The sequence below is a fragment of the Salvia hispanica genome, chromosome 2 (genome assembly GCF_029641045.1).
Source record: "Salvia hispanica isolate PSC_SH4W2 chromosome 2, Shi_PSC_v1, whole genome shotgun sequence".
NCBI classification, from domain to species: Eukaryota; Viridiplantae; Streptophyta; class Magnoliopsida; order Lamiales; family Lamiaceae; genus Salvia; species Salvia hispanica.
The window spans coordinates 37,831,245-37,903,333 of record NC_142693.1 but is presented as its reverse complement, the minus strand read 5'-3'; the positions used below and the strand labels follow the sequence as shown (position 1 = coordinate 37,903,333).

Here is a 72,089-nt window from a genome sequence, read left to right as displayed (position 1 = left end):
TAAGGGTGGAGATTTGGTCTTGATTTTGGATTAGGGTGCTATAAGTATTAGAATATGACACTATATATATATAGGGGCATGTTAGGGTGCCACCACCCCTTAAAATAACACCATACCACCATTCCTAGCCAATCATTTGTACACGTGGACGAATAATAAGCTGCCACGTGGCAAAAAAAAATCTGAAAAAGACGGCCAGCAATTTGTTGGTCTTTATACAACAATTTTTCTTGTCCAGCAATATCCGACACACTATACAACAATATATAAATTGATGTGTAGTGTTTGTAATATTGTTGTGTAGCGTTTATAATATTGCTGTATAAGTGGTGTCACGGTGTCACTTTAATAGAGGTTGTCATTTTAACACAAACCTATATATATATATATATATATATAGGGTGCCACCATCCCTTAAAATAACACCATACCACCATTTCTAGCCAATCATTTGTACACGTGGACGAATAATAAGCTGCCACGTGGCAAAAAAAAAAAAAAAAAAACCAAAAAAGACGGGCAGCAATTTTGTAGCCTTTAAACAGCAATTTTTCTTGAACAGCAATATCCAACACGTTAGACAGCAATCTATAGATTGCTGTCTAACGTGTTGGATATTGCTGTGTAGCGTTTATAATATTGCTGTATAAGCGTTGTCACGTTGTCATTTTAAGAGGGGTTGTCATTTTAACACAAAAATCAAAGCAAATCTCAGCCATTGGATCCTGTGATGTAACCGTTAGATTAATGCCACGTGTCATCTAATAATGTAGATTGTGTAGTCTAATAATGTAGCTCGACGAATAATGTAACGCGCTTTAGTCTAATAATGTAGATTGTGTAGTCTAATAATGTAGTTCAGCTAATAATGTAACGCTTATACTGTAATAATGTAGCTCAGATATTATGATCACAACCATCCAATCTAAGGATCCAAGGGCGGAGATTCACTTTGATATTTGACAGGATTTCACTTATGGACCATAGCGCACCCCTATATATATATATATATATATATATATATATAGGGGTGCACTAGGGTGCCACCATAGATAGGATTAAGTTTCGTGAAAAAACACGGGTTTATGGACGCTTAGGATTAAGTTTATGGATCTCGTTAGATCTCGTTTATGGACGCTTAGGATTAAGTTTCGTGAAAAAACACGGGTTTGCAGTCTACTGTATTAGATATTGCAGTCTACTATATTAGATATTGCAGTCGTGGTAAACTGCAATATTGTTGTGGTAAGACTGCAATATTCAATGAACAACACTGCAATCTGGTAACGTAAAATTAGAAATTTCCTATTTTACCCCTCCGTATTTTTACACGTGGCAGCATGACAAGCACACGATTTTCAGATCCAATGGCATAAAATGGTGGTATGGTGAGGGGTAAAATAGGAAATTTCTAATTTTACGTTACCAGATTGCAGTGTTGTTCATTAAATATTGCAGTCTTACCACAACAATATTGCAGTTTACCGCGACTGCAATATCTAATACAGTAGACTGCAATATCTAATACAATAGACTGCAAACCCGTGTTTCTTCACGAAACTTAATCCTAGGCATCCATAAATGAGATCTAACGGACTATATTGGTGGTATGGTGTTATCCTATCTATGGTGGCACCATAGTGCACCCCTATATATATATATATATAGGGGTGCGTTAAAATGACAACACTCTTAAAATGACACTGTGACACCACGCTAGACTGCAATATTATATATGCTAGACTGCAATAGTGTAAACGCTAGACTGCAATATACATCAATCTACAACAATCTATAGATTGCAGTCTAGCGTATTGGATATTGCAGGCCGCGTCACCTTGCAGTCTAGAGTATTCGATATTGCAGTTTAGAGTATTGGATGTTGCAGTCTGCGTAAATTATCCCTTGCGAATTTTTTATGATTGCCACATGGCAGCTGATTATTCGTCCACGTGTACAAATCATTGGCTATGAATGGTGGTATGTTGTTATTTTAAGAGGGGTTTTCATTTTAACACATCCATATATATATATATATATATATATAGGGATGTACTAATATGCTAACTAATTTTAAAGTGCTAACGTACATCCAATCACGTGCTGCCACGTGGCACGAAAAATGCAATATTATATATAGAAAAATGCAATATGAATTTCGACAGATTGCATTTTTGTTATATGAAGATTGCATTTTTTATTGTTGAGTTTTGCATTTTTGATATTGACTGTTTAATTTGCATTTTATATCTATACGGATTGCATTTATATATGTGAAAATGCAAAACTTAACAATAAAAAATGCAATTTATGTGAAATGCAAAACTTAACAATAAAAAATGCAATTTTCCTATAACTAAAATGCAATCTGCGAAAATGCATGAACAACTTAACAAATGTGTATTGCATTTTTATATATACAATATTGCATTTTTTGTGCCACATGGCAGCACGTGGTTGGATGTACGTTAGCACTCTAATTAAGGATGTGCCCTAGTGCTCCCTAGGGATGTACTAATATGCTAACTAATTTTAAAGTGCTAACGTACATCCAATCACGTGCTGCCACGTGGCACGAAAAATGCAATATTATATACAGAAAAATGCAATATGAATTTCGACAGATTGCATTTTTGTTATATGAAGATTGCATTTTTTATTGTTGAGTTTTGCATTTTCGATATTGACTGTTTAATTTGCATTTTATATCTATACGGATTGCATTCATATATGTGAAAATGCAAAACTTAACAATATAAAATGCAATTTTGTGAAAATGCAAAACTTAACAATTAAAAATGCAATTTTCCTATAACTAAAATGCAATCTGCAGAAATGCATGAACAACTTCACAAATGTGTATTGCATTTTTATATATACAATATTGCATTTTTCGTGCCACATGGCAGCACGTGGTTGGATGTATGTTAGCACTCTAATTAAGGATGCGCCCTAGTGCTCCCCTATATATATATATATATATATAGGGAAGTGATCAATTGCTGACTCATTATTTAATTGCTAACTACAACTAATTTAAGGCCACATGATTTTAAAAAATGTGTGGTCTACAATTTGCCACGTGTAATTTTCGTTTTTATTAATTAAATCGAAAAAAATTTAAAAAAACGCCAAATTAGGGTTTTGGATGAAAATGTCAATATAGTGTTTTGAAAATATCAACACAATGCTTTGAGAATGTCAACACTAATTTAGGATTGACATTGTATATGCTTTATATTGACATATTATCTTTGTTGTATTGACATTAGCCTGTGTACGAAAAATACGAAAATTCTAGATTTTGTTTTTCAAATTTTGACGTCGGAACATATGCATGTAGTATATCGTTGGAATCCTTATAAAATTATCTTTAATTTGATATATGTTATATGAATTTACAGTTTTGGGATTTCTTTTAAAAGTTAGTTATAACTAACTTGACATTAATACCCCTGATTTTTATTGGAATTAATCCTATAGCCTTATTGACGTTTTTTGTTGATCGTATTGACATTTTGTGGTTAATGATCTAGACCTTTAAAATGACATCTGGCAGTTTAGATTTATTATTAAAATGAATAAAAATATTGTTAAAGGCTATTTCTAGAATTCACAATTGCAGCGGTTTCTTCTGAAATGCAATTCACGGTATTTCTTCCTTCTCTCTTTCTTCTATTTTCGGCATTTATCTCAGAAATCTGTAGAAAAAACGCCATAGCTATATTCAGTGTGTGCGATTGTTTTAATCTTAAGCGCTATTTTCATTCTCTTCTCTGAAATTTTTCCTTCAATATTAAGTCAATCTATAGAGAATGATGTTCCCGCTGATATCCATTTCACTGATTTTGAAGACGGTAAGAGGCACTTTCCTTATTTTTCTTCAATTTAGGAGGATACTGAATTTTTGTGTTACTTCTGTCTATCTTCAGTCGTTAGTCAATCCATGGAGAATGATGTTCCCGTTGACACGAATATGACCTATTTTGCAGGCGGTAAGAATAATTTCTAATCGTGTAATTCTGTTTTTAGATTTTGTTGGTTATCTATGTGATTCAACTTTACGTAATTGTGGAGTGTATTTTTTTATACGTGAACTCAAATTCTGACAGATCGTGTAGGATGTCGCAAAGCAGATTGCACTGTTATTAATTTGTTGTGTTGCTTTCTGATGGTGATCCATTTGCATTGCTTAGTTGATAAAATATATTTGCTTTGTTAAATATGTTTTGTTGCTAAATTAGTTGGCTCCATTTGCTTTTGCTATTGTTACAATATCTCATATTGCTTGCTTAAAATTATTAATTGACAAACAATTGCAGAGACAAATATAATGTATTGCTTCTTTGTTTGAATGACAATGCTTGTTGTGCTTTAATTCAACTATGAGTTTGTCTCTCCAGTTTGCTTGATGCAATACCATTTGTTGCTTGGTTCTTTTGATAGTATTGCTTTTTTTATATCCTACGCAACTGCTTGTGTCCCCGAGTGCCCTGACAAACTAAAACCATTCGTCGGCAACACTTTGGACGCTGAAATTGCTTTCTACGATGCTTATGCTCGTGAAGCTGGCTTCGACACCCGGAAACGTGGAATCAAATCTTCACGTGAGTGTGTTACTTGGCAATATATTGTGTGCAACAGACAAGGGTTGAAGAATGAGATTGAAATGGATCATATTCATGCTCGTGAAGGATTTATTAACAAGCGCAGAAGAACCTCTAAAAGATGTGACTGTAAGGCTAGAATCTCATTGAGGCTAGAAGGATTTTAATTACTATCCACTGTATCTCAGTTGTAGAACTTATTACCAACTGATGGGATATATTCATTTTACTGTTTGATTAAGTTTATGGATTTGCTTAGATTGCTTGGACACATTCAATTTATTGCTTGTTAATGTTTATGGTTTTGCTTGGATTTAATATAAGCAACTGCTTGCATATATAGGATTGCGTGTTAATATTGCTTTAGTTGCCAGTAGATCCAAATGAATACTTTTGTTAGTAGAATGTTGTAGACAGTACTTATAACCAAATGCTTGGTTACATTAAATTTAATGCTTGATTATGTTTATGGATTTGCTTGGTTGATATTGAATTACTTTATTTTGGTTTCCTAATTAGTGTTCAAACATATTTCACTTTATTGTTTGTTAATGTTTATGGTTTTGCTTGGATTTACTATAAGCATCTGCTTGCATATACAGGCTTGCATGTTAATATCGATTTAGTTGCTGATAGATGCGAATGAATACTTTTGTTAGTAGAATGTTGTAGACTGTACTTATAACCAAATGCTTGGTTACATTAAATTTAATGCTTGATTATGTTTATGGATTTGCTTGGTTGGTATTGCATTAATTTATTTTGATTTCCTAATTTCAACTATTCGAATATATTTCGCCATAAAGAAAAGAATAATAAAACGAATAACAAAATTTTAAAACAAAAAAACCCTTAAACCAAAACTGACCAATATTCAAAACAAATTCTAATCAGAACAAAGTAATTGTCACTTTTCAAAATCAATGTAATTCATCATTCAAGGTTTTGGAAAATTTGCCACCATCTTTTCAACATCAACGGTTCCTTTACTTTGTGCCTCTTTCACGTGGCTTGTTGTTGTTCTCATCATGTAATCAATGACCTTGTTTTCGTTACTATAAACCATAGTTGTAACGAAATTCGCACAGAGCAATTGGAATGCCTTCGATGGCTTGTTGGTAAGGTCGCACTTCCAATCTTTAACCTTTAAAGCAAGCAAATATGCAACCATAAATAAGCAAAAATGTAAAATGAACTTACACCCAAGCAAACAATAACAAAGAACCAAGCAACAAACCAAATAAGAACAAGCAATTCTTAATGCCCACAAAAACGTAATCAAAATGTATGAAAGAGGGTCTACCATCATACCAAGCATTTTTTAACTCTAGAAAAAACAAAGAATCAATCTTCAATAAGCAACCAAATACATTTTTAAAAGCACCAACATTTTCCTAACTCTACAATAAGCAAAAAATCAATATTCAATAAGAGGATACATACATTTTAATAACACCCAAGCAAACAACATCAAAGAATAAAGCAACAAAAACACTTAAAACAACCTATTGTAAATGACCAAAAAAACATAACAAAAACATTTGAAACAGGGTCGATCATGAGACCAAGCATTTTCTAACCTTAGAATAAGCAAAGAATGAATATTCAATAAGCAAACAAATACTTTTAAATGAGACCCAGCACTTCCTAACATTAGAATAAGCAGACAAATTGATTTTAATGAGACCCAAGCAAACTACAACATAGTACAAAACAACAACAACACTTAAAACAAGCAATTCTAAATGTGTATTTAAATCAAACGTGTACTTTTCTATCATCATACCAAGCATTTTTTAACTGTAGAAAAAGCAAAGAACCAATTTTCAATAAGCAACCAAATACATTTTTAAAAGCACCCAGCATTTTCCTAACTCTACAATAAGCAAAAAATCAATATTCAATAAGAGGATACACACATTTTAATGACACCCAAGCAAACAACATCAAAGAATAAAGCAACAAAAACACTTAAAACAAGCTATTCTAAATGACCAAAAAAACTTGACAAAAACATTTGAAACAGGGTCGGTGATGAGACCAAGCATTTTCTAACCTTAGAATAAGCAAATAATGAATATTATTTAAGCAAACAATTACTACCTCTGTCCCTAAAAAATTGATACATATTACCATTTCGGTCCGTCCCTGAAAATTTGATACACTTCACTTTTACCATTTTTGGTAGTGGACCTCATATTCCACTAACTTATTCTTACTCACATTTTATTATAAAACTAATATTTTAAAAGTAGGACCCACATCCCACCAACTTTTTCAACTCACTTTCCATTACATTTCTTAAAACCCGTGCCGGGTCAAAGTGTAGCAAATTTTGGGGGACGGAGGTAGTACTTTTTAATGACACCCAGCACATCCTAACATTAGAATAAACAAAATATCAATCTTCAGTAAGCAAACAAATTGATTTTAATGACACCTAAGCAAACTACAACATAGTACAAAGCAACAACAACACTTCAAACAAGCAATTCTAAATGTGTATTTAAATCAAATGTGTTTTTAATTTTTTGCAACAAAACAACCAACAAAATTAGATTATCATGCTCCAGATTAAGAAAAAAATCCATCTTTCGATTTTTTGTTTTGTTCAATTTAACGCAACCGATTAAGCAAAAAATCCATCTTTGGATTTTTTGTTTTGTTCAATCTAACTCCAGAATAAGCAAAAAAATCCTACTCTATGCTACAGCATCAACCAAGAATATAGAAAAAAATCAAACAAGATCATAGAACAAAGCATCAAACAAGCCCTAGGAATCAAGGTTTACGCATGCAATCCAAAAACTAAGTGAAAACAGGTACGACAACTTACCGATAATGACCCAGAAATCCCTGGAGAGCGCCGATTTCAAGCTTCAATCGCCAATTTAAAACTTCAATGGTCGTTTACGGGAGAACCACAAACCGCTGGGGGGAGGATTTCAAACTCCAACCGCCGATTTTCAAGCTTCTGATTGGGCAATTGCACAAGGAAAAGAAGAGAACCACAAATCGCTGGGGGAGGATTTCGGTGAGAGTAAGCAGTCTAGGGTTTGCTTAAATAGATGAAGAAACACGGTGGATGATCGGATTTGCATAAATCGGTAGATTATCAGATTGGGAGATTGGGAGATTGGGAGATTTGGAGAGAGAAATGATTCAGTTTCTCACCTAGTGGGCATACGTTATAACTTGGTGGTAGAGAGAGGATGAATCAGCGCCCAAAAATACCGCGATTTACCATTCCCTATTCGAATTTAATTGCAAGCAGAAAGACAAAATTACCCTGCAAAGCGATCCATTATTCACGACCAAGCAATCCGTGCTCTATTTCTAAAATCCAATCTAAGCCATCTATATAGGAGATCTGACGGTTAATAACGGTGTTACATTGTCACTTTAATATAGGTGGCACCCTAGTGTGCCCCTTATATATATATATAGTTGATGATAGTTGGATAATTGATGTGTATGCAATTTTATGAATCGTTATTTCCTTCTAATCGTTAGTAATTGATGAGTATGCATTTTTTTCAATTTGCTATTTCTCTGTATATGCAATTATTTGATCTATGTATGCAATTTTCTTATTCAGCTTATGCGTTAATTGCTTGACGAGAGTGTAGTGAATTGCTTGATTAAACATTATGGGTTGCTTTATCTATACTCAGATAAAAAAAGTAGTAGTGAATTGCTTAACTGTGATTGATTAAGCTTATGCGGTGGTGAATTGCTCAATTAAACATTATGGATTTCTTTAAATAGTAGTGAATTACTTCACTGTGTTTGATTAATTGTTTGTCTACATAATACAAATTGCTTGCCCAGAATCTAATTCTAAAAACTAAACTGAATTGCTTGAGTAGTGAGTGATAATTGCTTATATTATCCAATTGCATGCTTGCTTGCAGATGTCAATATTTCTTTTTCATTTGAAAGTGCTTCCTATGTAGCCGCGAAGATACTGTTTGTTTTGCTATTGGCTTTGCATTTGCTCATGTTTCGTTTTAGCAATAGTTGTTAAGCTATGATATGTTGGTTGATGCACTATTATCCTCAGAGGTTTGGAAAATTGAAAATTGAGTATAGATCTATTTGGTACGATTTGTTTTTTTATTGTTCCACAATGCGTATTTGACTGCTTAATAAATGGAAAAATGATTGATGGGTTGTGGTGAATCGCTTGATTAAACATTATGGATTCTTTTAACTACACTTAAGCAAAAAATAGTAGCGAATTGCTTCAGTGCTTTTGATTAATTGCTTGTCTACATAATATATATTGCTTGCCTTGAATTTAATTTCAAAAACTAAAATGAATTGCTTGACTAGTGAGTGATAATTGCTTATGTTTTCCAATTTGTGTGCTTGCTCGCATATGTCAATCCTTCTTATTAGACTCTAAAATTCTGTTTGCTTATTGATTACGTTGATTGCTTCTTGTTTCTATTGCCCCCTTAATGACTAAGTACCATAACCGACTGTTGTTGCTTTGCATGTAACGCATTCTAAATTCCATGCTTGCTCCTTTTGGGTTCTTTTATTGATTGATTATTAATCACTTTCAAGATTGCATTTGTATGAATCGGTGTTTGCTTGTAACGCTTTGAAAAGCATTAAGAATTGCTTGTTTTTATTGCTTTGTTGCTTGGTTGGTAATAGATGGAGTGCACTTTTGAATTACGGGATGCCGTTGGTGTGGTTCCTGCGCACTAATGACACTTGATTGAGCCTTGGTAATTGCTTTGTTTTGTTTTATTGTTTGCTTGGTGTGCAACAGATACAGTACAAATGTGTAATTCTAGTGAGGTGTGCTTGGTTCACTTATATTCTTTTCTTGGTTGCCAACTGATTTTTTGTTTACTTATTAAGAACTGAGTATTTGCTTGTTCTAAAGTTATTATATGCTTTAGATTATTTGTTTTGTTTTATTTGTATTTATTTTGGTAATGCAACGCAGGACTCAATTATATAATGGTGAGAAAGATGAAGGCAGCCGAAGAGGAATGAGAAAGACAATCTGTCGAAGCTCGCAGTCAGACAGAAATCTGACTTTATTTTGTTTTGAATTCCAATGATGTTTTTTGACAATGACCATAACTTTATTTTGTTTTGAATTTGTTGGACGAAATCTAGGTACTCAATGAGTTTTGGTATGTTTTACTGTAGACATTACTGGTTTTTGAAGTCAAAGTTACTTTTGTCTTTATCATATTGAGATTAAGAACTTTAATGAAACATAATATGATCAATTATTATTATAAGCAAATGGTGCCGAACAGACAAGCAAATCATCAAACCTAACCAAACGAAATTGTAGTTTCAAAAATCAATTGCGAATATTATTCAAAATCAATCACAAATCGATTTGCAATATTGTAAAAGAATATATAACCGACTCTGTTGCAACCAAGTATAAATTTCCATGAAAATGTGATACATTAGTATTTTAAGAGCACTACTATTGCATAAGGAAACAATGAATATAAAAGCAGTAAAAACAATGTAATCAAGCAATCTGGCATCAAAAACTTTGATATGCAATTTCTGAATCAAAGGCAAGCAATAAAACAATTGTAAACAAGCAATTTGATTATTCTTTTTCATCCACCCTCTTGCAATTCCTAGAGTCGTGGGGGCCTTATTCCCCACAGTTCCTACACCTACGCAGTGGTTTGTCATTAAACTTAATAGCCTTATATTTTGGCGATACCAAACGGCTGACAATTCTGTGTGCCAAAACCAGATGCCCGAGCATAAGCGTTGTAGAAAGCAATTCTTTTGTCTACGGTTTTGAATTTCTGACCAACGAATGGTTTGAGGTTGTCGGGGCAATTAAGCTCACATGCAACTATATAGCATAAGAAATAAATAGCAAATGCTTAATTATGAAAAGAAAAGGGCATCGTGACTGAAAACACAAATACGGAATGACTGTTACAATAAGCAAAATATAGTACACACACAAGCAACTAGGCAAATATTACTAAGCAATCAACAATACGAAGTAATGGTTGACTATTACATCAAGCAGTCATGCAATCTATTATCTACTCCTATTTGTAAAATCGAAAAGGAGTATACATGAAGGAAAAACAGTGCTAAGCAATTTCAGAATTACAAAAAAGCATTATAACAAATGGTTGCAAGCAATTTGAGATAATCACGGACCAAACGACATGTATTATTGTGGTAATATGGTAGGGACATGAAATTCCAGACGCAAAAGCAAGCAATATAGCAAATGTATACCAACATGAAATATGCAGTCATTGGATATGAATTTCAACTCCATGAGTTTCAATTGCACATTAATTTCAATTGCAAATTCATAAAATTAAAGTGGGGAACTAAAACAATTGTCGATCAAATTGAATCAGGGGAACATACACAGCCAAATTCTCGAAATCAGGGAGATGAATTGCATATTGAATCGATTAAGTTGAATTGCAAAACATATTCACAAAACTCTAGTTCAAATTCCTGATTAAAGATGAACATAATGAAGTTGAAGAATTTATTACATTCTGGAAAATCAACGATTCCGTCTATATCAGAACGCTCATTCTACATTGATTGAATGAATTGAAGATTTAATTAACAATTGGAGAGTTTGAGCGTCAACAATTAAAATTAGCTCAGCCAAAATCTGCTTCAAATTATCGTGAATATGTTCCAAAGTTGAAGAAAGAGAGAAAAGGAAAATCACGTGAATTATGCTGGGAGAGAAACAGATGGAATTGTGTTTCCATCTCCACCCTCCACCGTTATTTTCTGATTTTTTTTATATTTTTTTTATAAATGAAAATCTGCCATATGTCAATCTAAGAATGCATCTGCTCTTATATCTAACGGTACACATTGGTGGTACAGTGTCACTCAAAATAGCATTGTCATTTTAGCATTCCTCTCTCTCTCTATATATATATTGAGTTCCTATTCTTTGCTTGAAATTTTGGAGATTGTGTGGAGAGTTATTCGAGTACTGATACATGCATCCGAGGTTCGTCGATCTAAGCAGTTGAGTTTCAATATATTTGTAATGAGCTTTTTAAATGTTATAAAGTCTTGAGGATATTAATTGAGTAGCTTACATGTTTATGCCTACCTTGTTTATATGGTACATATACTCTTAACTCTTCAAGGCAAGCGGATACCACGAGTTTCGATTTACTATTGGTAAAGTGTGAGAAAAATAAAAAGAAAAATTAGTTGTAATATTCCATTGTTCCACGATAGTAGAGTCATTTCATTCATGCACTCATTTTGGAAAATAATTAAAAATAATTAAAGTAAAGAAAAAGTAAAATAAGAGAGAGAATACTGTAGATAAGACTCTTCTCTACATTATTCTCTCTTACTCTACTCTCTCTTCACTTTAACTATTTATTAGTACTCCCTCTGTCCCAAGATATTAGACCCATATACCATTTTGGGGTGTCCCAACATACTTGAGTCATTTCTATTTATGGTAAAAATTTACTTTATTACCAACTCCATTTACATCACTAAACAACATCTCCTAAATTCATGTGCCCAAAAGAAATGGGTCTAATATCTTGGGATGGAGAGAGTACCATTTTTTGAAAATGAATACAGAAAAAGAAATGATTCTACTACTATGGAACGCATGATAATATTATAAATGGGAAATAGAACTCACCATCATATTAGATACTCTCCCATTCTCTCAATAGTTATCACTGTTTGACTTTGCACAAGTTTTAATAAATGTAGTGAAAAGTGGGTGGAAAAAATTAATGAAATATGAGTTCTATTTTTATATTAATTTTATAATAAAATGTGAGGAGATTGAATTAGTGGAATTTGTGGTCCATTAAAAAATAATAAAAAAATAGGATGCCAGTTAAAATTTTCCACAAATAATCTAAAACTTCATAAGTTATTGATGACTATATCACAAATAAATAACAAGAACTAGCTATGCTGGGGAAATTCAATTCGAGCGATATTATGAAGCAAGAATGAAAATTCAGATAGTTAGCATTGTTGGATAGGCATATATCCCATACTTTTGAAATATATTAGGTTAATATTTATTTTTTTTCTTCATAAAATATTAAACTTCCTCCGTTTTTTAAAAATAGAAACTTTTGAAACAACACGGTTTTAATGCAAAATTGGTAACGTAAAAGTGAGATATAAAGAAAAATGCATTGGTGGAAAATAAGTTAGAGAGAAAGAAGTTTCCCTAAAATGGAAAGTTTCTATTTTTTAGAAACGAATCAAAACGGAAAGAGTTTTTATTTTTAGGAAACGGGTGGAGTAGTTCTTAGCTCAATTCACTATGTTTACGAATTTAACAATTTCATAATTTCGATTTTAATTCTTTGCATTCAACGGTCTTAATTTCCTTAAATTCTTAATTTTGGGAACATTATATCGAACTTTGATAAAAAAAAGTCCCTTGTTCTTAACTGGTTTATTCAATATTTTAAGCTATATAGTTAATATTTTCTCTTTTTCTTTATAAAGTATTAGAATTTTTAGCTCAAATCTATACAATATATAAAAGGGGAGTTTTTAAGAAATTAACAAAATTATCATTTAATTATATTAAATAATTATAGTATTAAATAAAAAATGTATAAACGTTTTGATTAAAAACTAAAAACATGTGAACTATGAGTGGGAGGTTATATGAATTCCACAAATATAGGGAGTGGTTATTATAAATTATATTTAAAATCTATTTAATTCAGAATTTTATACGCTGATTATATCTATTCTAAGTATTAAGGGACATTTATATGTATAAATTATACACGATCATTTTTGTGACTCCACACCTACAAATAACTGCCCCACTAATTTAGTAGTAAAACAATGTCCTTTTGAAAATTGTTAATTAGTAATATGAAATGACAGTTACTTAGTGATTAAAGAAAAAACTTCAAATCCATGATAAAAAAAAATTATTATAAATTCAGAATTAATGGATACAAATAAAATCTATAGCTATAAATATATGACGTTTGCTTAGGTTTTACTCATTTATCTCATATTGCATTATAGAATTCTCCTTCCTCAATGTTCTACAATCAAACATCGTCATCAAGTTGGAATGTGTTTTCAATGATTTTAGAATATGTGTTTTGCCACCTCTTATCTTATAAGCTTTTTTAGTTATCTCTTATCTTATAAGCTTTTTTAGTTATCTCTTATCTTATAAGCTTTTTTAGTTATTTATCCAAAATATTTAATTATCAAAGATTCAAACAACATATTCTCAACCTTTGATAATCAATCATTCATTTTAAGTGCGTGTTCCGATCTTATCAAATTTAGTTCCAAATGTAGGGTTCATGCATGTTAATTTTAGGAACTGGTGTTTAAGTTGTTTAATTTGATTAAATTTGTAGTATTTTATTAATTGTCATTTACGTATCTAAAATATTTAATTGTCATTTTTTTTTTCTGCAGGACCTTAAGATTCAAAGAGCATATTCTCAACCTTCGATAATCTAATGATTCAAAGAGCATTTCTCAACCTTTGATAATCAATAATTCATTTTGAGTGTGAGTGATCCAAGTTTATCAAATTTATTTCGTTCATGCATGTTAATTGTAGTTATTGGTGTTTATACATCAATTAAATTTGTAGTATTTTAATAATTTTTTGTTCTCTTTACGTATTGATTTTTAATTTTTTTTTTCATTTTTTTGGATTGAAACATATATAAATAATGAAATGTTAGTATTTAGCATGGAATTTAATTCAATTCAAATATTTTTCTAGACTTTTTTCTACTATATTATCACCTTTATTTCTTTCACATTTTAATAATCATAATTATAATTTATTCTATTAATGATTATTAATTTTATTCAATTTTAAAGTTAAGGTAAAATATAGAATTTTATTAGCATTTAGTTTTTAAATATATGTGTATTCTATTACAGTTATAAGTGGGCAACAAATAGCTCCAAGCAAGGCAATCGAGTTATTTTATCTTCGAGTTTTGTTGGAACAAAATGAGTAGTGAAAATTTGAAGAGTTTAGTTTGTCATGACGAGATTAAATTCTAAAGTTAATATATATAAAGAAATTTTTAAAAAATTATGAGTAATTACCCATTTGCATTATCCATTATAGTGATAGGTTTTTTTCTTTTACGATTTAACGCTTGAATATCGTATTCTGATTAATCGTTTTAAGTTTATTATGGTATTGATTTGTGTATATTTTTAATCCTCATTTAACTAAAATATTGTTACTCATTTTGTTTATAACTTTCATATAATAATATTAGTTCTAATTTTATTTAATTAATTTATTATTTATAAATAATATTTTGAATACATATTCGTCCGTGCATAGCACGGTTGTAATACTAGTCACTATAATATGCAACAAATTAAAATTTTAATATATTATATATTAATACAAATTGAGTTTATCGTTTTGAATTTAAGAATTTCATAATTTTAATTAATTCATTACTTTACAAAATATAAATTTCTTTAAATTCATATTTTTAGAACGATACAGTCAATCTCGAAAAAAAAAAACAAATCACATGTACTTAACTCATTTGCTTAGTATTTAAAGATACTCTCTCTGTTACATTCAAGATGTCCACAATTCAATTTTAGTTTGTCTTACTCAAGATATCCACACTTTAGTATTTGGAAACAAATTCATCTCTCCTCTCTATTCATTAAAATATTCAATCACATTTATCTCTTTACTTTATCATACTAAAAAATGCGGACATCTTGAATGGAACGGATAGAGTATATATTTAATATTATCTTTGTGTCTATTATTTTTCTTAGCTTTAACTCACAATAATATTCGACAAATTAAAATTTGATATATGACATACTAATACTAATTGTATTTACTATTTACACTTTTTATTTTAAAATTTGAATAATTTAATTTCAATTCTTTACTTTCCAGAATACTAGTAATTCTTAATTTTTGTAATGTAAAATATGACATCTCCTTTGTAGAGTTGGAAATGATTCAAGGTTGGGCAAGGTGGTGAGTCTCAATCGCTTTGATAATATGTGAATATATTATCTAGATATAATTGCAAGTGAAGAGAAGGCTACACATATATTCTTTGCAATCTTTCCTTTATATAGGCGAGGCTCATGTGATTATCCCAATTGTAATATTTTAGTCTAAGTTTATTTTGATTATTTTCTAGTTATTCATCATTGCGTCCTTTTTTAACAGGAGTAATTATTAATCATTTTGCATGGCACAGATTCGAATATGCTGTCATTTTCTATAAATATTTTCATCTCATCTCGCCCCTATCCTCCAAAAATAATTAGATATCATGCGAAATTGATAAAAAGAGAAAAAAATTAAATGAGGAGAAAAAGATTGAAAGTAAGTATTCATTTTTAGTATCGGACTTACTTTGGTAAACAATATAAATAGAAAATAAGACTATTTTTTAGTGGACAGTGGAGCATATGGCCCATCTCATTTTAGAGAAAAAAATTATTTTCTCCATCCCATAATAGATGACACACTTGGTGATTGTCACGAGATTTTAGGGATATTGTTTTGTGTGTTAGGTGGAGAGAGAAAATAATATATTTATATTAATGTGAGAGGGAGTTTTTTCCAAAAAAAAAATGTGACATCTTTTGTGGGACAAACTAAAAAGGAAAGTCTGACATGACAAAGGAAATATTGTAAATTGAAGTGTCTATTTTTATTATGACGGACCAACATAGCAAAAATAGTCTATTTTTAACGGACCAGGGAGTATAATTTTCAAAAACTAATTAATCACAAGTTAAACAATTTATTCTATGTATAGCAAAGTGAGAGTCGAATTAAGTCACAGCTTCATAGACTTTATCATCGAAAATTTGATGAGAAAAAGTCTTTTTCGTCATTCTGATGCGTAATCACTAGCATTTCGAACTAATTCCATCAGGGGCGGAGCAAGGATTATAAATGAAAGGGGGCAAAATTATATGTGAGGAAATTTTGAGCATTTGAGAAGGGGCAAATACAAGGAAATTCAAATATTTTTACAAAATTGCACAATGAATTAGTACATGCAAACATATTTGAGGAGGGGCATTTGCCCCACCTTCTTATAAGGTGGCTCCGCCCCTGAATTCCATCAATATCAAATTATATGTCGATATATTAGAGAGTGCATTTTAATTAAAGAATAAAGAGTAACAATTTTTTGGATAATACCAAAAATAAGTTTATATATTATTATTAAAATAAAATACGTCGTTTTGAACATTATTAAAAGATTATAAAAGATGACATATTGTGCATGGATGAGATAATTGAAAAAAAATTAAACTTTGTGATTTAATATTTCAATTTTAAAGGTCATGGAACGAATCAGAATTTGACCAAACTTTATAATTTAAATGATTATTATCTTTTTTTTTTATTGCACCGTAAACTACATAAGTGGTATCTCGACAATTGCATTTGCACTTTCACGGTAAGTGGTAAATTTTATTAGCACCATTAGTACTTGGATAATAGGGGTAATCATGTTTTTGGTCTTTTTGCTCATTTTTAGGACATTTCCACCTTTTCCAACTTTTTTTTTTGTATTTAAGGCCATATATGTCCATTGCTTTTCTCTTATTCTTTTATTCTCTTTCTCTTATTTCTATAAATATATTTAATTTTTATTATTTCTACAAATTATTTATTTATTGACCATTTATATTTTTTTGTCTTATAAACATATTTAACATGAATAGTATACTCTAGATCTATTCAAGATAAATTTGACAAAAAAATATTTTATATCTGTCTAAAAAGTTTGATACCATCATTTATAATAAGCTGTCTTAAATTAGCTTATACAAGAATATTAATATGTCTTTCCATAGAATTCAATAAATGTTATTAAGGATTAAAAAATAATAAAAATTCAAAATGATTGGTAAGAGTAAGAGAATGAGAATAAAGAAGTAAAAATAAAATAATGGATGTATATGCCTTTAAAGATTAAAAAAAAAAAAACTGAAAAATGGTAGTCCTAGAAATATGCAAAAGGACAAAAAAACGTGATTACCCTTACTGTCCAAGTACTATTGGTGCTAATAAAATTTATCAGATACCACGGAAATGCAAATGTGATTGTCCAAGGACCATCATTCATGTATAGTTCACTCTTTATTATGATGATTTTATATATCCCCTTTCGGAAAATAGACAATATTTACTATTTTGGGTCTTTCATCAAATTTAGACTAATTCTAAAATTGGAAAGTTTTAAATCAATACTAACCATACATTATTGGTTTTGCAGCAGAAATGTATTTAGTTTGATTGAAAGATTTACATCTAAACATGCTTTTATCTAATTATAAACTAGAAATATGTGCTTAAGCATATAATCACAGATCAAATTAAATATATGCAATTAATAAAAACATACCGTAAGAATTGAAGAGTTGAATTCTATCACCTTCTTCAATTGATCTCAACCACGAATCTTCTTATCTGTTTCCTTTAACTCGGTTTTGACCTTTGTATGGGCAAAGCTCGATAAATTCTCAAAAGTTGGAGAAGAATTGAAGACATAAATCTCTAGGGAGATGAACCCTAATTCACGTTTTTTTTCTACTCTCTCAAATGCAGAGATCGAAATTTTTATCGGTAGAATAATAATCTGTCTTCTCTTCCACTCCCATTTATATTAAGTTAATTATTTTGGGCTAGACCAGGGATCTGTGGATGATTGGATTGGGCTACGGTTCAGGCTTTCACTAATTAAATTAAAAGCAATTTAATCCAATCCCAAACTTAGATATTATTATCATCCACTATAGATATTATTGACTGCTCGTTCAAACCGAAATTACGAGTATTCTGGGACTTCTGCTTTAATTAAATCATTTCCTGTGTTTAAGATCTAAATATCCATTTATTAATATCAAGTTTGCTATATGACTTTAATTAAATAATTTCTTTTTCCAAGAGTGGTCTAGTTTAGAAACATTATTTATTATTCATGAAATAAATTCCAACTGGCCAGTTTTCTGAATAATAAAACTTTTTTCTAAACACCTCTTAAGGATATTAGCAGACTGGCCTCTCCCAGCATATGATATTAGCACCACTTAGACATTAATGATCACTACCCAATCTATCAGGATTATTGGGCAACTAAATATGCTCACCATTTGATAAATCAAAGTAGTTTTCAATTAATATCTGAAGAGTGGTTTAGAAGCTAATAATGGTTAGCGAAAGAGTGTTCTAAAATTAATGAAGAAAACCCTCGGTCCAGGAAATCCGCTAGACACTGGGTCTAGGAACTCAGAGAACCTTGAGCTACCTGTCGTTGGGCACACAATCACTACCTTAACTCCCCCTTCAAAACCCTCAACTCGCTTTAGCTAAGAAAACTAGTACATGGAAGTAGGGATCGAATCCACAGAGATGAATGCGCAAGTAAACATGTTCAAAGACTCGGAAACTCTTTTTTTTTTGGCTGCTGCCACGCAATTTTTTGGGGTTGAGCTTTAATTCCTAGACTTGGTAATTGAAATATTCTACTCTAACAGCTAGATCTAGGCAGAGACATAAAAGCATGCATATTAACCGAAATAGAGCGAGACAATTGCTATATCGAACGAACAGTTTCATAAATTAACCTAGACTTGGGAAAGAAACTAGACGTGGGGACCATTTTCTGAAAAGGTAGAGTACGATTGGAAAGCTGCAAAATAACTAACTAAAGGACCAACTAACAGCGACATCATCTACTCCAATATTTATCACGAAACAACCAGTTAAAACAGAGCAAGAACGAAGATCGAAGCAAAGTAAACGAAATTAAACCGATAGAAATTAAGAGCAGTTAAAAATAAAGCAGATCCACACTACTAGACGAGGCAAAACGAGAATGCAGAACTTAAACAACTAAATGAAACGAGAACAAGCAGATCCAACCACGGGACGCTTAATCCACTCCAGATCCAAGCCATCCATAACAACCAAACATCATTTCCACCTCCGATCCTCACAAGTCTACGTAGATTAAACCGATCAACAACAGATTTCTTACAAAACAACTCCAAACTCAGATCAACCAACAATAATCAGCAAATCAAACCCAAACAACACGATAGGATAAACGAAGCAAAAACAGTGATATCCATGCAAAATACGAAGTATCTAACGATAGTAACAACACAAGGCCGAGCCTCGAACAGCGAGGACTCGGCGAGTACCAAAAGTAGACAGAAAAATAAAAGACAATTGTTTCTTCGCCTCCTTAGAGACGGCGTTGCACCACAAACTTCCGATGAAATGAGAACCCCCCTAAGATTTTCCCCAAGTGTGTGAGTGTGTAGAGAAAAATTGCAAAACTAAGCTAGGAGCTGAAAGTATGATGATCCTTCATGTTGATTGCGTGCTCCTTTTGTTAATGGATAGAGCTTCTAGACTGTTCTTGTAATGCCCATTTTGCCCTTCGATTCGATGCTCTTTTGTCTAGCGCTCTTCCTTGTTCAGCTTATTTTTCCTGCCGGCTTCCTCCACCAGGCGATCTCTGTCTTCTTCCTGGGGTTGGCGATTTTCTCTACACACCTGGCTCAAAAAGGTTTGTTAGACTCAGGAAATCACAGAATTTATCCCTATAACCAATGCATGAAATTAGCCTTATTAACATCGTATGCTCAATGTTATGTCAACAATGATTAAGAAATGACAATCAGCGAGACCTCATCTTTCAGTAAATAGCCAAGAAAGACTTATCTCACTGTTTGATCCTTTCAGTGCTATACCACACCGACGTCGTTCATTTCCTTAGGTAAGGAAACTTTCGGACTAGCGTCGCAACCTTTCACGATAGGTAGTCAAAGATGGAAAGAAGAGTTATTATATATACAAGCATTCGAAAGATGTTTTCAGAATACTGAACTCTAACATACACATTTTCCCTCTCCGCCTCTCTCTCTCTTATTTTATCAATTACTACGTATAAAAACTCATGTCATTAACAACTTTGTCTATTTTTTATGGAAGGATGGAGTATATTTATAAAATTTAAATCTAGATTATTTTGTATGTAATTCGTCCTTATGTAGCTGGATCGTATTCTTTTTTTGGATTCATGGACTGTCCAAGTGTAGCTAAGTCATTTCCTTTTTTGATAATTTTTTTTTTCTCTTACTCTATTCTCATGTCATTTCTCCACCTTTTTTCTTTTTACTTCATTTGCTTTACTTAACTCAACAAAAACAAATTTTATTTTAAATCTCACGTTGAAAAGTAACACCACTATTAAGGGTGGGAGGGAATACTAGAATTTATTACCGTATAAGTAAAATGCATATACTAGTAATTGGTTATTAATGGGACTGAGTTCAAAAAGCTAGCGATTAAACTTTGGAAAGACGAAATGACTTTTTCTTGTCGATTTTTTGATGTTTAACTTTATAAAGCCGTGACTTAATTCATTACTGATTTTGTTATACATAACATTAATTGTTTAAGCTTGCAATTTTCTATAAAAATAGACTACTTTTGATATTTTGGCCCATCTCAAAATAAAGGAGACACTTCAATTTTTGATAACTTTTTCTTCTAAAATGGGAACACATGCTCTATTAGCAATATTTCAATCACTTTTCTTTTATCACGGTCCTGTTTTATTAATTTTGTAATAAGACGTTGTGTCACTCAATGTGCTCTTTTTTTGGAATGAGGTAATTTGTATTTAACACATTGTAATATAGTTACATATAGTATGAGTGGTGATTAACAAATTTGAACACGAAAAGATCTCAGCCATAATTTTCGTTCTTTTCTGCTAGTAATGGTGTCATGTTTTTAGATCATTGAGGACACATTCATGACCTTAGCATCACCTCAATGACTTAGAGCACCATTAGTCATCCCCAAAGACCCCACCAAAAAAAATTCGATCAAGGATGAAGAAGAAATAGGATACAATTTTAGCGTTCTTTAATCTCCAAATTCTTCCAAATTTTAATTTTATGAGGAAACCTTTAACTCTTACTCATCTAACCTTGTTTGAGATTCCATATATTTTAATGGTAATCGTACGAGGGGATATAGGTTTTAGTATAAAGTTAAAGAGCAGGAGCATCAAAATTTTTAATATATTGGTCGATTTCAGCTGATGACGAAAAATGTAAAAAACATTGTCGAAATGACTTGAAATTCTCATAATACTTACGAAGCAAAACTAATTTCCTAGTTTGTGAAAATAATTGTTTAACTATTTTTCTTGAATTTAATTATAATTTTTTAATTTTCTATTTTATTTCATATTAAGTTCCTAAGATTTTCTAACCATAGAAAACAATAGGCTTTTCAGTTTCTAGGATTTCCTAACCAGAATTTTATTTTATTTCAAGACAGTGTTTGATCTTTTTAATACACTCTATATAATTAGCTTTCCATACTAATATACTTCGTTTATAAAAAGTTAAGGTTTATTTTATAGGTTTGTGTTAAAATGACAACATCTATTAAAGCAACATTATACCACTATTTCTAGCCAGTCATCATAAGCTGCCATGTGGCAATCATAAAAAATGCTCAAGGGTAAATTTTCAAGGACTGCAATATCCAATATGCTAGACTGCAATTTTTCCCGTTTGCAATATCCAATACGCTAGACTGCAATCTATTGCAGTCTAGTGTTTATACTATTGCCGTCTAGCGTTTATAATATTGCAGTCTAGCGTGGTGTCACAGTGTCACTTTAAGAGGTGTTGTCATTTTAACGTACTCCTTGTTTTATATATATAATAGCTTTTCATATTCTATACATTGCATCTAATCTATTCTTAAAATCTGAAAGTGATAAACCATATATATTCTTAAAGATAGAAGTGATTAACCTAATATAGGGATGTATTAAAATGTCAACACTCTTTATTATGAAACCATACCATCATTTTAGGCTACTGGATCTGAAAATCGTGTGCTTGTCAAGCTGCCCTGTGGCAGCATTATGCTGAATCAATTAAAAACGTGCCGGGTAAAATAGGAATTCTTTAATTTTTATATTACCAGATTGCAGTGTTATTCATTGAATGTTGCAGTCTTACCACAACAATATTGCAGTTTACCATGACTGCAATATCACAGTAGACTACAATCCGTGTTTGTTCACAAAATTTAATCCTAGGCGTCCATAAATAAGATCTAACGGACTATATTGGTGGTAGTGTTACCCTATCTATCGAAAAAATATTCTTAAAAATAAATGTGATAGACAGGTAAGGATCGGAAGTCTGGTTTTCAACATCTAGTACATATGTGTTCATCTAGAAAAAATAATACCCCCGCCGTCCTACTCAAAATATATATATATTTTTTTAATGTCCATTTTTTATATTTAGAAATAAATCTATCTCTCTCATTAAAATATTCAAACTATATTTTTGTCTCTGCTTCTACCTAACAATTCTTCTAAAAATTTCGTATCACTAAGAATGTGGATATCTTAAATAAGATGAATGGGTATAAAAGGAAAAAAATAATAAAAATAGTAGTACTCCCAATTAAGCTTGGCATGAGCTACTGTGTAGGCTGTGTCACGTAAAACATGAGGACATTTCTAAGTCAAAAAAGTGTGGTGATAATTTGATACAATCAACCACAAAATATTCGTCGTTTTATACTTTATAGAGTTGGCAAAATCGTTAATGACGAAAATGGCCTACTAATTAGCATGGCCCATCTGAAACGTTATCTTGTCTCCAGGTGCAGACCTAGTATATCACAACGAGGCTAAATCTACTCAAATTTCCTTAGGCTCCCGTTTGTCACACGGAATAAGAATTGGAATGATATTTAATTCAATTCAATTCAATTCTATTCTAAATCCTATGTTTAGTATATCAACACACTATACATAAATACACACTCACACACACTTTACATAAAATACAAATACTATACACATACTGCACACTCTACACACGATATACACAAAATACGCACACTACACATGACATACACACTAGACAAAAAATATACACAGTGCACACATACTATACACAAACTACACACTACACAAAATACACACGCTACACACATTTTACAAAAAATACACACTACACACATTATACTTCATCCGTTCCAAGGAAGATGACCCCTTCCATGGGCAGGACGAGATTTTATTTATCTTTATTTTGTGTGTAAAGTGGAGAGAGGAAAGTAGGAGAGAGGGAATAAAGTAGAGATAAAGGTGTTTCTAATTTTATCTTGGTTGAGACAGACCAAAAAGGAAAGTGGGTCATCTTTAGTGGGACGGAGGGAATACAAAATATACACTGCACACAATACACCACACTTTACACACTATACACAAAATAAATACACAACACACAATACACACAATATACACAAAAACGCACACTCCACACATTGCACACTCTCACACACGCTATACACAAAATAAACACACTACATATACTATACACAAAATACACACACTGCACTAATTTACACAAAATACAAACACTACACATAAAAAAGAATACACATGCTACATACACTATTCACAAACTGAAATTTTAAATTTGATTACGTTTTTCAGTTTTTCAATTTGATTCAGTTTAAACTTGATGTTAGGTAAACTTGGGGTGGAGCTTTGCCGTCTCCACCGACTTGTGTTGAGAAGAAGTGACAAAATATAAAACTCATTTTGTGTTTGCTTATGTTGATGTAAACCTGCTCAATTTGGAATTACAATAATGAGTGAAAATTGTGCATGGATGTATAGACGTTTTCTTTCCAATGGTACTTTCAATCTAGAATTTATAGAAGAACTTACAGTTTTATCAAGTTTTCAAGTAGTATACCAGCATATATGGACATAGACAAAATTAGGTGTCCATGTAAAAAATGTAATAACAATTGTTACCGAGATACAGATGAAGTTCATTATCACATTTCTAGGTTTGGTTTCATAAAAAATTATCACATATGGAGGTTTCAAGGTGAAAGATCAGTGGAATCATCTAGCAACACAAATATGGATTTTGAAGAGCCACCTAACCCTAATTTAACGAGGACACAGAAGAGCCACCTAATCCTAATGCCCAAAACCTTTAGGATATGTTTGAATGCTGTTAATAACGAGTTGTGGCCTGGTTGTAAAAGTCATTCACAATTGTCATTTGTGATTCGGCTATTGAGTATCATTGGCCAGAGGGATGCTATAACCGACTAACTGAATTGATGAAAGAGGGGTTACCTGATGGGGATTCATTACCAAATAATTACTATAGCACCAAAAAATTGTTGCGTGGAATGGCTTTACGAGAAGTTTGATTGCTGCCCAAATAATTGTACTCCCTCCGTCCCTCTGTAGCTGAGTCGTATTTCTTTTTTGGTTATCCCACTATAGCTGAGTCATTTCCTATTTTGGTAAAAAGCACCCAACTTTTCTTCTCTTTTACTTTACTCTCTCTTACTTTATTATCTCTTCATCTCTCTACATTTTTCCTTTACTACTTTATTCTTCCTTCACTTAACTCACTTTTAACACAATTTCTTAAATTCTGTGCCGAAAAGAAATGCCTCTACTACAGAGGGACGGAGGGAGTATGCTTTTTTGGCGAGCTGATAGTGAATTACAGAATTGTAGATATTGTGGAAGTTCACGATTTAAAGAACATGTACAATTCAAAACCCAGAAGAACAAGCAAGTGTCAAAGGCAAAGATGAACTCCTTCCATTCCATAGTAATGGAGGCAAAATTTTTCGACATAGAGATTAAGAAAAATTGTGTTAGGTGAGTTAAGCAAAAAAGAATAAAGTGGAAAATGAAAAAGGTAGAGAGATGAAGAGAGAAAAAAGTAAGAGAGATTAAAGTAGGTGTGGAAAAATGTGTTGACTTTTACTAAAAAGGAATATGACTCTATTACTATGGAACGTACCAAAATGACAAAATGACTCTATTACTATGGAATGAGGGGAGTATTACTTTCCTTTGAACTCTCGATTGCAGAGATTATATGCATCAAAAACTACAACAGCTGAAATGCGTTGGCATGCGTCATCAACAGATTATGGAGTGATGCAACATCCTGCAAACTCTCCAACGTGAAAGCCGTGAACAATCTTATTCTTGGTTTTTCATCAGTGTCGTAATGTGCGGCTCGGTCTTTCAACTGATGGTTTTAAGGCTTTTGGCCAAGCAGGACAACAGTATTCCTCGTGGCGGGTGATTTTGACACCCTACAATCTTCCCCCATGGTTGTGTATGAAGGAACAATTCATGTTCCTCACCGTGTTAGTTCCTGGTTCACGTAATCCTAAAGACAAATGGGTGTGTCTCTACCTATGACATTTCATTGAAGCAAAATTTCCAGATTCGTGCAATATTAATGTGGACCATATGTGATTTTCCAGCATATTCTATGCTATCTGGTTGGAGTACGGCTGGAAGATTGGCTTGCCCTCACTGCATGGAAAAAACTGATGCATTTACATTGGAGAAGAATGGCAAGCCATCATGGTTTGACAACCATCAAAATTTTTTACCAGTGAATCATCCGTATAGAAAGAACAAAAGGGCGTTTCGAAAAAATGTGATGATTTTAGTTGGACCGCTAGAATCAAAGTCTGGAGAAGAAATCTTAAATGAGATAGAAATCTTGGGTTTTTTTAGAGTGATGGAGGACTACAATGGCATGAATAGAATTTTGTGCAATCGTGCCGGTTCTGGTTGGAAGAAAAGAAACATATTTTGGGATCTTCCCTTCTGGAAAGACTTGTTGATTCGACATAATGTGGATGTTATGCATGTTGAAAAGAATGTGTTTGATAATATAGTCAATACGGTGCTTAATGTTCAAGGAAGGACTAAAGATACAAATAAGTCCAAAGAAGAATTGTATCAATATTGTCCAAAAGCTTCTTACACACTCGACAGTCGTGAGAATAAAGTCTTATGTGAATAGGTGAAAAGTCTTAAGTTTCCAGATGGTTACGTGTCTAATTTGGGTAGGTGTGTAGACTCGAGTAAACTCAAGGTGTTTGGAATGAAAAATCATGATTGTCATATTTTCATGCAACGCATACTACCTGTTGCATTCGCGAGCTTCTTCCACAAAAGGTTTGGAAGGCGATTACAAATTTATGTATGTTTTTTCAAGAACTTGACATCTTGCGAAGTTAGCATAGATGAGATGTGCAAACTCAGGGATAATATTTCGATTGTCATATGCAATCTTGAACATATCTTTCCACTTAGTTTCTTTGACTCAATGGAGCATTTACCCATTCATTTGGCGGTTGAAGCTCAACTTGCTGGTCTTGTTCAATTTCGATGGATGTATCCATTCGAAAGATATCTTAGGAGGTTGAAAAACAATGTCAAAAATAAAGCTCGAGTTGAAGGAACTATAAGCATTGCTTATTTACTTGAAGAAGTCTCTACTTTTGGTTCGAGTTAAACTCTGCTATAAGTCTCATGGAGTTTGAATGCATGGATGAAAATTCGGTTTCCAAAACAGGCTTCTTAATTTTAAATTCTCGTTATAAGCTAATATTTCTCGTGCATCTGCTCTAGTAAGCCACGCTTTGATAGATTTTCTTGTATCTGAATCACCTTGTCTAGCATCCTCTGTTTTGGGTTGCTTAGAGGCAATATGTGTGCGTCTCCATACCTATTCCTTCTATAATGTGTATGCTTCTATATTTTGATACTTCTATGATGATATATGGGACTACGTGATAAAATATGGAATTAATATATGTGATATAAAATCATATAGAGTTAATTGGTACTTTGAAATTATACTCCCTCCGTCCACAAACAATAGACCACTTTTGCCATTTTGGGACGTCCACAAAAAATATATCACTTTCTTAAATTAGAAAGTTTATCTCTCATACTTTTCCCACTTTTTCTTCCCTTCCTCCTACTTTACTCACTTTTTCTCCTTATCTCTCTTACTTTACCTACTTTTTCTCCTTCTCTCTCTTACTTTACCAATTCTACATTAAAACCCGTGACATACACAAAGTGATCTATTTTTTGTGGACGGAGGGAGTAGAAAGCTACTATGTAGTATGACACTATGTGAGAGGATTGCAGAAGTATCATATGATAAATAATATCGGATTATACATGTTGGTATGTGATTCTTAAGGCTGGGTGTTTGATATTAAGATGTCATTAAGTTATATGGGAAATATGTTTGTCTTACGGGAAATTTAGAGGATTTAATGTAAGATGTCATTAAGTTATATGGGAAATATGTTTGTCTTACGGGAAATTTAGAGGATTTGATGTGATTAAATGTTGATAGTTCTTTAAATTAAGTCAAATTTCGAGGACAGTTTTTTTTTGGAGGTTAGAATTGCAACGCCCCAAAAATGGTTCTAGAAGAAATTTGTTATTCTAATTAAGTGATTGAAGAATCCTGGCTTGCGGGGAATGATACAATATCAAAAATAGTGATAATTAATAAATATGAATGATAATTTTCATGTCTGTTATATGGGGAGCAGCTTGAATTAAAGTGTATATATGACTTAGAATGAATAAAAAATTATTGTTTGAATTGTAAGTAATCGAGATGACATTGTGGCAAGTTATTTCAAAGTTGTAAAGAAATTATGTCCTATAAATGAAAGGAACAATTTTTTTTAATCTATTTTAGGAGATAAATTAGCGCTAAATGTTTACTTAGTACTCCCTTTGTCCCAAGATAAGTGACCTACTTCTTTTGGGCACAGGATTTAAGGAATAGTATTTTAATAAGTAAAGTGTGAGAGAGAAAAAAGTAGAGGAGAGAAGAGAGAATAAAGTAGGTGGAGAATAAAGTAAGAGAGATGACTTTTTGCTAAAAATGGAAATAGGTCACTTATAGTGGGATACCCCAAAAAGGAATACAAGTCACTTATCTTGGGACGGAGGGAGTATGTAGAAGGTTCTAAAAGGCTATGTTTGGTTGTCAATAAAGTAAAAGAAAGTTGGTAGGGAAAATGATTCCAAAAAAAATGATTCCTAGTAATATGATTTCTGATAACTTTATTTTCCTGTGTTTGAAAAATGTCTAAGATTTTGAATTCTATATTAATTTTAAATACTAACCTAAAAAATACAACAATTAATCAAAAAATATATATTTTCTTTATAATATTAATAATGCTAATAAATAATTACTTAAATATATTTTATAAATATAAAACTATAATTCTCATTATATGCATCTAACAAATTTTGAGAATATAGAAAATACAATACAAAAAATTATTTAAAAAACTACTAATTGAATTTAATTAGAAAACAAATTACTTTCCCTCCTAGAATCCTTCCTAGAATCCTGCGACCAAACATGGCCCAATGAAATCAAGACAAATCTATTATACATGGTGTCACTTGGCAATTGAACGTACCACATAATAATATAATAGTTGGAGGACACATTTAAATACACTTAAAAAACACAATTCTTCCTCAATCTTCATCCTCTAAGATCGGCACTTTTTCTCTCCCAACTCCAGGTTCTATTATTTGATTCTAAATTTCCAATAAATGATGATATGATGATACGTACAACGTGTATATAAGGCATTATTGAGGAAAGAATTATGTATGGGGAGTGGGATTGAGGGGAAGCAGGAACGGCAATCCCCTCCTTCATTACAACATGACATTTTTCTTCTTCAATTTAGTGTGCTCATTGGTAAATCGAGCATGTAATTGGCGGAATATAGCTAAATCAAGGTAGCTAATCTCTTCATTCACATTTTAATAGATCATAAATTCATAAATTCATAAGTTTATGAACCCTAAGGTTTTGCCTTTCATCGTTTGAGATTTAAGGATGACTTATTTCTAATGTTGTTAGTGAAGATGTGACTATACGATAGTATGGAGCATGTTTTGATCATTAATTTGAATGCTTAAACTCTACTAAGTTATGGTAAGAGGAACGAAAAGTATAGCTTGGGTTCTTAGAATTCTTTTCATATAAAATGAGTTTAGATATATGATTTATATGATTAAACATGAGCTGAAATAGATCAGAATTTAAATGATTGGAAAATGATTATTTCACCTGTTTTTCAGCCACTTGATTCAAATTTTATAGCATCTTCAGAAGAGTCTAAAGTTTGATTTAATAATTTTCCAAATAACTTTGATAAGTCTTGATGGTCCCTGAATTATGTGGAGAATTTTGGAGTTCATTTACTCTTTGTATAAAATGTAACTCATTAAAAGAAAAAGGATAGCTTTTGTTTAAGTGTTACTGATATCGAATGGTGACACTATTTATTCGTTGGACTTACAAAACGAGTTAGGGGTGTTACAGTGACGATACCGTTCTGATGAAAATATAATAATTTCCGATGAGGAAAATATTGATAATGATGATTATGATGATGATAGATGATAAGGTTGACCTTTTTGTAAGTTCATTAATTTGTCTAAATAATGCACATATTGAAAATGATTTACATAATATACACTAACTTTTCATTACTTTTCTTAGACATGAATCATCGTGTGCGTCATGCAATCAATATCAGTAGCAGACCGACTACCAACTTATCTTGCACAGGATCACTCACATATTACACATCTTCTGTTGATAGAGGAGAGGGTGTCGAGGAAGGACCTCATGTTCTCTTTGATGTTCAGACGCCACTCAAGATGAATCCATACACAAGGTTTGTTCAGACGCCACTTGAGTACTAATTATTGATTTAACATTATTTATCAATTAATTACTAATATTTTGATATTATAGAAAAATATGTGCGCATCATAGGATTGCAAGGGTGATCACTTCTTCTTTCCACCTGCTTCCAAATGTCACAGGTTTTACTTGGAAATTGACATCCCAACAACAAAAAGATAAGTATTATCAAGAATTTGGAGTAAGATCAATGTTCCTCTCACTTTTCCTCTTAACATAGAACTTTATAACTGTTGATTTGATCTTTCATTTATGTTGAACTTGGATTTCTTTGTACTATCATATCTTATTCTGACTTGAGTTCTACTAATTTGTCTACTTTATTATTTTGTATTGTTCATACTACTGCTAATCCATGCATATTCTCAATTTGTGATGTACTTCACTTGTCGACTAACTTGTTCATTGTTAGGTTGCATGATATTGATATACTGACGTACTACTATTTTCATGAGTATTGATGTAGTACTTCACTTGTCAGATTCATGTGATGTTAAGTAGCATTTATGTGTACACTAACTTGTCCATTGTTTCTAAATTTTGAATAAAATGCTTTTAAATCTTGTCCACATTACTTCATATACACTAACCATCAAATTTTTTTTCAGTAATATCCAAATATTTCTTTTTTTTTACAGAAGGGATTTTCATAGACGGATGATTGGAAGTATGAGGTGAAGAATATGTGGACTGAAAAAGCTGCAAAAAAAATACTCAAGTTTTATTAGTACTTTAAAGAAGGTGTACATTGTACACAGATGGTAAATCTCGACCCATTTACGTACCTCAGGAGATGTGGACTGGATCGATTGACCACTAGAAAGATGAAAATGTTATCAAGAAATCTGAAGCAGCAAAGAAGGCAAGAATGTCTGAACCAGATGGACCTGACACTGGAATAAGCAAGCAACGAGGGGGGTCGTTGTCTGTTGAGGAGAGATCTATGTGAAAGGTTAGTGTTATACATTTATATGATCGAGAAATGGAATAGTTCAATTTTTCCCTTTAAATGGTAGTAGTAGTTAAGTTCAAATAAAATAGTAATTATCTGCTAATAAGGGATAGAATGCTAATTTTACCTAATGTTGTAGTACTTTGTGTATAAAGATGATAGATAGCAAATGTTTCGATCCTAAAAACAAATGCTGATTTCGTTCAAGTTGCAAACTGAACCAAGAGTTTTTTTTCTCTTTCTGATTATGTTTCAAATTCTTAGATTATGTTGTACAGAACAGATACTACATCCCAATGGTATGAGCTGTAATATGTGTGTACTGGTTGTTATATAAAATTTTTGAGATTTGCTGAATTTGGGAATGATTAATTGTTTCATGACATGCTGTTGTTTAGGTTTTTGTGGATTTTTTGTGAAGAGAACACTGGCTTAAAATTATCTCTAATGATGATAAATAGGCTACCGAGAAGGGAGTCTCGGTGATGGATTGAGTGTATGACTCGTTTCAAGAGATACACACGTTCAGGGACGGGCGTTATACGTACAAGAAAGCTACAGATGTTGATGTAAGCAAGTTCAACTTAAATAATATGTATTTGTAGGCAATTTAAATTAACATAGATAAATATGTATTTGTTTGTTAATATAATTTCATTCATATTAACTAGGCAAGAGTGCAAGAGATTGCTGCAACACGGGGCGAGAATGCAAATTTGAGCCAAATCTTTATCAATGATATTTTTGGAGGCAAGCTCGACAAAAAGAGGAGGATGTTTGGGACTGGGAATCTGGCAAAAAGCCTCGTGCGTGGCAGCTCAGCAGGAACTCAAGGAATTAATTAATGCTCCTGCCTCGGCCGGCTTAGATCCTTCTGTGCGAGCTGAAATAAGAGAGGAATTGCGCCAAGAATTGCGACAAGAGATAGTGAAGGAGATCATGATGACATCGTACAAGTCAAGCCACATTTCTAATTCAGCAAGTATATGATTTACACTCGTATCACAAACTTGATATGATGTAGGATTTCTTTTGAACATCATACTTCTGTTGACTTAACTACTTTGATCCCTAATCATCACAATTTTTTGGATTTAATGTTTATATAATAGATTTAATGTTTATCTAGTAGATTTTATATTATCTAGTTATTGATTTTATGTTTATTTGAATATGCGGGTAAAATAATGATTAAAATAGATGAATAAATTGATCCACCAGATTAGTGACGAAATACGGCGTCACTAATTTTCGAATGGAACACCAGATTTAGTGACGGATATACAGGCAGTAGTCCGTCTCTAACGCGGACTCCCAAACACAGGCCCCAATAAGTTTTGTGACAGCCTATTCTGTCAGCGAAGTTTTCGGTAAATTTAGGGACAGTCAAATCCGTCTCTAAAAGTTTTTAGTGACAAGTTTTTTAATTACAGTTTCTATCCTACCGTAATCCGTCACTAACACTGTTTAGTGAATTCTGATTAGGGACGGTATAATCCGTCACTAAATGGCGAGTTTTTTGTAGTGTCATTAGTTTAACAATCCTACAAATGCGTAACCTAATAGCTAAATACAACATTAGTCACCATTCACAATTCCTGTAGTTGAAATAAGCAAGAATTCTAAATTTGTCGTCTGAAGTTTTCATAATTAGAGTAGTGATATAGGGTAAGTGCCCATTAAGTACATAACTAGAGAACAAATCACAGCCACAAGATCAAGAAAATCAAGGGCTAGTATCAACACATGTGATTTTCGAATTTGAAGGAGAAATCAGTTCACTCTATCACAAATTTACTTCAGTATAACAAGGCGGGGGTATAATGGACATTTTACAAATAAGATTAGGGTTATCATTTGAATTAATTTCTCATTTACAGAATTCATCTCTTCGACATCACTCCTCTTCCCGTCTTCTCCTCTTATTCTTGAAATTTCACCGTTGTAATCGTTGTCGTCTTCCCGTCGATGCAATCGCTCCCGTCTTTCCATTGTTGGAATCGCCATCGCCTCATTTCGTCGTTCTCAACATTCCGTCGCCTTCATCCGTCGTCGAACAATGGATTCAAATCAGAAAGATTTTTCAAAATGTAAGTTGTTCTATTGGTTTCTTCAACTGATTTAGATTTCTCATTCCGATTTCTCTCATTCTGTCGTCAAACTCATTTTTTATTAACATTTCTTCAAACGATTTCGATTTGGACATTTAATTAGTTTTAGAATAAACAGTTAATTAGTTTTTTAAATTCGGCAAATTCAAACATCAACACTTTTTAATAAGTGAGATCTGCAATAGTTTATTATGCAATCCAAATTGAACATAAGAACGTTTGCTTATAATTAACTACTTCTCTTTTTTTATTTAGGTTTTGATCGACGAAAAAAAAATTGCAACCAAAGACTCCAATCACGAGTAATTCCTACCTACTTGCTCTTTTTTTCATTTTAGTGAAATATTCCATGATTAGAGTGAAGTGTTTGTGATCTATGCTTATTGTGCTCTGTTTTTTCAATGGAGTGAAGTAAAACATTTTTAAAGTGAAGTATTCTAGTGTTAGAGTGAAAGGATTTAGGATATGCATGGTAGGATATTCTAGTGAGCATTGTAGGATAGGCATATATAAGCCATACTTTTGAAATATATTCGGTTAATATTTATTCTTTTTCTTTATAAAATATTATACTTCCTCCATTTTCTAAAAGTAGAAAATTTTAAAATAACACGAGTTTTAATGCAAAATTGGTAACGTAAAAGAGAGATATAAAGAAAAATATTTTGGTGAAAAATAAGTCTCGCTTCATTAGAGAGAGTTTCTTAAAATGATAAGTTTTTATTTTTAGAAATTGGCAAAAAAAGAAAGAGTTTTTATTATTAGGAACAGGTAGAGTAGTTGTTAACTCAATTCACTATAAATGCAACAAATTAAAATGTCAAACATGATGTATTAATATTAATTGTGTTTTCGATTTTGTATTTAACAATTTCATAATTTCAATTTTAATTCTTTGCATTCAACAGTTTTAATTTCCTTAAATTCTTAATTTTGGGAACATTATGTCGAACTTCGATAGAAAAAAATAATCATTAATCTTTTCTCTTTTTCTATATTTAATGTTAGAATTTTTAGCTCAAATTACTATAATATAAAAAAAATTAATATGTTATATATTACTCCCTCCGTTCCATAGTGGAAGTCACTTGGCAGATGGCACGAGATTTTAGGAGATGTTATTTTGTACTCCCTCCGTCTCACAAAAGATGTCACACTTTCCTTTTTAGTTTGTCCCACAAAAGATGTCACATTTTCATTTTTGGAAAAAGTTCTCTCTCATATGAATATAAAAATTACATTTTCTCTCTCCATTTAACATACAAAATAAAACCTCCTAAAATCTCGTGCCGTCCCACAAGTGTGACATCTTTTGTGGGACGGAGGGAGTATGTTAAGTGGTGAGAGAAAATATAATTTTATAATTGATGTGAGAAGGAGCTTTTTCCAAAAGAGAAAATGTGACATCTTTTATACGACAAACTAAAAAGGAAGGTGTGACATCTACTATAAGACAGATGGAGTAATACAAATTGAGTTTACCGTTTTGAATTTAAGAATTTCATAATTTTAATTAATTCTTTATGTTACAAAATATTAATTTCTTTAAATTCATATTGTTAGAACATTAAAGTCTAATCCGGACAAAAAAACAAATCACATGAACTTAACTCATTTGTTTAATATTTAAAGATACTCCCTCTATTACACTGAAGATGTACACCATTCAATTTTAGTTTCTCACTCAAGATGCTCACTTTTCATGTTTGGAAACAAATTCCTCTCTCCCCTCCCTTCATTAAATATTCAATCACATTTACCACTCTACTTTATCAAGCTCAACCACTCCACTTAAAATCATGTGTCATTCAAGAATGCGAACATCTTGAATGGAACGAAATGAGAATATTTTTAATATTCTCTTTGTGCCTATTATTTTTCTTGGCTTAACTCACAATAATATTTGACAAATTAAAATTTGATATATGATATACTTATACTACTTGTATTTACTATTTACACTTTTTTATTTTAACTTTAAATAATTTAATTTAAATTCTTTACTTTTCAGGATACTAGTAATTCTTAAATTTTGTAACGTTACGTTCGATAAAAAAATTCTCACATGCTTTTACGAATCTATTTAATACTTTTAAAGCTATACAGTTAAAAATTGTACCGTGCAACTCCCTACTCATATACTATAGTCTCGTAGAATAGCAATAGTATCAATGAAACACAAGTAAACTCCACTCAAATTGTATCAGAAAAACAAGTGCCACACATACAATAGCTTGAAAATATCTTGAAATTTTAAACATACATAATAAAGTGGGTTTCTCACACACAATCAGGCACACTGGGTGAAAACACTCTTATTGAGTTCAATGATGCACAAGCAAACCATCATAATTTAGAACATGGCATCTCCTTTGTAGAGATGGAAATGATTCAAGGTTGAGCAAGGTGGTGAGTCTCAATAGCTTTGACGAGGTCAATGAGCAATGAGAGAGTTGAAATGGGATGCTCCACATCCTCATTAAGCATCTCGTATTCGAGGGTGCTTGTCACCAAATCAATGCCATCCTTTGTCTCAACGTGACTTGTAAAAACAAAATCTTTGTAAAGTTCCAACAAGTCTCCTTCAATCACCTTAAATTGGATTAATTTTTTCTCTTCATCAATTAATTGGATCAGGTCTTTTGCTTTCTTCACCTTTCCATCTGCATATTGCACACAACGTTTTTATTTTTATCAATATTAGGATTCATTAGGGTCAAATAATTGTATCTTTTTATAGGTGTAAAATAGTGCATAATTATTTACTTATAAGTTGACATGGGACTAAAAATACTAACAAAATTAGGTCAATTTATCTGAAATTTAGTACGCACTTTATAATCAAATCAAATATGTACTACATGAATTGTATATCAAATTATAATGATAATGTGGAAGAGATACATGAATACGTACCAATTATATAATCCCAGCAAATGATAGAACCAACATGACCAAATTCACCCTCATGAAGATCACATCCTTTTATTAATTCAGGGGTAATTGTGGAAATCTGATGTGGTTTGTGCCTTAAAAGTTCGTGGAATACATCTCCACCACCGGCTTTGAATTCTATTGCTGCAACCAATTTCCCATGTAATCCCATCTCAAGCTAAATATATATATTGCAGGTGAAGAGAAGGGTACAGATATTCTTTGCAATCTTCCCTTTATATAGGCTACGCTCACGTGATTTTCCCAATTGTAATATTTTAGTCTAAGTTTCTAATTTTTTTCCTTTTTTTATTTGTATGAAAATATCGGACTCTGTATAAAGCTTATGGGGTCCCTTGTAAAGTCTATTTTAATTATTTTCTAGTTAATCATTGCGTCCTTTTTAATAGGAGTAGTTATTAATCATTTTGCTCCTGCTTAGAGCTACAGATAATATTCTGTCATTTTCTCTAAATATTTTAATCTCATCTCTCCTCTATTCTCCTAGTACAATTAAATGTTGTTCACTTTTTATTCTGATGATAGTATATATTCTCTTCGAAAAATAGATAAATTAAAAGATTTTAATCTCATCTCTCCTCTTATGTTGTTCACTTTTTTTTCTGATGATGGTATATATTCTCTTCGAAAAATAGATAAGTTTTATCATTTTAGATCGTTCACCAAAAATAGACTAATTCTAAAAATAAAAAATTTTAAATCAATATTAACCATGAACATTATTATTATTTATTATCATGGACCCCATAATTCTCCCCCTCTCCCTCTCCCTCTCTCTCTCTCTCCACTGTCCTATTTTATTAATTGTATATTAAGACTTGAGTCACTCAGTGTGCTCTTTTTTTGGAATGGGGTAGTTTTATTTAACACATTGTAATAATCTTACATATAGTATTAATAATAATTAACAAATTTTGAACACGGAAAGATCCCAGCCATAATTTTCGTTCTTCAGCTAGTAGTGGTCTCATGTTTTTAGATCATTGAGGACACATTCATGACCTTTAGCATCACCCCAATGACTTAGAGCATGCCATTAGTCATCCCCAAAGACCCCACCAAAAAAAATTCGATCAAGGGTGAAGAAGAAATAGGATAAAATTTTAGAATTTTAAAATCTCCAACTTCATCCAAATTTTAATTTTACGAGGAAACCTTCAACTCTTACTTATCTAATGGAATAATCGTACGAGGGGATGTAGGTTTTAGTATAAAGTTAAAGAGTAGGAGCATTAAAATTTTAAATATATTGTGCGATTTCAGCCGAATCGGCTACGAATGTCGAAATAACTTGAAATTCTCACAATACTTACGAAGCAAAACTAATTTCCTAGTTTGTGAAACTAATCGTTTTACTATTTTTCTTGGATTTAATTATAATTTCCTAATTTTCTATTTTATTTTATAGTGAGTCCCTAAGATTTTCTAACTATAGAAAACAGTAGGCTTTTCAGTTTCTAGGATTTCTTAACCAGAATTGTATTTTGTTTCAAGACAGTTTTTGATCTTTTTAATACACTCTATATAATTAGCTTTCCATATTAATATACTTAGTTTAAAAAAAGTTAAAGTTTATTTTATATATATAATAGCTTTCCATATTCTATACATAGCATTTAATATATTCTTAAAATCTGTAAGTGATAAACCAAATATATTCTTAAGATAAATGTGATTGACAGGTAATGATCGAAAGTATGGTTTTGAACATCTAGTACATATGTGTTCATCTAAAAAAAAATAATACCCCTATCTCCTATTCAAAATATCTATTTTTTTTTTAATATGTCCCACTTAAGATATTAACTTTCTATATTTAGAAATAAATCTATCTCTCTTATTAAAATATTCAAACTATATTTTTCTCTCTACTTCCACCTAACAATTCTTCCAAAAATTTCGTGTCATTAAGAATGTGGACATCTTGAATAAGACGAAGGGTATAAAAGGCAAAGATTAATAAAATAGTACTTCCTCCGTCCCATAATAAATGTCACACTTTTCTTTGTAATTTGTCCTACAAAAGATGCCATATTTCCATTTTTGGAAAAATTTCTTTGTCACATAAATATAAAATTTATATTTTCTCTCTTCATTTAACACATAAAACAAAACCTCCTAAAATTTCATGCCGTCCCACAAATGTGTCATTTTTGTGGGAAGGAGCAACGGAGGGAGTAGTACTCTCAATTAATCTGTGCATGAGCTACTGTGTAGGCTGTCACGTAAAACATGTGGAAATTTCTAAGTCAAAAAAGTGTGGGAATAATTTGATACAATCAACATATACTTTTACTTTTTGGAAATCGTCATTTATACTTTATAGAGTTAATACTCCTTCCGTTCCATAATAGATGTCACACTTTCTTTTTTAGTTTGTCCTATAAAAGATGTCATATTTTCATTTTTGAAAAAAATTCTCTCACACATAAATATAAAATTTATATTTTCTCTCTCCATTTAACACATAAAACAAAACCTCCTAAAATCTCATACCGTGCTATAAGTGTGACATCTTTTGTGGGAAGGAACGACAGAGGGAGTAGAATTCTCAATTAAGCTGGGCATGAGCTATTGTGTAGGCTTTGTCACGTAAAACATGTGGAAATTTCTATGTCAAAAAAGTGTGGGGATAATTTGATTCAATCAACCTATACTTTTACTTTCTGGAAATCGTCGTTTTATACTTTATAGAGTTGGCAAAATCGTTAGTGGCAAAAATGGCCTACTAATTAGCATGGCCCCATCCGAAACATTATTTTGTCTCCAAGTACGGACCTAGCATATCACTACGAGGCTAAATCTACTCAAATTTCCTTAGGCTCCCGTTCGTTATACGGAATTAAAATTGGAATTCTATGGAATTCAATTCTAAATCCTATGTTTAATAAAATGAAATAATTAAAATGAAATTGAATTCGAAAAATTTGTGCATACACATTGTACACAAATACACCCTGACCCACACTTTACATAAATTACAAATACTATACACACACTTCACACACTGCACCTTATACACAAAATACGCAAGCTACAAACAATACATACACACTATACAAGAAATATACCACTGCAGAGACACTATACACAAACTACACACACTACACAAGATACACACATTTTACAACAAAAATACACTACACACAATAAACCACATTGTACACACTATACACAAAATACACAAAATGCGCATACTATACAAAAAACATACACCACACATTGCACACTCTCACACACGTTATACACAAAATAAACACACTACATATACTATACACAATATACACACACTGTACTAATTTATACAAATACACACTGCACACAAAAGAATACGCATACTACACACATTATTCACAAATTGAAATTTTAAATTTGATTATGTTTTTTAGTTTTTCAATTTGATTCAGTTTAAACTTGATGTTAGGTAAACTTGGGGTGGAGCTTTGCCCGCTCCACCGACTTGCTGTTGAGAAGAAGTGACAAATATAAAGTTGACTTTGTGTTGTGCTTATGTTGATGTAAACCTGCTAAATTAGAATTACAATAATGAGTGGAAATCATGCGTGGATGTATAGACGTTACCTTCCCAATGGTACTTTCAATCCAGAATTTATAGAAGGACTTGACCGTTTCATCAAGTTTGCAAGTAGTATACCAACATATATGGACATAGACAAAATTAGGTGTCCATGTAAAAAAAATGTGATAACAAGTGTTGCAGAGATACAGACGAAGTTCATTATCACATTTCTATGTTTGGTTTCATAAAAAATTACCACATATGGAGGTTTCAAGGCGAAAGATCAGTGGAATCATCTAGCAACACAAATATGGATTTTGAAGGGGGAGCAATGCCACAGAATGGTATTAGACGTTGTTGGTCCCCAATTTAACGAGGACATATAAGAGCCACCTAATCCTAATGCCCAAAACCTTTACGATATGTTGAATGTAATGAGTTGTGGCCTGGTTGTAAAAGTCATTCACAATTGTCATTTGTGATTCGGCTACTGAGTCTTAAGACAGAGTATCACTGGCCAGAGAGATGCTATAACCGACTAACTGAATTGATGAAAGAAGGGTTACCTGATGGGGATTCATTACCGAATAATTACTACAGCACCAAAATATTGTAACGTGGCATAGGTTTACTTGTTGAGAAGTTTGATTGCTGCCCAAATAATTGTATGATTTTTTGGCGAGCTGATAGTGTGATACGCTCGGATTTTGCACTGTTTTAAGGCCATTATTTGGTCTGTTTTGAATGTCAAAGTTGCATTACATGCCCATTATTTGCATATTTTATACATTTTGGTATTTTGACATGTTTTATGAGAAATGTGCATATTCGTACCTAAAAGGGGAGTCAAAACGTGAAGTAGGAAATATGGAGTTTCAGGTAGCGGCCGCTACCAGCAGCCGACACTTCTGTAGCTGTCCGTTTCAGAAAATCTGTGCATGGAATGAAGACATGCCCGACGACCGCCAGGCAAAGCGTGGCGACCGCCACCCAAGAGTCAGAAAGTCTCGGATCTTTACCTGGCGACCGCCGGCCAAGGTGCGGCGGTCCGCCACAAAAGAGCGGCGAGCAGATTTGCCCTAAATTCCTCTCCAAGATTTACCATATTTTGCAATCCTTTGCCTTATTTTGAGGAACTCGAATTCTCCCCTATAAATAGGCCCTCAAGCTTCATCAAATAATCATCTTTTTGTAACATATTTTCTAGAGATTAAAAGTTAGACCGCTTCATTGTGCAAGGAGTTGAAGAAGGATCCAAGAACATCAAAGCTACAAGGATTCTACCTTTGTGTTTTATTTGCTTTAGTTTTATATTCAAATTGTTTTCCCTTCAATCTATGCATTTAGATTATTAAATTATGTGTAACTAAATTCATAGGATTCTAGGGATGTGTTAGTAACGACATTGGTTATACAATTCCTTTGCTATTTAATAACCGTTTCGTTCTTACTTTGTTTCTTCCCTAAGTAAACAATGATGCTTCATAATTGAGTGACACAATTATGGATGATTTAATACAACTTACTACATAATCGTGAGAGGAGGTTGGCGAGTTAGATCCACTTAGTAGACACTACAGTTAGCTTCCTTTAAAACGACATTGTTAATTGAGAGTGAGGACTTTTCAAGGGTCTTAGAAGCTTTTAGGAGTTACGAATTTAGGATTGACAACCCTAATGTTAGTAATCAACGTTTGTATCGCATGAGCATAAACTAGGTGACTCGTCCTATCAAAGTAAGAGCTATGCTAGGTGATAAGGCTAATTTCATGCATCAGTTATGTGGTGAGAAAACACTTTATTTTGCTGGGTCTAACGCAGTTATTAAGCCAGGTGTGTGAAGGAGACGCTAGATCCAGGGAAAGCTGGAGACAATGGACTAGCAGAGGAAAATGAAGGAAAGTAAGCAGAACCGAAGCGAAAAGAATGGCTAGAAGAAGGAAGTCAATAGCTGAGGGCAACAAAGACTATTTATACCTCGCTGAACCCACTTCAACGCCTATAAATAAAGGAGCATGCATCACACGCAGAGAGAGGATTTTTGCTCTTAGCTCACACACTCACACACACACTTGGAAAATGGGAATTCTGGGATAGTTTAGGGTTTCTAAGGGGTTCATCTTCGGCGAAAGTCAATGTAACACCGTCCTCTCGGAGGGTGAAGAAACAATCTGCTTTTAATTCAGTTTTCACACTTTTATTTCCGTCGAACTTCATTGTTTTTGAAGTCGATTTGGTTGTTGCTACTTATCGGTCATCTAAGCATTTAGTTTTTGTCATGTTGGTGTTATCTTGTGTTGATTTATGATTCTGGGTTTTTGTTTGAAGTTTTATTTCAGCAGTTGAATGTTAATCTCTATTTTGGATAATTCTGTGCTTGATCTGGGGAAGAGGTTGTGGATCAGAATTGTTGTTGTTGATCGGTGGTTGTTTGTTGAATCTAAAGCTATGGATATACTTTTGATCGGAGTTTGTGTCGGATGCTTGGATCCGGAGTGAATTTAGCATCCGAGGTTGGATCTGAACAGGGGAATCAAGTTGTGCATTGATTTCGAATTTTTTTGCTCTCTTCTCAATTTACTCCGTCTAGTAGCCGTAGATCTGTTTAGTTTTTAATTGTTCTTCGTTAAATTGTTTTAAATCCAGTCTGCTTCGTTTCCGATTCACGTTCCATCTCCGTTTTTACTGAATTTTTATGCAAATCGATTGAAGAAGATGATGTCGCTATTAGTTAGTACTTTAGTTAGTTGTTTTCCAGCTTTTCGTCCGTACTCTACCTTTTCAGCAAATGGTCCCAGTTTATTTCCAAGGTCTAGGTAATTTAGAAATAGTTTCTTAGATCTAGTGAATGTCTCGTTTTCCAGTTTACGTGCATGATTTCTGTTCTGCCTAGATCTAGCTGTTAGCATAACAGATTTCACTCAAGTTAGTTTAATTTCCTTAATCCAAAAAAATGCGTTGCAGCAGCCAACCCAAAAATAGTTCCGAATCCTTGAGCATGCTTATTACGCATTCATCTTTGTGGGATCGATCCCTACTTCCCTGTGCTAATTTTAGTATAAGTGGTTGAGGGTTTTTGAAGCAATATTCTGTGTGTCCGACGATTGAGATCTTCCAATGATCCGTGAGTTCCTAGACCTTGTGATCTAGTGGATTCGCTGGGCCTAGGAGACTTGTTATTCCTTTCTGTGCACACAGCACTTAGCAAAAATAAAAAGCGAGCTTCGCTAGGGTATTGAAGCTGGAACTTGTATAACCATAACTGTGAACGCACATCGCCTTATCTCTATCCTTTTATCTCCGTGAATTATTTGCATCTAGTTGTTTATTACTTTTAATTGTTTTCCTTTTTCAAAAATTCCCAATTCTTTCGGTTTATCCGTATAGTAATTGAGTTTTAGTAGAGGGTAGCTAGTCTGTGATTGTTTTCCCCCGTGATCAATCTCAGGTACTGACTTTTAGCTATACTATTCCTAATCTGTATACTTGCAGATATTTATAGTGCTAATAAAAAGTGCATTGAATTACAGAATTGTAGATATTGTGAGAGTTCACGCTTTAAAGAACATGTACAATTCAAAACCCACAAGAACAAGAAAGTGTCAATGACAAAGATATATTACTTTTTTTTACCCCTCGATTGCAGAGATTGTATGTATCAAAAACTACAATAGCTGAAATGCGTTGGCATGCGTCATCACCACATCCTGTAGACTTTTCAGCGTGGAAGCACGTGAACAATGTTTTTCCTAGTTTTTCATCAGAGTGTCGTAATGTGCGGTTCGGTCTTTCAACTTATGGTTTTCAGCCTTTTGGCCAAGCAGGACAACAATATTCCTCGTGGTTGGTGATTTTGACACCCTACAATCTTCCCCCATGGTTGTGTATGAAGGAACAATTCATGTTCCTCACCGTGTTAATTCCCGGTCCACGTAATCCTAAAGACAAGTTGAGTGTTTTTCTTCAACCACTGATAGATGAATTGAATCAGTTGTAGGAAGTGGGTGTGTCTACTCATGACATTTCATTGAAGCAAAACTTTCAAATGCGTGCAATATTAATGTGTACCATGAGTGATTTTTCAGCATATTCTATGCTAGTTGGATGGAGTACCACACTGCATGGAAAAAACTGATGCATTTACATTGGAGAAGAGTGGCGGGTAATCATGGTTTGACAACCATCGGAAATTTTTAGCAGCGAATCGTCCGTATAGAAAGAACAAATGGGTGTTTTGAAAAAATGTGATGATTATAGTTGGACCGCCAGAATCAAAGTCCGGAGAAGAAATCTTAAATGAGATAGAAACATTGGGTTTAGTGAGAGTGATGGAGGACTACAATGGCATGAATAGAATTTTGTGCAATTGTGTCGGTTCTGGTTGGAAGAAAAGAAGCATATTTTGGGATCTTCCCTACTGGAAAGACTTTTTGATTCGACATAATTTGGATGTTATGCATGTCGAAAAGAATGTGCTTAATGTTCAAGGAAGGACTAAAGATACAACCAAGTCCATCGAAGAATTGAATCAATACTGTGCAAGGCCTGAATTAAAGCATAATGAAATCACATGTTACTTTCCAAAAGCTTCTTACACACTCGACAATTGTGAGAAGAAAGTGTTATGTGAATAGGTGAAAAGTCTTAAGTTTCCAGATGGTTACGTGTCTAATTTGGATAGATGACTCATGTAAACCCAAGGTGCTTGGAATGAAAAGTCATGATTGCCATATTTTCATGCAACTCATGCTACCTATTGCATTTCTTGAGCTTCTTCCACAAAATGTTTGGAAGGCGATTACAGATTTATGTATGTTTTTCAAGAACTTGACATCTCGCGAAGTTAGCATAGATAAGATGAGCAAACTCAGGGATAATATTCCGATTGTCATATGCAATCTTGAACGTATCTTTCCACCTAGTTTCTTTGACTCAATGGAGCATCTACCCATTCATTTGGCAGTTGAAGCTCAACTTGCTGGTCCTGTTCAATTTCAATGGATGTATCCATTCACAAGACATCTTAGGAGGTTGAAAAACAATGTAAAAAATAAAGCTCGAGCTGAAGGATCCACAAGAAATGCTTATTTACTTGAAGAAGTCTCTACTTTTGGTTCGTACTATTTTGAGGATCATGCGAGTACAAAGATAAGGAATGAGCCTCGTAACTATGGTGGAGAATGTAGTAGTGGCACCGTTGAGGATCCTGATGTTCTTTCTATTTTCAAAGAAACTGGGTGTCCACTTGGAAATATGTCAGTAGGGTATTTGGACAGTACTGAATACAAGGTTGCACAGACATACATTCTACTCAATTATCCGGTGTTACAAACACTTATATAAAGTAAGTCCTAAATATTTAAAATATTTGAATTTCATTACACATTTGTATGCATATATTTTATGTCTTTTATTTTCGATAGGTTGTTTGAAGATGAAATGCGATCTGCAGTTCCAAGACTATCAATTCTGATTTAGGAGATATGATTGATACACAATTTGCTGACTTGTTCAAATGTTTTGGAAGAAGCCAGGTTCTCTCTGATGTGAACAAATATATCTTTGACCAAGCAAAATGGCCTTTATTGAAGGTCAAAACATATCAAGGATATGTTTGTTAATGGATATAGGTTTCACACTACAATACGTGGGTCACATTGAGCCACGATGAGTAGTGGGATATGTATTAAAGGCGAGATATATGGCACTAATGAGATGGACTTTTATGGACGATTATTAGAGGTCTGTGTAGTAAAATATCCAGGTTTTCCAATTAAGAGTATCACATTATTTAAATGTGAATGGTTTGATCCATCATCTTCTGGGACATCAATTCATAAGGACTTTGGATTGGTTTCTGTAAACCACAGATGTAGGTTATCTAAGTTTGAACCATTTGTGTTAGCGAATCGAGCGAGTCAAGTGTATTATTGTTCGTATCCTAGCATTAATCAATCAAGGAAGGATTGGTGGGAAGTGTGTAAGGTCAAAGCAAGATCCAAGGTGGAAGTTCCGAATCCTTTGACATCTACGACAATAATAGAACAACCGCCCGTTTCAAGAGGATGAGTTTCACATGACAGTGATGGATTGTAACCCATCAATATGGGATAACATTGGAGTACTTCATCCAGATGGTGGAATGGTAGACAACGATGATGGTGACGATTACTCTTCTGATGAAAATATAATAATTTCCGAAGAGGAAAATATTGATAATGATGATGATGATGATGACAGATGATAAGGTTGACTTTTTTGTAAGTTCATTAATTTGTCTAAATAATGCACATTTTGAAAATGATTTACATAATTTGCATTAACTTTTCATTACTTTTCTTAGACATGGATCGCCGTGTGCATCGTGCAATCAGTATCAGTAGCAGACCGACTACCAACCTATCTCACACGGGATCATTCACATCGCATGGCACATTGCATGACACATCTTCTGTTAATAGAGGAGAGGGTGTCGAGGAAGGACCTCCTGTTGTCTTAGATGGTCGGATGCAGTCAAGATGAATCCATACTCAAGGTTTGTTATTAGTTACTCCTTTCGTCCCACTGAAGATGACCCACTTTCTTTTTTGGTTTGTCCCAATCAAGATGACCAATTACTAAAAATGGAAACTCCTTTATCTCTACTTTATTCTCTCTCTTACTTTACTCTCACCACTTCACACACAAAATAAAGTTGCAAAAATTCTCGTGCCGCCCAAGGAAGGAGTCCTCTTCCTTGGGACGGAGGGAGTACTAGTTATTGATTTAACATTATTTATCAATTAATTACTAATATTTTGATATTATATAAAAATATGTGCGCATCATAGGATTGCAAGGGTGATCACTTCTTCTTTCCACCTGCTTCCAAATGTCACAGGTTTTACTTGGAAATTTACATCCCAATAACAAGAAGATAAGTATTATCAAGAATTTGGAGTAAGATCAATGTTCCTCTCACTTTTCCTCTTAACATAGAACTTTATAACTGTTGATTTGATCTTTCAATAACTGCAACAGACCTAAGTAATGATTTATGTTGAACTTGGATTTCTTTGTACTATCATATCTTATTCTGATTTGAGTTCTACTAATTTGTCTACTTTATTATTTTGTATTGTTCATAGTACTGATAATCCATGCATATACTCAATTTGTGATGTACTTCACTTGTCGACTAACTTGTTCATTGTTATGTTGCATGATATTGATATACTGATGTGTTAAATGGTTCAGTCGGCATATTTGAGAGAAGAGTATTACAAAGCTTATTGATTGTATTGTATGAGATGATGAAGTGGTACCCCACACCCATGTATTTATAGGCATGTTGGGGACCCTTGAGTTACTACAATAAATGTCGTCTTGGAACAAGACTAACATGGGAACAAGGCATGATTTATTATTCTAATCTTGGGACTCATATATTCCTTATTGCTTCTCCTCTTCTCAACATGCTTTAATGCTTCTCTTCTTCTCAACACTCCCCCTCAAATTGAGTAGTGGGGTCTCCAATACTCAATTTGGAAAGTACACCTTCAAAACTTCTTGGGTCGACGGCCTTAGTCAAAATGTTGGCAAGTTGATCTTCTGAACGAACAACTGGAAGTTCAACAATACCATTTTCAATGTTTTCTTTGATGAAGTGTCTGTCCACCTCGACATGCTTAGTTCGATCATGTTGAACCGGATTTTGTGAGATACTTATAGCTGCTTTGTTATCACATTACAACTGACACTTGCTAGGTGAGAAATTGATTTCTTTCATCAACCTTCTTAGCCATAATATCTCAGTTAACCCACTCTTGATCCCACGAAATTCTGCCTCAGCACTTGAGAGAGACACCACCTTCTGTTTCTTGCTCTTCCACGTTACTAAGTTACCTCCAATGAAGGTAAGATAGCCTGTTGTGGATTTCCTATCATTAGGATTTCTTGCCCAGTCAGCATCTGTGTATCCATGAATTTCAAGATGCCCGTTTTTGGAGAACAATACTCCATGTCCCGGAGTTCCTTTCAAATACCGACAGATCCTAAGTGCTGCCTCCATATGATCCGTTTGTGACTTGTGCATGAACTGACTAACAACTCCTACTGCGTAGGCTATGTCTGGCCTAGTGTGCGATAGGTATATAAGTGTTCCGACTAGTCGCTGATATCGAATGCGATCGGTCAACTCAGCTTCTTCTTTGATTTGCAATCCATGATTGACTGCCATAGGAGTGGTTGCCGGTTTACATTCTAGTAGACCAGTTTCTACTAGAATATCCAAAATGTACTTTCTTTGTCGCAGAAAAATTCCTTTTGTTGACCTTAGTACTTCAATTCCAAGAAAATATTTGAGGTCACCCAAGTCTTTCATCTCAAATTCCTGAAATAGACTCTTTTTCAAGTTCTCAATTTCTTCTATGTCATCCCCTGTAATGATCATATCATCAACATATATGATTAGACACGTGATCTTATCACCTTTCTTCTTGAAAAATAGAGTATGGTCTGAATTACTCTGTGTATATCAATATCTAATCATTGCCCCGGCAAACTTTCCAAACCACACCCATGGGGATTGCTTTAATCCATACAAGGTTTTTCTCAATCGACACCCTTCACCTGTCTTGAAATCTGCTTTGAAACCCGGAGGTGCCTCCATATAAACTTCTTCTTCCTTTTTCAATTCACCATGGAGGAAGGCATTCGTTACATCGAACTGATGCAATGGCCAGTCCCTATTAGCAGCAATAGATAACAAAACCCGAACTGTGTCCATCTTGGCTACTGGAGAGAAGGTCTCTGAATAGTCAACTCCATATGTCTGAGTGTAGCCTTTCGCGACAAGTCGTGCCTTGTACCTTTCTATGGAGCCATCAGGTCTTCTCTTGATAGTAAAAACCCACCGACAACCTACTGGTCGTTTTCCTTGTGGCAGGGCACATTTCTCCCAAGTGTGGTTCCGGATCAGTGCATCAATCTCTTTTTTCATTGCTTCCCTCCAATTGTTGTGTTTTATAGCTTCCTCCCATGTCTGTGGTATTTCTTCTTCCTCATATAGTGCATTCTCGAAAGCCTGAGCCATTTCGGATAGATGGCCTTTTGCTAGGTTCACGATAGAGTAGCGCCTTTTCCTGTCAATCTTTTTTGGTGTGTATCTTTTGGGTGGAACTCCTCTGTTAGGACTTGGAGGAAGCATGTATCTCCCAGTGTCAGGATCAACTCCTTCGACCTCATTTTCCCCTTCTGTAGCCTCGATTGGCTTTTCGATCTCTTCTGCATTCACAGTGTTAGCCAAACAATTATCTGTATCCACAAGAGTACTTACATTGGATAACCTAAGCGGAGAAATAGTTGGGACGATGTCACGTTCTGTAATAGACTCTACCACATCAGTGACTTGCTCAGCGGAATTGCTTACTGCTTTCTCTGTTAGGTCAGCTTCAGGATTGCTTGGCGTTGGCATTGGTATTGGTATTGTCATCCAACTTAGCGGGTCAATATCATTGTTATTCCTAATAGTATTCTCCCCCTGACCGCTAAGGTGGGTGAAGAAGTACTCTGTTTCAAGAAAATTGCAGTTCATTGTAACAAACATACGGTTTGACTTTGGATCAAAACACCTATACCCCTTCTGATTTACCCCATATCCTACAAAAACGCATTAATAGCACATGGGGATAATTTAGTTCTTTCGTGTTTAGGGATATGGACGAAAACCGAGCACCCGAAGACGCGAGGTTCTAGTGTCAAGGGGGGAGGTATCTTGGTGAAGGTGGACAAGAGTTGCAGAGGGGTTTTGTGTTTGAGAATACTGGCAGCCGGTTTAAAAGGTAGGCTGAGGTGGCAATGGCTTCTGGCCAGAAATGGCTTGGGACTTGTGATTCTATGAGCATAGAACGGGTCATTTCGTGGAGAGATCGGTTTTTTCTTTTGGCTACACCGTTTTGTTCAGGAGTGTACGCACAAGTGGTTTGATATATAAGACCTTTTTCTTGGAAAAATTGCTTAATACTAGAATTAACGAATTCCCTCCCGTTATCTGACCGAAGTATCTGAATGGATTTTTGAAATTGAGTTTGGATAAGATGGTAAAAGTGAGTTAAGTGTGAGAAAACTTCAGATTTATGTTTCATAAAATATACCCAGGTCATACGAGTGCAATCATCGACAAAAACTAAATAATATCGAAGACCTTGCCCCCCAATAACTGGTGCGGGACCCCACACATCAGAATGTACCAAGGAAAATAAGGTTTCAACACGAGTACTATTTAAAGGATAAGAGTTTCGGTGACTTTTGGATAAAAAACAAGTTTCACAGTACATGTCATGCTTAGGAATAATACTAGGAAATAACAATTTTAAGTAACCGATAGAGGGATGACCCAAGCGCCGATGCCAAAGCCAAGCATTCCGATCTGTCGACCCGTGAGTTAGCATGACAGTTTCTTTTGAGCTATCTCATCCACATAATAAAGTCCATCACGTTTAGTGTCACGCCCAATTATCTCCCCGGTTCGGATATCCTGCAACAAACAAAATTGTGGTTGCATTAGTAACGTACAATTCAACTCCTTTGTGACATGACTAATGGACAATAACTTGTGAGACATTGAAGGAATATAGAGACAATTTGAGAATTGCAGTGTTGGTGATATATTAACAGTCCCGGCCCCCTCAACAACTGTAAAATCCCCATTGGCAGTCTGGATGTGTGATTTGTGAGGTTTATGGAGTTCAGTGAGATCGGTGGCATCATATGTTATTGTATCGGTTGCCCTGTTGGGGTTTGTATACTAAAAGATGCTTCGAGCGTACATGCCTTTGTACAGTCAGCTTGTGCATGTATACGAGAAACGCCACATCCACTTGTTTACCTATTTATGAGAATAAATAATATAATATAAATGGTTTATTATTGAAATATGATAAACAAGTCTAAGGCTTTTTACTAAGAAGGTCAAGTAGGGAAATTCGATGAATCTCCTCATGAATTTTCCAGTAGGGGACTTGGCCAGATCTAGTAAGAAGAAAAACGTATTCACAACCTAGATAGGCTTTGGCTACCTATTGGAACGGTTGCGGTGTTTGTGATAATTCTCTCTTACCTAAGATGAGATTAGTAACACCGGTGTGGTAAAGCACTGAAAGGATCTAATCCGAAATGTATTCTTTATTGCTATCTACTGAAAGAATATATTTCAAGAAAGTTTAGTATTTTCTAGTCTATGATATTAATATCAATATTGTTTATTCAATCAAACGCCACTTTGACTTATCAATATGTGAGAGTTTGTACGTAACTCAAGTTCATGATATCTTGGGTGGTAGTAATTGAATAACATGAAGGTATTGGAATATTACTTCATAGAATTCGCGTGCCCAGTGTGGTATGATTAAATCCCTAAGGGGTGATCCCCAAGAGGTGTTTGAAAAAGGAATTTATTATTCAGAAAACTGCGCAGTTGGAATTTATTCCACGAATAATAAATAAAGTTTCAAACTAGAAAAACTCTTTGGAGAATTAATTTAATTCTAGTCACATAACAGACAAAAGAATTAAATTGATGGATCAAGATAATCTTAAACGCAGGAAATATTATAAAATAAAATGGACCCAAGTTATTTGTAATTTGGTGATTTAAGTGGGAGTGCAATATTATTCTTTAGTGGAATAAAATAATATTCCATTGATAATATATTAAATCATGGGTCATTTGATTTAATTAGTAATTTATCTAATGGGTGAGCCCAACACTTAAGTCATTCCATGGATCCCCAACCTAGCCCAACAAGTCCATTATAAATAGTGATGAGATGTGGAAACCCTAGCACACCATTCATTCACAACACTCCTCCCTAAACCCTAGAAGCCGTCGCCGGCTCTCTCTCTCTCTCCTTGCCTCGGTTTTCGTGCCTTGGCACGTGGGAGAATTAGGGTTTTGCTTTGTTCTTGTTCTATCCTAATTCATAGGATTAGATCAAGACAATATCGAGTTTGTGATTGGGTTTTCCTAGATATCTTCAAGACTATCATTGATTATCTAAGATCCGCCCACACGGATGGAGAATCAAGGACTAGGGAATAGGTTGGAAGATTCACGGTCGATAAACCAAGGATCTCCGGGTGGTGCAGCTAGCAACTTCGATCCTATGATGGATCAAAATGAGGTAACAATCGAATCTACATCAAATTGCATGATTATGTGTTTATTTGATGTCATATCTATAGATCTATGAATATTGCATGAAATTGGAGTCGAATGCATAATCAACTAAATAGATCCGTTCTAGGACCTGTTTGGTTTCCGTGTCTTCCGCTGCGGTAGTCCCAACATGCCCCACAGTCAAATATCCATCTGTCATTTTTTTCTTGATCACTGGACACTATACACGCAATTACATGTTTTTCGAGAGGCTGAAATTGATTTTGGCACAAAATTGGGGTATTTATGTGTTTTCCGGAAGTTTTGGGGTAAAAGTGAGGCTGGTGATTTTGGTAGAGGGGTTTTTGAAAAATTGGAGATGGGTGGGGTATATTTTCTGATTTTTGAAAAGTTTGGGGGTCTCTAATAAAAGATCCCCCAAACCCTAATGTACCTGAACCCAAATTGGGCGCCGCTTCTCCTCCATTCTCTAATTCTGCACTCCAATCACCGATGACGCTCCCACTTCCTCCGGCGACAAAATTCGCCGCCCCGGTCTTGTTCGCCGATTGGATGGTGGTGTCGCCGGTTCTATTTGTCGGTTGGGCAGTCGCGCTCGCCGGTTGGGCAGTCGCGCTCCAGCTGCTAGAGACGGCGCCGATTCCGCTTCCTCCGACAACTGCGGCGGCGTGACCCCAGGGTGCCCACGGTGGCTGCGGCTTGCCGTGCTTTTCCTCCCACCAATCTGGATAACCGACGAGTTCAAAGCACGACTCTTTTGTGTGTCTCTTTCGTTTGCAGTAAGAACACACCAATTTCGACTTGTCCTCTTCTTCACTGCGTCGGTTTCTGCCGGTGCCGCTGCGACCGCCACCCCGAGAACCGCTGGCCTGGTTCTGCCACCCTCGGACGGCGAGACCTGTGCCGATTCCGTCAGCTGCAACTCCTCCGTTGTTGTTTCCCGTTTGTAAAATTTGGAGTCGCGTCTCCTCTTGCTGGACCAAATTGTACGCATAATCAACTGAGGGAAGTGGATCCATTTTCAGTATCTCTCTCTTGGTAGTTTCGTATTTGCTATCAATTGCATACACAAATTGGCATATTCTCTGATCTTGTATGAACTTGTCGTGAATCTTTATATCTTCTGGGTATATCATTGGGTTCCTCTGCTTCTGATCGATTTCAATCCATAGCTCAGTTAGCATGCCCCATATTTCATCTAATGATTTGCTTCCCTGTCGCAGCGTGGTCGCCTTATATTGGAGGTCGTACACCTGAATTTTATCTCCTCCGCTCCCATAAGTGACGGCCAAAGCATCCCAGATATGCTTCGCCGTCGGATGTTGTGAAACTCGACTAACCAGTCGGGGTTCGATGTTTTGTAACAACCAAGTGACCACACAGTGATCGGCTTGTTGCCACTGTATGAAAGCTGGATCAGTTGGCGGAGGGGGAGAAGGCACTCCGGTGACGTGAGAGACCATTCCCCGACCGCTTATCGCCGTCTTCACAACCACGGACCAAAGGGTGTAATTTTCTCCATTAAGCTTGTTTCCACCGATGTGGAGGGGCTGTGTGTCTATTCTGTATGACACAACAGTGGTTTCTGGTGGATTTGGTTGGCTCGTCGCAAAACTATTGTGCATAAAATTGGCAAATTGCCGGGCAAATTCATCTGCCATAGATGAATCTGAGGTTTCGGTTATTATTTTATTGTCATCTGACATTTTGGCTTATGGTTACAGGTACAACGGGAAAAGAAAAAAAGGAAAAAATTGGAAAGGGCCGAGAAAGGTATCAAGGACGATGATGATACCTTATCTGAGTCCAAACCCGCTCTGATACCATGTTAAATGGTTCAGTCGGCATATTTGAGAGAAGAGTATTACAAAGCTTATTGATTGTATTGTATGAAATGATGAAGTGGTACCCAACACCCATGTATTTATAGGCATGTTGGGGACCCTTGAGTTACTACAATAAATGTCGTCTTGGAACAAGACTAACATGGGAACAAGGCATGATTTATTATTCTAATCTTGGGACTCATATATTCCTTAATGCTTCTCCTCTTCTCAACATGCTTTAATGCTTCTCTTCTTCTCAACATGATGTACTACTATTATCATGAGTATTGATGTAGTACGTCACTTGTCAGATTCATATGATGTTAAGTAGCATTTATGTGTACACTAACTTGTCCATTGTTTCTAAATTTTGAATAAAATGCTTTTAAATCTTGTCCACATTACTTCATATACACTAACCATCAAAATTGTTTTCAGTAGTATCCAAATATTTCATTTTTTTTTACAGAAGGGATTTTCATAGACGGATGATTGGGAGTATGAGGTGAAGAAAATGTGGACTGAAAAAGCTGCAAAAAAAATACTCAAGTTTTATTAGTACTTTGAAGAAGGTGTACATTGTACACAGATGGTAAATCTCGACCCATTTACGTACCTCAGGAGATGTGGACTGGATCGATTGACCACTGGAAAGATGAAAATGATATCAAGAAATCTGAAGCAGCAAAGAAGGCAAGAATGTCTGAACCAGATGGACCTGACACTGGAATAAGCAAGCAACGAGGGGGGTCGTTGTCTGTTGAGGAGAGATCTATGTGAAAGGTTAGTGTTATACATTTATATGATCGAGAAATGGAATAGTTCAATTTTTCCCTTTAAATGGTAGTAGTAGTTAAGTTCAAATAAAATAGTAATTATTGCTAATAAGGGATAGAATGCTAATTTTACCTAATGTTGTAGTACTTTGTGTATAAAGATGATAGATAGCAAATGTTTCGATCCTAGAAACAAATGTTGATTTTGTGTAAGTTGCAAACTAAACCAAGAGTTTTTGTTTTCCTTCTGATTATGTTTCAAATTCTTAGATGATGTTGTACAGAACAAATACTTCATCCCAATGGTATGAGCTGTAATATGTGTGTGCTGGGTGTAATATTAAAAATTTTGAGATTTGCTGCATTTGGGAATGATTAATTGTTTCGTGACATGCTGTTGATTAGGTTTTTGTGGATTTTTTGTGAAGAGATAGAGTCTTAAGTTAGCAATGGCTTAAAATTATCTCTAATGATGATAAATAGGCTACCGAGAAGGGAGTCTCGGTGATGGATTGTGAGTATGACTCGTTTCAAGAGATACACACGTTCAAGGACGGGCTGTATACCGTATACATACAAGAAAGCTGCAGATGTTGATGTAAGCAAGTTCAACTTAAATAATGTGTATTTGTAGGCAACTTAAATTAACTTAGATAAATATGTAATTTGTTTGAATATAATTTCATTTATATTAACTAGGCAAGAGTGCAAGAGATTGCTGCAACACGGGGCGAGAATGCAAATTTGAGCCAAATCTTTATCAATGACACATTTGGAGGTAAGCTCAACAAAAAGAGGAGGATGTTTGGGACTGGGAATCTGGCAAAAAGCCTCGTGCGTGGCAGCTCAGCAGGAACTCAAGGAATTAATGTTCCTGCCTCGGTCGGCTTAGATCCTTCTGTTCGAGCCGAAATAAGAGATGAATTGCGCCAAGAATTGCCACAAGAGGTGCAAGAGATAGTGAAGGAGATCATGATGACGTCGCACAAGTCCAGCCACAATTCTGATCCAGCAAGTATATGATGTTAATGGAGCAGTCCTGAAGTTGAGTGAAAATGCGATGAAGAAAGAACTTGATGCATCTGATCAAGTCTGCAGAGGTAGCAAGGATTCCATAAAGAATGTGCCATGTAGAACAACGAGCTCTCATTTAATACATCCGACGGAAAGAATTAACTAATGGAGCTTAATTAACACCTGGAGTTAGGCTACTACACTGTCCCCTGTGTTCAGCAGAATCAGTTGCTGGAGTTTGTCTTTTAGCTAGAATTGCTTGCTGGTTAAGCTAGGGTTTCAGATATTGTTCTAGTCCCTTCTATTGCTTAGTATATATAGTGAAGCTGAGTTGAATTATATTAAGCGTTAAAAAAATACATTTCTATCTATACAAAGAAACATCACTTCTTTCACTCTACTGTTCTTATTTACATCTCACTGTTTCAAATCCTAGGCTCCCATTTCCTTTCTTTTGCTCTTCCCTGTTTTCACCTCTTTTTTTTTTCTCATGGCTGAGGAATCAGCAGCAGGAACACTGCTGGATGTTGGATCCAGGTTGTCATTGTTCCAAGTTTTTCCTCAAAACCACCCGATGTCCATAAAGCTGTCTGGAGATAACTATCTTATGTGGAAGCAGCACGTGCTATCCGCCGTTAGAGGATATGGCCTCGAAGGCTATTTTACAGGGGAACAAATCCCCCCTCCTCGAATGATAACTCATGCAAGAACCTCTGAAGTTGTTGCCAATCCAGCATTCATCAGCTGGAATATGCAGGATCAAAGGCTATCCCATTGGCTCCAATCTTCTCTCACTGAGAGTACAATGGTGATAGTGGTTGGTCTCAGCTCAAGTCAAGATATCTGGGAAGCACTTGAGGCAAACTTCTCAAGCCAATCCAGAGCTAAGATTATGCAGTACAAGCTGCAACTTCAAACAGTCAAGAAAAATAGACTGTCAAATAAGGGCTTACCTCGACAAAGTGTAGAATTACTGTGATTTGCTTGGAGCAGCAGGCTGTAGTGTCTTGCAAGATGACCATGTCATGCACATTCTATCAGGACATGGATCTGAATGTCATCCGGTAAGAGTGGCCATCACCTCGAGAGCTGAGTCTTGCTCAATCCAGGAAGCCACATCTATCTTGCTGAGTTTTGAGTCTGTGCTTAAAGAAGGAAGCTCAAGCACTACGAATTCTGAAGGATCTCTTTCTTCGGAAAATCTTGCCCAATCTGAATCCAAAAAGAGAGTCAAATTTTAGAGATGATGGAGCAAGAAATTCTAACTACAGAAATGAAATGATGGAGGTAGATCTACCAATTTCAGGGGAAGAGGTGGAAGAGGAGCAAGAGGAGGAGGGAGATCTGATGGAAGCAATAGACTCACTTGCCAACTTTGCCAAAAACCAGGACATGCTGCTGATAAGTGCTGGTACAGATATGATAATCCTCCTCAAATCAGACCACAAAATCAGTCTTATTCCTTCCCAAATGCTCCTGCAGCAAATGTTTCCCACACTAGAGGCCCACATCACAACACATCAGCCCAACACATCACTCCCTCTGAGTTTGGAGCTGACACCTCTTCTCCCTCATCTTGGTACCCAGATTCAGGTGCAACAAATCACATCTCGAATGACTTCTCAAACCTCAATGCTGCTACAGACTATAATGGAGGTAAATTCTGCACATAGGTGATGGAAATGGAATACAAATTGCTCATATTGGGAATTCTAAATTTAATTCTTCATCTGATCCAGCCTCTAGAACCTTGTTTCTGCACAACCTTCTTCATGTTACTCAAATCTCAAAAAATCTTTTAAGTGTGTCACAGTTTGCTAAGGATAACAATGTCTTTTTTGAATTTCACCCGTCTTTTTACTTTGTGAGAGATCGGGTATCCAGGGAAGTCATTCTCAAGGGAACTCTTGATGATGGTCTCTACCACTTTTTACTTCACAAGCCTTTCCAGAGTATCAAGAGTTCAAGGCTCTCCTATCCAACCTCTCAAAATAAGAGCATGAGTAGTGTCCCTGCTTCTAGCTCATCATCCTCAAGTCCAGTCTTTCATTCAGCCTTTACTTCATCTAGTTTAGTTGTTCCTAGCTTAGATCTTTGGCACAAACGCTTTGGTCAGTGTGCTTTTGATGTTGTTAAGCAAGCTCTTAATCATTGTAATGTTTCCTATCATTCAATAAAAGATTCCACTCTCTGTCAGCCTTGTTCTATCTCCGAGAGTCACATATTACCATACATGAATTCTACTACTCAACACTCCAAACCTCTTGAGCTTGTGCACAGTGATGTGTGGGTGCCTTCTCCCATCACATCCAGAAACGGTTATAGATATTATGTGTCCTTCATTGATCATGCTAGCCGTTTTACTTGGCTATACTTACTGAAAAATAAAGGAGATGTTGAGCATGTGTTTAAACAATTTAAAGTCTTGGTGGAGAATCAGCTTGGCACGAGAATTAAAATTCTGCAAAGTGATTGGAGTGGTGAATTAAAAGGTTTGTCAAGTTTTTTGCAAGCTTCTGAAATTATACATAGAGTGTCTTGCCCCTATACTCCTCAGCAAAATGGTCTTGCTGAGAGAAAGCACAGACATGTTGGTGAAATGGGGCTAGCTTTCTTGGCAGAATCTGGTCTTGCGAAACGGTTTTGGGATTATCCTTTTGTTACAGCTACTTACATCATCAATCGGCTTCCTACTCCAGTTTCAAAATCCATATCTCCCTTTGAATTTATTTTCAAATCTAAGCCTAATTATCATGAGTTTAAAGCCTTTGGATGCTTCTGTTACCTGTTTATTGGCTACAGCTCTACCCATAAGGGCTACAAAGCCATTCTTCCCACTGGAAAAGTCATCGTAACAAGAGACATAGTCTTTGATGAGTCTGTCTTTCCTCATAAAGCTCCAGCTTTGAACCCAATTCCCTCATCTCTTCCCTCCACAAATCCCACACCTATAGCTTCTCCTATGTTTGCATCTAATTGCCCTTCACACAGCTTTCAACCCAACACAGCAACACTACCTCCACCAGATTCACTTCTACCTCCACTTTCTGCTCTACCTAGTGCAAATTATCAGGCTAATTATTCTGATCCCTCTTCTGGTCATTGTAGCTCACCTATAATTTCATCATCTCATTATTCTCCTAATGTTTCTTCCCCCCCTCCGGTTCCTATTGTTACAGATCAGGCCGAACCTTGTCATAAGATGATCACCAGAAGCAAAGCTGGTATCTTTAAGCCCAGAACCTTCACCATTTCTCTGAATTGCATTCCTAGATCAGCTCTTGAGGCTATTCTTATTCCTATTTGGAAAGCTGCAATGCTCGTAGAGTTTCTTGCCTTGCTTAGAAATTAAACCTGGATTCTAACCAAACTCCCTCCGGGTAAAAACTTGATTGGGAACACATGGATTTTTAAACTAAAAAAACATGCTGATGGAAGCATAGCAAGGCATAAGGCTAGACTAGTGGCTCAAGGATTCTCACAAGAGCCTGGATTTGACTTCACAGAGACCATTAGTTCAGTGTTAAGCCTTCAACTATAAGGATCATTCTTTCAATTGTTGTATCCTCTGGTTGGAATGTTACTCACCTAGATGTCAACAATGCATTTTTGCATGGAGATTTAGGTGAGGAAATTTATATGAGACAACCAATTGGATTTGAGCAAGGTGATCCTACTCTTGTCTGTAAGCTCAATAAGGCTATCTATGGTTTGAAACAAGCTTCCAGATCTTGGTTCATGACTGAAGCTCGCTTTTACGAAATGCAGAGTTGTTTAGACTGTGTGCACAGTAAGGAATAACAAGTCTCCTGGGTCCAATGAATCCACTAGATCACAAGGTCTAGGAACTCACGGATCGTTGGAAGATCTCGGTCGTCGGACACACATAATACCTCTTCAAAAACCCTCAACCACGTATACTAAAATTAGCACAGGGAAGTAGGGATCGATCCCACAGAACATAAATCATGCATGTAAACTGGAAAATAAGACAATCACTAGATCTAAGAAACTATTCTAAATTACCTAGACCTGAGAAATAAACTGACGGTAGGGACCATTTGCTGAAAAAGTAGAGTACGGACGAAAAGCTGGAAAACAACTAACTAAAGTACTAACTAACAGCGACATCATCTTCTTCAAATCAAATTGCATAAAAACTCAGTAGAAACAGAGATGGAACGTAATCGGAAAACAAAGCAGACTAGATTTAAGCAATTTAACGAAGAACAATTAAAAACTAAACAGATCTACGGCTACTAGACGGAGTAAATTGCAAAGAGAGCAAAAGAGTCTGAAATCCATGCACAACTTGATTCCCCTGTTCAGATCCAACCTCGGATGCTAAATCCACTCCGGATCCAAGCACCCGACACAAACTCCGACCAAAAGTAAATCCATAGCTTCAGATTCAACAAACAACCACCAATCAGCAACAACAATTCAGATCCACAGTCGTATTCCCCAGATCAAGCACAGAATTGTCCAAAACAGAGATTAACATATAACTGCCGAAATAAAACTTCAAACAAACACAGAATCAACGTAAATCAACACAAGATAAACGCCGACATAACATAAACCAAATGCTTAGATAATCGGTAAATAGCAACAACCAAATCGACTTCTAAAACGATGAAGTTCGAACGAAATAAAGTGCAAAAATAGAATGTAAATAGATTGTATCTTTGCCCTTCGCAAGGACGGTGTTACGACTGACTTTCTCTGAAGATGAAACCCTTAGAAACCCTAAACTACCCCAGAATTCCCATTTTTCAAGTGTGTGTGAGTGTGTGTGCTAAGAGCAAAATCATATGTGGCGTGTGATGCATGCTCCTTTATTTATAGGCGTTGAAGTGGGCCCAGCGAGGTATAAATAGTCTTTGTTGCCCTCAGCTATTTACTTCCTTCTTCTAGCCATTCTTTTCCCTTCAGTTCTGCTCACTCTCCTTCAATTTCCTCTGCTAGTCCATTGTCTCCAGCTTTCCCCGGATCTAGCGTCTCCTTCACACACCTGGCTTAAAAATTGCGTTAGACCCAGCAAAATAAAGTGTTTTTCTACCAAATAACCGATGCACGGAATTAGCCTTATCAATGACTATTCAGGCCTCTCTGCTTGCCCTTGGTTTTTCACAATCCAAGAATGATACGTCACTCTTTTTCAGAATTAATGGTAAGGAGATCACCTATCTTTTAATCTATGTTGACGATATGCTTGTCACTTGTACTTCTCCATCTGCCACCAAAGAGATCATCTCTCAACTCGGTGAGCAATTCTCTTTAAAGGATCTAGGGGAAGTCAAGCACTTTCTTGGTGTTGAGGAATCTCAGACTGCTCAAGGTCTTCATCTAAGCCAAGGATCCTACATCAAGGAACTGCTAGCAAAAGTACTGATGCTAGACTCAAAGCCATTCCCAACTCCAATGCTAACAAACCTCAAACTTTCTAAAAGTGATGGAGATCCATTCTCTGATAGCAAGTTGTATAGGAGTACTGTTGGAGCACTTCAATATGCTACAATTGCTCGGCCTGAAATTAGTTTCAGTGTGAATAAGGTGAGCCAATTCATGGCTTCGCCACTTGATACACACTGTAAGGCTGTTAAAAGGTTATTGAGATATCTAGCTGGAACTATGGATTATGGTCTTCATATGCAAAAATCAGAGTTTAAATTGGTGACATTTTCTGATTCTGATTGGGCTGCAGATTTGGATGATAGAAGGTCTGTGACTGGATATGTGTATACTTGGGCAAGAATCTTGTGTCTTGGTGTTCTAAGAAACAGGCTGTGATATCGAGATCGAGTACAGAGGCTGAGTATAGAAGCCTTGCTCAAGCAACTTGTGAAGTCAGTTGGATCACCTCTCTTCTTGATGAGCTGCAAGTTAAGCTACTGGAAGTTCCTATTGTTTGGATTGATAATGTAAGTACAATAGCACTGGCAAGTAATCCGGTTCTACATGCAAGGACCAATCATATAGAGCTTGACATTCATTTTGTTAGAGATAAAGTGAAGGAGAAGAAACTAGAGCTTAGGTATGTTCCAACATTGGATCAAATTGCTGATGTTCTCACTAAAGCTTTGGGATATCAATTCTTCTCGCGTTTGCATAATAAGAAGAACATATGTCCTTCATCGACGATTGAATTGAGGGGAAGTGTTAATGGAGTAGTCCTGAACTCGAGTGAAAATGAGATGAAGAAAGAACTTGATGCATCTGATCAAGTCTGCAGAGGTAGCAAGGATTCCATAAAGAATGTTCCATGTAGAAAAACGAGCTCTCATTTAATAAATCCGACGTGGAAAGAAGTTTTGACTAAAGGAGCTTAATTAACACCTGGAGTTAGGCTACTACACTGTCCTCTGTGTTCAGCAGAATTGCTGGAGTTTGTCTTTTAGCTAGAATCGCTTGCTGGTTAAGCTAGGGTTTCATATATTGTTCTAGTTCCTTCTATTGCTTAGTATATATAGTGAAGCTGAGTTGAATTGTATTAAGGGTTTAAAAAAAATACATTTCTATCTATACAAAGAAACATCACTTCTTTCACTCTACTGTTCTTATTTACATCTCACTGTTTCAGATCATAAAATGGATACAGTGTGTTTGTCTATTTCTTTTAACATATGATTTACACTTGTATCACAAACTTGATATGATTTAGGATTTCTTTTGAACATCATACTTCTTTTGACGGATCTTCTAACTGGTTCCCGAACTGTATTTCGCTATTAGTGTGGGCTGATCTTATCAAAATACTAGGATTTGAATAAAGAAGGCAGAACTCCCACACGAAGTAGGAAAGGAGAAAATTTTGTCCCCCTTAAGAGAGAGAAGGGACGAAAATTTCAAGCAAAAAATATTGTGTTTTTGTCTCTCCTTTATTCTCCTATTTATATTAAGTTACATATTGGGCCCAGTCAGGATATATGGAAGGTTTTAGATATGGTATCCCCCAATTAGCTTTTAATAATTAAATTGAACCTACAATTTAATATAAGTTTATATTTGAAATTATTATCAGCCACTACAGTAATAATATTGCACTGCCCATCCAAATCCGAAATTACAAGTAATCCGGGTTTCCATTTTATTTAAATGTTTATTCTCGCGCTTAAGATGTAAATGTCCATTAATTAATTGAGGTCTACTATGGACTTAATTTATTAACATCTTATTAATTCGAAGAGTGGACTCAACAAGAAACACTTATTTATTATTCATGAAACAATTAAATTCCAACTGGCCAGTATCCGAATAACAAAACCTTGTTCGAGCTCCTCTTGAGAACATTATCAAACCAGACTCACCAGGCGCACAATTCAACTTAATAGCAATCCTTGCACCGCTACATATTAATTACCACTACCCAAGATATCAGGATTATTGATTTGCAAAAAATTCGCACTATTTGATAAGTCAATGTAATGCATAATCAATAACGCATGCTCAATGCTAACGTATGTTGATTAAGAAATGGTAGTTTATCAAGACCTAGTCTTTCAGTAGATAGCATAAAGATACGTCTTGCATTCAGTGCTATACCACACCAATGTCATCTTATTTCAATAAGGCTTAGAAATAATCGTACTGACATTGCAACCTTTCGCGATAGGTAGCCAAAGCCTATCTGGGTTGTGAAATATACTGTAGAATTGGGGATCAAGAAAGCACACTCATGCGTTGGCTCAAGACGGGAAAAATCATGGTTCTTTACGAGACATCGAAGAGGGGATGCAAGGCCGAGAAGTGAAATTGGGTGATGCATCAGTACTATCTCGGGAGCAAAAAGGATGAGAAAAAGGGAGAATATGTGGTCTCAAAGATCTTTCATCAGCCCTAGAAGGAGAGTGAGAAGGTTGGATAATGTGAATCTTCTAGATTGAAGACTCATGAATTTGCCCCGGACTTATTCTTGTAAATAAACCCAACAAATAAACAAGATAAACTAAGAAATTGAACAAGAAAAATGGATAAAATGATAGAGGATGGATTAGTGTTATGATTTAGGTGAAGAACAAGAAAGAAATCCCAAAGGTACTTTCACATACAAACACCTAATGGCTCCACAAACTAGCAACACATGAACTAGCATACCTTTACAATCAACCTTAGCCCGGCAAAAGATCGAATGCAACCCGAAAGAATTTAATAAGTCTTCAAAAGATGAAGAAGGTGAGCTCTCAAATATGGAGAATTGGTCTCTTACAAATATTCAAAAGCTGAGAATGAAAACCCTAAAAAGTGTATTTATACTAAAACAAAAGTAATATGAAAAATAGTCTATAAAAGCTTGAAAAATGGCATTTTCGGACAAAACGCCCGACCGGGCGTTTTGGAGCCTTGCCCGGGCATTTTCTCTGTCGCCGGACATTGTGCTTGTTGGATTGCGCGGCTTTCGTAAAATGACCATAACTTTCTCATCCGGGCTCCGATTGAGGCGTGTAAGGTACTCACGCGAATCTCTTTTGACGATGAAGACAATGGTGGTATTAGAAGAGCATTTGCACACCATATTGATAGGAAAGTTCTGGTTTGAGTCAGACCTCAAAATCCGGCTTGGCTCCTTACCATATCTCCACCTTCTTTTCGGACCCCAATCAACCCATGGCCCTAGATGTCGTTGCATCCTATGATTGTGAATACCCGGATTCACATCATTGGAAGTCTTACTTTAGTGAACGAAGAGCCGTATGTAAAGGCAGTTCCTGTTATCCCGATAATGCCTAAGTTGACCACTCCCGACCCTCCTCGTCAGGACCAAACTCCATAGTCGGATTGCCACTCAGACAATTATTTCCTTCGGTCACCACTTCAGGTTGGAAAAATCTTCTAGCACTGCTTCTTTATATTTTGTGGCATTGTTCATTTTTATTGAAGTTGTAGAAATTGTAAGGCTTTCCTTGGTAGTATGTGGAATTGATAGTTGTGAAATTTGAATTTGAGCTGTTAATTCCAAATTCAGTGTTTGATTTTGATATCATAAAATACTTGGAGTTTTACACATACTATACACACACCGCACACACGTACTGACGTACACACCAATCACAAACATGCATACACTGACACACACACGCATTGCTACTAACTCTTGCATCGATAATCCTGGATGTTTTTACTCATTCATCCACATGCGTTTATTGTTTTGTTGATTAGGAAACCGACTATCTCAACGGACCATATCACGCCTCCTATAGTTCTCGGGTAGAAGATGTTGAGTTCACTACTTGCTTGGCTGGAAACACCGAAGCTGATGATTTCAATTGACCGAACTCCCTATCCTGCAACAAGATAGTCGAGTCTAAAGATGCATCTAGTGACTTGAACGTCGTGCACAACAGAGACACCACCAGTTGTTGTGGAATAGGCGAGCTTGAGAACTTAGAGCTCGACGTTGCGCCAGATTTCAATGTAAGCCCATCCTCCGCTTTTATAAATCTGTAACATCATGTCTTTTATCTTACTATTGATAGGTTTTGTATGTCCTTTCTTATCCCTCAGTCACAGGAGTTGCAGTTTTCGTCCCAAGACAGCATATTCGATTCGTTGGACCAACTGTATTAGGACTCGAAACGTCCCATTTTTGCACCTCTCGTGGTCCCTTCATACGAGCAATAAGATTTCGACTAAAAGCTAGAGTTGATCACAAAGAGAGATGACAAACATAAACCTAATGAGACGCCAATTAAGGTTGTCGAACTCCCATTGGTATCAGCTGTGGAGGTGTGAAATATTAGTTATTAAACTATGTATATATATGTTAAACAATGTTGATTGTAATAATATTAGCATTTGTCTTGTACATTTTGTCGGTTTGTTATGGTTGCCTATGATCTTGGATTAAGACTTGATTTTAAATTGTAGGTAGGCAACTGAACTTCTGATAAACATAATCAAATCCTTATAATTTCATTTTCAGCAACTTCAACTTAGTAAGACCTAAATATATTTTTCACGATAAAAAAAATGAGTTCGGAGGGGCTTAAGCCCCCCATATTATATGCTCTGAGATAATGCGAATTTGGTTCCAATACACGGACCAACAACTATATACATGCAGCCGAGGTTCGTCGATCTAAGTAGTTGAGTGTCAATATACTTGTAAATAGATTTTTAAATGTTACAAAGTCTGGAGGATATTAATTGAGTAGCTTACCTGTGTATGCCTACCTTGATTATATGGTACATATACTTTTAACTCTTCACTGTGTAAGTGGATAACACGAGTTTCGATTTAAAATTGGTAAAAGTGTGAGAAAAATTAAAGGAAAAATTAATTGAAATACTCTCTTCCACAGTAGTAAAGTCATTTCATTTCCTGTACTCATTTTGGAAAAATAATTATAAATAGTTAAATTGGAGAAAAAGTAAAGTAAGAGAGAATACTGTAGATGCGACTCTTCTCTACATTATTTTCGCTTACTTTACTCTCTCTCCACTTTAACTACTCCCTCCTTCCCGGCTAAGATGACACATTCCTTGGCGGCACAGGATTTTAGGAGCTATTGGTTAATGTGTTGAATTGGAGAAAGAAAATGTTGGTGTATGTATTAAAATAGATAGAGAAAGAAAGATGAATGTTTTAATAGGAATGGAAAAAAGTGGTTGAGTGTATTAATTGGAGAGAGAAAGTTTCCAAAAAAGGAAATGTGTAATCTTAATTGGGACAAACTAAAAAGAAAAACGTGTCATCTTAAGTGGGACGGAGAGAGTAATTATTTGAGTCATTTTTCCAAAATGAGTACTGAAGAGCTGTGTGGGACTTGGAAGCTAATGATGGTTAGCGAAAGCGTGTTCTTAAAAATTAATAAAGAAAACCCTCGGTCCAGGAAATCCGCTAGACACTGGGTCTAGGAACTCAGAGAACCTTGAGCTACCTGTCGTTGGGCACACGATCACTACCTTAACTCACTCTTCAAAAACCCTCAACCCGCTTTAATTAATAAAACTAGTACGTGGAATTAGGGATCGAATCCACAGAGATGAATGCGCAAGTAAACATGTTCAAAGACTCGGGAACTATTTCTTGTTGGCTGCTGCCACGCAATTTTGGGGTTGAGCTTTAATTCCTAGACTTGGTAATTGAAATATTCTATTCTAACAGCTAGATCAAGGTAGAAACATAAAAACATGCATATTAATCGAAATGGAGAGAGACAATTACTAGATCGAACGAACAATTTCCTGAATTAACCTAGACCTGGGAAAGCAACTAAATGTGGGGACCATTTTCTGAAAAGGTAGAGTACGATTGAAAAGCTGCAAAATAACTAACTAAAGGACTAACTAACAGCGACATCATCTTCTCCAAAGACTCGGGAACTATTTCTTGTTGGTTGCCGCCACGCAATTTTGGGGTTGAGCTTTAATTCCTAGACTTGGTAATTGAAATATTCTATTCTAACAGCTAGATCTAAGTAGAAACATAAAAACATGCATATTAATCAAATTGGAGCGAGACAATTACTAGATCGAACGAACAATTTCCTGAATTAACCTAGACCTGGGAAAGCAACTAAATGTGGGGACCATTTTCTGAAAAGGTAGAGTACGATTGAAAAGCTGCAAAATAACTAACTAAAGGACTAACTAACAGCGATATCATCTTCTCCAAAGACTCAGGAACTATTTATTGTTGGTTGCCGCCACGCAATTTTGGGGTTGAGCTTTAATTCCTAGACTTGGTAATTGAAATATTCTATTCTAACAGCTAGATCTAGGTAGAAACATAAAAACATGCATATTAATCAAAATGGAGCGAGACAATTACTAGATCGAACGAACAATTTCCTGAATTAACCTAGACCTGGGAAAGCAACTAAATGTGGGGACCATTTTCTGAAAAGGTAGAGTACGATTGAAAAGCTGCAAAATAACTAACTAAAGGACTAACTAACAGCGACATCATCTTCTCCAAAGACTCGGGAACTATTTCTTGTTGGTTGCTGCCACGCAATTTTGGGGTTGAGCTTTAATTCCTAGACTTGGTAATTGAAATATTTTATTCTAACAGCTAGATCTAGGTAGAAACATAAAAACATGCATATTAATCAAAATGGAGCGAGACAATTACTAGATCGAACGAACAATTTCCTGAATTAACCTAGACCTGGGAAAACAACTAAATGTGGGAACCATTTTCTGAAAAGGTAGAGTACGATTGAAAAGCTGCAAAATAACTAACTAAAGGACTAACTAACATCGACATCATCTTCTCCAACATTTATCACAAAACAATCGGTTAAAACAGAGCAAGAACGAAGATCAAAGCAAAGAAGACGGAATTAAACCGATAGAAATGAAGAACAGTTAAAACTAAAGCAGATCTACGGCTACTAGACGAGGTAAAACAAGAATACCGAACTCAAACAATCGAATGAAATAAAAACAAGAAGATCCAACCACGGATGCTTAATCTACTCCGGATCCAAGCCATCCACAATAACCAAACATCATTTCTACCTTCGATCCTCACAAGTCTACGTAGATTAAACCGATCTCAAACAATTCCTTGCAAAACAACTCCAACTCAGATCATTCAACAATAATCAGCAAATCAAACCCAAAACAATACGATAAGATAAACGGAACATAAACAAACATATCCATTGCAAAATAAGAAATATCCAAAGATAGAAACAACACCAAAGCCGAGCCTCGAACAACGAGGACTCGGCGAGTACCAAAAGTAGACAGAAAATTAAAAGACAATTGTTTCTTCGCCTCCGCAGAGACGGTGTTGCACCCAAACTTCCGATGAAACGAGAACCCCCCTACGATTTCCCCCAAGTGTGTGAGTTTGTAGAGAAAAAGTGGAAAACTAAGCTAGGAGCTGAAAGGTGATGATTCATGTTGATTGCGTGCTCCTTTTTATAATGGATAGAGCTTCTAGACTGTTCTTGCAATGCCCATTTTGCCCTTCTATTCAATGCTCTTTTGTCTAGCGCTCTTCCTTGTTCAGCTTATTTCCCTTGTCGGCTTCCTCCACCAGGTAATCTCTGTCTCTTCCTGGGGTTGGCAATTTTCTCTACACACCTGGCTCAAAAAGGTTTGTTAGACCTGGGAAATCACAAAATTTATCCTTTAACCAATGCATGAAATTAGCCTTATCAAGTACATAACTCATCAACTTATTAAATACTCTCGCATTCCCCCAATAATTGTCATCGTTTGACTTTGCACGAGTTTTAATAAATATAATGGAAAGTGAGTGGAAAAAGTTAATGAAATGTGAGTCCTACTTTTATACTCCTTCCGTCCACGAAAAATAGACCACATTGTGAATGACACTTGTTTTAATGTGGAATTGGTAAAGTAAGAGAGAAGAAAAAAACGTAAAGAGAAGTAGTGTTAGTGGAATGTGGGGTCAATGTTATTAGTAGTGTTTAATTGTGTTAGGTAGCAAATGTGGGTTCATTTTTCAAACTTTGTCTATTTTTCCTGGACAACCAAAAATAATAAATATGATCTATTTTTCGTGGACAACGAGAGTATTAATTTTAATATAAAATATGAGAGGAATAAGTTAGGAAAATGTGTGATCCATTATAAAAAATAGTGAAAAATAAGGATGTCAATTATAAGTTATTGAGGACTATGCCACTAATAAATAAGAAGAACTAGCTATATTGATGAAATTCAATTCCAGCGAAATTATGAAGCAAGAATGAAAAATCAGATAGTGTGCATTATAGTGCCACCATATTTAGAGTGACGACATACCTCTAATCCTAGCTCTTAGATCTATAAGATGGACGCCTAGGATTGAATTGATGAAATAGAATTTATTTGCAGTCTTATTTGTTGGATATTGCTGGCGTGGGTATTTTAGTCAATTCCCAAACATTTAAATCATAAACGGATTTGGTAATATTTAAACTGCAAAAACTGCAAATACAACTTAGTAATACTGCAATATTCATAGATTAATACTGCAATCTGGTAAGGTGAAAAACCATTACGAATTATCCAGACACGTAACACTGCAATATTTATAGAGTAGCACTGCAATATTCATAGAGTAACACTGCAATTTGGTAAGTTAAAAAACTATTACGAATTATACACACGTAACACTGGTAACAGACTGAAAATAAAGAATACAGATTTTTTCCTTCAGCGTTTTTATCTTCTAATTAAATTAAAATAGGCTGCCACGTGGCAGCTTGAGAACCACACGATCTTCAGATCTAACGGTCTAAATTAGTGGTATGGTGTAACAATAAAGAGTTGTCATGTTAATACATCCCTATGCATACATCCCATACTTTTGAAATATATTTGGTTAATATTTATTCTTTTTCTTTATGAAATATTATACTTCCTCCATTTTCTAAAATTAGGAACTTTTGAAACAACATTAATTTTAATGCAAAATTGATAAAGTAAAAGAAAGACATAAAGAAAAATATTTTGGTGGAAAATAAGTCTTACCTCATTAGATAGAGTTTCCTAAAATGGAAAGCTTCTTTTTTTAAGAAATGAATCAAAAAAAGAAAGAATTTTTATTTTTACGAAACAGGTAGAGTAGTTCCTAACTCAATTCACTATAAATGCAACAAATTAAAGTCATATATGATGTATTAATAGTAATTATGTTTGCAATTTTGAATTTAACAATTTCATAATTTCAATTTTAATTCTTTGCATTCAAAAGTTTTAGTTTCCTTAAATTCTTAATTTTGGGAACATTATGTCGAACTTCGATAAAAAAAAATCACTTATTCTTAACTAGTTTATTCAATATTTAAAGCTATATAGTTAATATTTTCTCTTTTTCTTTGTAAACTTAATTTCCTTAAATTCTTAATTTTGGGAATATTATGTCGAACTTCGATAAAAAATTTATCACTTATTTTTAACTGGTTTATTCAATATTTAAAGCTATATAGTGAATATTTTCTCTTTTTCTTTGTAAAATATTAGAATTTTTAAGCTCAAATCACTATATGCAACAAATTGAGTTTACCGTTTTGAATTTAAGAATTCCATAATTTTAATTAATTCTTTACTTTACAAAATATTAATTTCTTTAAACTCATAATTTTTGGACGTTATAGTCGAATCCCAACAAAAAAACAAATCACATGTACTTAACTCATTTGCTTAATATTTAAAGATACTCCCTCTGTTACACGAAAGAGGTACACCATTCAATTATAGTTTGTCTAACTCAAGATGTTCACTTTACATATTTAGAAACAAATTTCTCTCTCCTCTCTCCTCATTAAAAAATTCAATCATATTTATCACTCTACTTTATCATATTCAACCAGTCCACCTAAAATCATGTGTCATTCAAGTATGTGGACATCTTGAATGGAACGGATGGAGTATATATTTAATATTCTCTTTGTGTCTATTATTTTTCTTGGCTTAACTCACAATAATATTTGACAAATTAAAATTTGATATATAATATACTAATACTAATTGTATTTACTATTACACTTTTTATTTTAAAATTTAAATAATTTAATTTCAACTCTTTACTTTCCAGAATACTAATAATTCTTAATTTTTGTAACATAAAAAAAATTAACACATGCTTTTACGAATCTATTTAATACTTTAAAGATATACAGTTAATAGTTCTCATAATACTACTATAATTTAAAATTTGTACCGTACAACTCCTAATAGCAATAGTATCAATGAAACACAAGCAAACTCCACTCACATTGTATCAGAAAAGCAAGTGCCACAAATACAATAGCTTGAAATTTTAAACATACACAACAAAGTGGGTTTCTCACACACACAATCAAACACATTGGATAGAAACACACTTATTGAGTCAACGATGGACAAGCAAACCATAATAACTTAAAATATGACATCTCCTTTGTAGAGTTGGAAATGATTCAAGGTTGGGCAAGGTGGTGAGTTTCAACAGCTTTGATGACGTCAACGACTAATGAGAGAGTTGAAAAGGGATGCTCCACATCCTCATTAAGCATCTCGTATTCGAAGGTGCTTGTCACCAAATCAATGTCATCCTTTGTCTCTATGTGACTTGTCATAACAATATCTTTGTAAAGCTCCAACAAGTCTCCTTCAATCACCTTAAATTGGATCAGTTTTTTCTCTTCATCAATTAACTGGATCACTTGTTTTGCTTTCTTCACTTTTCCATCTGCATATTGCACACAACGTTTTTATTTTTATCAGTATTAGAATTCATTAGGGGCAAATAGTTGTATGAAATGGTACATAATCCTTTACTTATAAGTTGACATGGGACTAAAAATATAACAAAATTAGGTCAATTTATCTGAAATTTAGGCACTTTATAATCAAACAAAAGATGTAGTAGTACATGAATTGTAGTAATATCTAGTAATTATAATGATGATGTGGAAGAGACGCATGAATACATACCAAGGATATAATCCCAGCAAATGATAGAACCAACATGGCCAAATTCACCCTCATGAAGATCACATCCTTTTATTAATTCAGGGCTAATTGTGGAAATCT

At 34.6% G+C, this 72,089-nt stretch overlaps 3 protein-coding genes and 2 long non-coding RNA genes across 5 annotated transcripts in view; 3 read left to right on the top strand and 2 right to left on the bottom strand.

The window, feature by feature from the left end:
* The first annotated feature begins 26,255 nt into the window (after nucleotides 1-26,255).
* On the top strand, nucleotides 26,256-45,177 carry LOC148932347 (uncharacterized). Its single transcript, XM_089065073.1, has 4 exons — nucleotides 26,256-26,423; nucleotides 26,544-26,678; nucleotides 41,772-41,777; nucleotides 44,605-45,177. Exons 1-4 carry the CDS (start codon nucleotides 26,256-26,258, stop codon nucleotides 45,175-45,177), a joined length of 882 nt encoding a protein of 293 aa, XP_088921199.1.
* Nucleotides 29,074-32,056, top strand: LOC125204582 (uncharacterized). Its single transcript, XR_016136031.1, has 6 exons — nucleotides 29,074-29,320; nucleotides 30,090-30,267; nucleotides 30,348-30,477; nucleotides 30,935-31,248; nucleotides 31,647-31,817; nucleotides 31,920-32,056. It is a non-coding gene; the product is annotated as an uncharacterized LOC125204582 (long non-coding RNA).
* Nucleotides 35,532-36,511, bottom strand: LOC125204562 (kirola-like). The gene is made up of 2 exons (XM_048103252.2): nucleotides 36,276-36,511; nucleotides 35,532-36,022 (listed from the first exon to the last, which is right to left on the bottom strand). The coding sequence occupies exons 1-2, from the start codon at nucleotides 36,463-36,465 to the stop codon at nucleotides 35,751-35,753; spliced, it is 462 nt and encodes a 153-aa protein (XP_047959209.2). The 5' UTR covers nucleotides 36,466-36,511; the 3' UTR covers nucleotides 35,532-35,750.
* Nucleotides 45,178-52,451: 7,274 nt separating the features above from the next.
* Nucleotides 52,452-55,936, top strand: LOC148932346 (uncharacterized). Its single transcript, XR_016135882.1, has 3 exons — nucleotides 52,452-54,600; nucleotides 55,077-55,191; nucleotides 55,293-55,936. It is a non-coding gene; the product is annotated as an uncharacterized LOC148932346 (long non-coding RNA).
* A 15,328-nt stretch (nucleotides 55,937-71,264) lies between these two features.
* Nucleotides 71,265-72,089, bottom strand: part of LOC125204572 (kirola-like) — a 981-nt gene continuing 156 nt past the window's right edge. The window contains exons 1-2 of the mRNA XM_089065861.1: nucleotides 71,991-72,089; nucleotides 71,265-71,745 (exon numbers count right to left, since the gene is read on the bottom strand). The exon at nucleotides 71,991-72,089 is cut by the window's right edge and continues 156 nt beyond it. Of these exons, the coding sequence (XP_088921987.1) occupies nucleotides 71,474-71,745; nucleotides 71,991-72,089 (371 nt within the window). The 3' untranslated portion in view covers nucleotides 71,265-71,473. The remainder of the gene's footprint in view (nucleotides 71,746-71,990) is intronic.

Coding starts and splice junctions, on each gene's coding strand:
- LOC125204562 (XM_048103252.2), bottom strand. CDS start 36,465: ATGGGATTACATGGGAAATTGGTTGCAGCAATAGAATTCAAAGCCGGT. Junction 36,023..36,275: donor TTGCTGGGATTATATAATTG/GTACGTATTCAT, acceptor TGCAATATGCAG/ATGGAAAGGTGAAGAAAGCA.
- LOC148932347 (XM_089065073.1), top strand. CDS start 26,256: ATGGAGGACTACAATGGCATGAATAGAATTTTGTGCAATCGTGCCGGT. Junction 26,424..26,543: donor TTGATAATATAGTCAATACG/GTGCTTAATGTT, acceptor TTATGTGAATAG/GTGAAAAGTCTTAAGTTTCC.